The sequence below is a fragment of the Lynx canadensis genome, chromosome A2 (assembly GCF_007474595.2).
Source record: "Lynx canadensis isolate LIC74 chromosome A2, mLynCan4.pri.v2, whole genome shotgun sequence".
Taxonomy (NCBI): Eukaryota; Metazoa; Chordata; class Mammalia; order Carnivora; family Felidae; genus Lynx; species Lynx canadensis.
Genome location: NC_044304.2, coordinates 132,034,610 through 132,106,698, shown reverse-complemented (window position 1 = coordinate 132,106,698; position 72,089 = coordinate 132,034,610). Strand labels below are relative to the sequence as shown.

Below are 72,089 nucleotides of genomic sequence, written 5' to 3'. Positions count from 1 at the left end.
GAGAGGAGACACAGAATTTGAAGCAGACTCCAGGCTTGGAGCTGTGAGCACACAGCCTGACGTGGGGCTCGAACTCATGAACCTTGAGATCATGACCTGAGCTGAAGTTGGACACTTAACTGACTGAGCTACTCAGCTGCCCCCTAATCTATTTCCCATATTGCTGCTGCAATATTTCTGAGATGCAAAATAACTTTATTCCTTTGCTTAAAATTGTCAAAGGCTCCCAATATTCATTGAGATAAAACCTAAACTCCTTAGTATGACTTTGGAGTCATTTACTCAACAAATACTTATTGAGCACCTACTACGTCTAGTCACTGTTCCTAGTGCTTGAGATACACCAGTGAACAAAACAGGGAAAGATCTCTGCCCTCATGGAGATTACACTTTAGTAGTGGGAGAGAGATAATAAATGATAAATATGATACGTAAGTAACTTATCCGGCATATTAGAAGATGCTAGATGCCATAGGAAGGAAAGTAGATCAGAAATTCTGGGAGTGGCCGAGGCAGGGTGTGTTTCCACGGAATGGTCAGGGTCAGCCTTTCGAGATTTGAGTGCATGTCACCACCACATGCACCCTAACTTCCCACCATACTTTACTATCTTCCTTTCCATGAATAGCCCATGTTCTATCACCTATTAGCATTTTAGTTTGACACAAAATGTCCAATTTTCACAGAAGCCCTTTCTTTGCCCAACCCCTCTCTCCTTTCGATTCCCCATTCTGCTATGGCATCATCCCCTCTCCATCCCCTGAGTTCCACTTTCCTCCCAGATAGAATTGGTTGTCCCTCTTCTTTATTAAATCCATCTCACAGGGTTTTTTTTTTTTTTGCAATTATTTGTTTGTTTTGTATTTGTTAATTATCATTTTTTTTGCTAGGTTATGCTATACTACATTTGATCTTAGCCAAAAGGCCGAGAAGCGATTAGGTTATGCTATAGCAACAACAACAAAAAATCCCTAAATTTTAGTGGTTTCTCACCTACATTTTGGTTGTAGCAAATTCTGAAAAACTGTGGCTCTGATTCCTGAGTTCCCTTCATTCCAGGAGTAACCTACATTTGGGACATGTCTTTTTCATGGCAGAAGGGAAAACGACTGGTCAAAACATTCAGTGTCTCTTAAAACTTCTCATGTATAGCATACATCACTTATGCTCACATCTCCAAGTCAGTGGGGCAGAAAAGATTCCTAGAGAGAGTGTCTCTGCAAGTTTCGTGATGATGGTTGGGCAATGGAATCCTCTTACAAAAGGAGAGTAATTGTGAGCAATACAATCTGCCACACTTGTGTATCTCACGCAGTGAACTCTGCATACCATGAGTTCAAGTTTTGTGGCTTTCATCAGCAGACGTGTTTCCTACTACACCAATGTAGCTTCACAAAATGTCTGAGTGAAATAAGAAAAAGAGGATGGGAACTAACATCTGGTTAGTGTCATTGTACCAGGCACCACCACACTTTGTTACCTCTGTGTTACAAACGAGGCAAATGAGATTCCTACCTGAAATAACTTGTGCATGACAACAGTCTGAAGCAAGAGAGATAGCCTCTGTGACTCTAACGCTGCTTTCTACCTCACCATCCTGCCTTTAGAGACATCTGTAATATACAACTCTTACGCATTCATTTCTTACTATTAAAGCAAAGAGAGAGATACGATAGGGCTACGAATGGTGATTCTATTTCTGCAGAGTATCTTGCATTTGACCTATTCTTATCATATCTCCCATCATTTTTCTATCTCTGGCATTTGTTACACACCATTTAGAGTTCCATAATAACCCTTTAATTATCCTCCTCTCTCTCTAAGTTCCATTCTATACCTAAATAATGTTCCCAAAGCATGTCTTGTACCATGTCATTCTTCTGTTTGAAAGTGTTTCAAGGTTTCTATTTTTGTATATGTTTATTTATTGATTTTGAGAGAGGCATTGGTGGGCAGGGGAGGGGCAGAGAGAGAATTCCAAGCAGGCTCTGTGCTGTCAGTACAGAGCCCTATGGGAGGCTTGATCCCACAAATAGTGAGATAATGGCCTGAGCCAAATTCAAGAGTCAGACACTTAACCAACTGAGCCACCTAGGTGTCCCTGTTTCAAAGATTCTAATGATCTGTACCACAAACTTGAGTTTGTGCTGTTACCCTACATGGTCTCACTGTTCTTCCTGAAATCCCTCTGCTGAACTAGGGACATCTTTAGGACCTAATCTTCACTTTTCCAAATATAAACTGCTTTCTTTGCTCACTCATTCCACTGGGACTAACCCTCCTCGTGCCTTCATTTATCGAAAAATGTTTTTCAATTTGAAGTCAAATGCTGCTTATTCAATTCATATCACTCAGGTCCCCACCTGATAGAGGTCTCTCCCTCCTGTGTTTCCTTGGAGGTTTGTAGTGATAAGACAACTGAAGTTATTGAGGATGCTGAGAGTGGATGCCGATATGAACACTATCTTCAGATATTTGGAGGATGCTCACCTGGAAGAAGGATAGGCTTACTCTCTGAAGTTCTAGAGGGAAGAATAGAGACAAGCATAGATGCATTATGGGGGAATAGTTGCAGCCACTTCAGTATTAGCCCCAAGACAGAGTAAGTCTTTCTTCAAAGGAAGTGTTGAAGCAAAATCTGGGTGCCCCATGATTGTGGCTATTGTAGGATTTATGATTCAAACATCATCATTTATATTAGTTTGTGCACAAAGTGTTTTCTCTATTAGACTTTAGTTGTTTAAGAATAAGGACTTTTTTTTTGGGTGGGGGGAAGCACTAAAGGGGTAAGGGGCATTAAGGAGGACACAGCTAGGGATGAGCAGTGGTGTTATATGTAAGTGATGAATCACTAAATTCCATTCCTGAAGAAACAATATTTTGATTTAAAAAATTTAAAAAGTAATAAATTAGGGGCGCCTGGGTGGCTCAGTCGGCTAAGCGTCTGACTTCAGCTCAGGTCATGATCTCACAGTTTGTGGGTTCGAGCCCCACATCGGGCTTGTGCTGACAGCTCAGAGCCTGGAGCCTGCTTTGGATTCTGTGTCTCCCTCTCTCTCTGCCCTCCCCTGCTTGCACTCTGTCCTCTCTCTCAAAAATAAACAAACGTTAAACATTTTTTTTTAAAAAGTAATAAAAGAAAAAAAAAGAAAAAAGCAAGTTGCAGGAGAATGTGTTCGATATGATGCCATTCATTAAAATTTAAACTCTCGCCCCCCCCCAAAATGAATAAGGACTTTTATCTCATTTATATTTGTGTCTCTCATCCTATTTATTGGATTTGCTTTGTTATGCAAAAGGATTACGGGGACATACTGCTAGTATCACATGGTATAGCTATAAATTAATTTACTAAGACAAAAACTTTTAAGCAAAAAAGTAGCAGAGTGCATATATTTCTCTAAATTCTCACAACCCCGATAGAAGTGGATTTTAGACTACCCAGTTTGAGTGCAGGCACCCAACTGAAGGGACTTTAGGGATAGAATGCCTTCTATTCAAGTGTAAATTCCCTGCTAGAGGAATTGGCCTCAGAAAAGAGGAGTCTCTGGATCTCAACCTCTGTTATCAACAGATTCTCCCTGAGCTAATTTCTTGCTAAATTATCAAAAGGGAGGGAATGAGTCACCAGGAACCCACATCTGTTTCTTCTTATGCTTACAATGTCTTTGCCTGAAGACAAGTACTCCCTAACAGGGGTAATAAAAGAGAAGGAAAGTAAATAGATCTCTACCATTTTCATGTATTTATTTGGCACACGAAAAGACAGTGGAAAATGGAAAGAAACCTTTGAACTTTTGTAGCCAGTTAGAAACTAACAGTTAATGTGCCCAGTGGAAAGTATGTCAATTCATCATCAATTGAAAGAAACACAAACCAATGATTAGCTCACCACTGGGAAAAAAGGAAACGCGAAAGACTGTGGGAAGAAGGGCACCGGACAGAACAGCTGGGATGATTGGAGGACCGGGCTTGTCAGGTGCAGAAATCCAGGTAGGAGCAGAGGAATAGAAACAGAAAGCTAGGAGAGGGCTGGGGGTAAGGACAGGCTGGTCAGTATCAATCAAGGCTACAACAGGGATGGAACTTTAAAATATTATGCCAAATGAAAGAAGTCACATACAAAAGGCCACATATTATATGATTCCATTCATGTGAAATATCCATCATATGGAAATCCAATGAGGCAGAAAGCAGACGAGTGTTTGCTAGGGGCTGGGGAGAGGGGAGGGTGGGCAGTAACTACTTAAATGGGTATGGGTATGCCTACTGCTTTTAGTGTAATGAATATGTCCTGGAACAAGACAGAGGTGATAGTCATACAACAGTGTGAATGCACTAAATGCCAGTGAGCTGCACACTTTAAAATGGTTAATGGTTAATTTTATGTTAAGCTTGTAAAATTTTACCTCAATTACAAAAAAGAATAGACTGGTTGGGACCACTCTGGGAGGAATGGAATTCCAATTATTCTTCTTTCTTTCTTTCTTTCTTCTCTCTTTCTTTCTTTCTTTCTTCCTTTTTTCTTTCTTTTTTCTTCCTCTTTCTTTCTTTCTCTCTTTCTTTCACTTCACTTGTCCCAAGATTACAACTTTTTTAGTTTTTTACTTTAGCCAAATTTAAGTCATACACTTTCCTTCTTGTTGTATGGAGGCAATGTAAGAAAGTATCCTCCCCTGAGTCTCTTAGTAGGAGGCAGGCCCCAGGATTTCATGGCCCACCAACATAACAGAAAATGAGAAATGCGTAATTTTCCAAAATTGATAGCAATGCTGTTAGGAAGGGATAGTGGATATTGAGCATACGCAGTATCCCTAAAATATCCCCTATTAGAGGCAAGAAAAAATCTAATCAGGCATAAACAGTCTTTGTAAGCAAAACTAGTAAGATGTCTTGAAAGAGCAAACAAGAATCTCTCAGACATATTTACTACTATTTTAGAATTAACGTTTTCCTTTAAAGATATATGTGGTTGCTCTGTACATAAAACGAGTGTTTTGGAATATACAAATAGTTGAAATAAAATTCTGTTCCCTTTGAAAGCACATTGTGCAGAAGTCAGAGGATAAATAGAGCTGGCATACAGGCCTTTTGAAGTCAACTGGAATGCAACACGTATTTTGGAAATGGTACAGGAGAAGAGACGTCACAACTAGTTCTCCCCTTTTCTTTAATCAAAGTTCTTAGGATTCTTTGTGGGATTATGCTCTTGTTAAGACTTGGGAGTTTAGATGAATTTCTTTGAGGTGTTTGACAGGTCTGAAGAGGAATTATTGAGACACAGCAATAATAAGTTGACACTTGATCTTTAGAACACAAAGCTGTTCACGACTGGGTCTGTTCCTATATCCAACGTGTACAGTGTGCGATGACATTCGTTCTGTGTGGCAACTGAGAAAACCTGAGCCAGAGAAAGCATTTAAATGTGCAAAATTGAATAGAATCAGACCAACGGGGCTGTTCGATGTGTTAAGGAAACAGCTCGGTTAGTAAAGATTCTTCTTTTTGTAGTTTTTATCACAAAAGGAATTTACCTGACACACATATGACCTGTGTTGTTCACTTTATACTAAAATAAAATATCAGGCGAATATTCTTCCTCAAATGGAGAAAGAATTAACTTCAACACAATTATTTTTTTTTTACTGGCACACAGGTAAGAAAATGTACAGAGTTGGATATAATTATAACAAAGTAGAAAGATCACTGGGTACAGATTCTGAAGACCTGGGTTGGAGTTCTGACTGCCAGTCTTTGGGCACCCAGGCTGGTCATTTGAATTCTCTATAACTTAGTTTCCTGCCTTACAGCGATGTTGTGGAGAGTAGCAAACAAATGTCATTAATATTTCCTTTTTTTACTTTACAGAATCTGTTACGAGAGGCCACTGTATTTTCTCACGGTTTTAGTGCTGTTTGAAATAAAATGAGGGACTACAAAAGCCGGTTAATGTCCCAGACTACCCATTTTAAGAGCAATCTTGTCTGCAAAATGCTGTCTTTCCATTGGCAAATCACACATTGGCGGCCGTGGTGGGGCAGTGTCATCCCACCATGAGTAGATTCAACCGCAGCTGCCTCTGTCAGTCTTCATCTCTCACTATCTCTTCACATACACTTCAGTCCCAGTAAGTTGATTTAACACCGGATCTTAGTTCTAGCCTGCTCATCTTTGGTTACACAATCCCTGATATGAAAACCAAACAAAAGCCAAAAAACAAAAGCAGCATGAAATCTGTAGGTAGCGGGGTACAGCACTGGGACAGTGGGTATGGAACTGGTAATACTAGCTAATAACACAGGGACGGTGGTGAGTATTCACTTCTTCTATGAGATGGTGAGGAATGGGGTGGGACTTGGCAGGTGTGCGGTAGAGGGAAGGGACAAACAATAAAGGAGACCAGAGAGGCTGGCTTAAGGTGAGGAATGGGGGCACAAACAGTATCTGTATCTAAGCACAATTGGGTGTACTTAGATTCTATTTTAGATTATGTCAAATAACACCTTTAGCCGTGTAGTTACTGGGAACTGACATTTAATTAGTGAATGACGAGCGTGAAATAGCAGGGTGACATGGAGCCGCTTAAGAATAAAGCCACCATTATTTCTCTTGCAGTTTATACCTGCTAAAGTATTGTTTTGCCCTTTATTAATCCTTCACAATATTACTGCGAGAAAGATAAATAACAAGAACTAGCTATTCACTCTTTCTTGTGGACTAAACAAAAGGAAATTGGTTTAAATTGTAGTCAAGTAAAAATGTCTCGGCCAATCTGTGCTAAAAAGTATTTCCTAAATGGGTTACCCTTTTAGTAAATGTCTACGGGAATTTACGAAGTTGAATTTTTATGACACATTAGCTTAAGCCAGGGTGATTACACCTGGAAGACCCAGGGTTAACATAAACATAGAAGGCACATTCAGCTCTCTACATGGGATGCTTAATACTCCCAGGCCCTCAAATTTTCTCCCAAAGGACTGTCCCATTTCCTGAAATTTTCACATTACTGGTTCTTTGGGAGGAGTCACTGAGGGCCCCATAATGGAAAAGAGTATATGGATTGCACCTTACATTAATTTTAACCATCTACTCTCAGATATTTTTCTCAAAATAATTCCCAATTATCTAGAAAAATTCCAAGAAAATGGAAAAATGGGACAATAATTTTCAGCAGAGTGGGAAAGTGATTCAAGAATCATTTAAGACACGGTTGCTGGCAGGGTCTCCTGAGTGGCTCACTCAGTTACGCGTCAGACTTCGGCTCAAATCATGATCTCATGCTTCATGAGTTCGAGCCCCACGTCGAGCTCTGGGCTGACAGCTCAGAGCCTGGAGCCCATTTTGGATTCTTTGTCTCTCTCTGTCTGCCCCTCTGCTGCTTGGATTCTGTCTCTTGCATTCTCTCAAAAATAAATAAACATTAAAAAAATTAAAAAAAAAAAACATGGTTACTGGCAGAAATTCCCTGGTGATGGCTTGTGAACACGCAAATCCCTAAGTGAAGGAGGCCAGCCATTGTGACAACAAAAGACCCATCTAGAAATTGATTATTCATTCAACAAATATTTATTGAGCCTATATAATAATGCAACAGGCACTGTCCTGGTACTGGGGCTAGAGAGTTAATAAAACAGACCAAAAATCCCTGTCTTCAGGGACCTTAAATTCTAAAGGGAAACACAGACAATCAACAATGAGAAATGAAAAAAAATCCACAGTATGTTAAATATTGACATGTGCTAAGGAGAAAAGGAAGGCAGGGAGGGGCGATAAGACGTGTGTGTGCTTCCCAGAGAGGAGGTTGTAATTTTTGATAAGAGGGCTATTTTACAGTGAAGGTTAAAGGAAGCTGGGGAATGAGCCATCAGGTATCTGTGCAGAAGATCCTTCAAACAGAGGAAACAGTCAAAGGCACTGGACAATCTCATGGGTACCAAAAGAAAGAGGAAAAGGAAAGATGAAACACTGACATTGCTTCCTTAATAGTTTCGTTAATAGCAGTCTTGCCTCTTCAAGCGAGCATGCAGATGGCAGCCTCTGCATGGGCTTCCCACTCCCTTTGCCACTCAGGTCTTGATGCTTTACTCAAAGTATTGTTGTCTGCAGGCAATCTTCTAGAACTTCTCAGCCCACATCTTCATCTCCTTCTATTCATCATTTGACTCTTGATTTCTCCATCTCTGGAGACTGATTCCTCTGTCAACTTTTATGTCTCCACTACTCTCTTGCCAGCATCCTTGATTTCCAGGTCCCTTACTCTTCTGGAAGAATCAGTCTCTGTCTGCCAACTTTGATCAGCCCTATCACCCTCATCTTAGATGAGGTTTTCATCTATCATCTGACTTATGGTATTTTCCTAACCAACTCCTACTTCCATTTTCTCTACAGCTGGTCCTGTCCCTTCTCCCCATGTACCTGCAGTGGGCGCTAGATGCACACATTGTATGTGTGTGGGATGGATGGGCCAGCTGAGAACCCTAGAATTGCTTCTTGTTGACACATAGTGCTTCTCCCACGCCTGGTCCTCTTCTGGGCGAGAAGCATGCAGTTCCTGCATGGTGTCAATACCAGCTGCCTCAGATCTTGGACTCAGAGTCTTAAAGGGAAGATAGTCTCACTTTCTTCCAGGAGGTTTGGAACTCTATTCCCAGTTTTGTTGACATTTCCAGTCTTCTGGTTGATTTCAGGAATGCCAAGTTAGGGTTAGTTCCAGAATCTGATGCCTACCGGGGTACATACCCCTCAGAGGAAGGTAATATTTCCTTCTGAAACTCTCATATATTTTTATCCAGATAATGGGTTGCTTGCCTGCTTTATCAGGGAGACTGCCTTCATGGGCCCCATGGTGATTTGTCTTCTGAGGGAAAGTCTAGGTAGGAGGACTTGTTCAAGGATACAGAGGGCGTTCTGCAGCAAAACTCTCAGTTGAGAAAATGAGAGAACAATTTCCCCTGTCCCCCACCCAAACATATAAATTTCATCTCTCCTAGGGTGCCCAGCCTCATAATAGTAAAAAGAAGAATTGTTCAAGGTTTTTAAGGAGTTTACAATCTAGTTGAGAAGATCAGGGTTAATTTACTGTAAGGGGAAGAACATTGTCTTACATTTCTTTGGAGTCTCATTAGCCAAGACTCTCAGTCATTGCTAAGGTTATTGTTATGTACAGTAACTAAGAGAAGATGATATATTAAGTTTCAGATTTGTAAAATGAATAAAAGACTGTTCAAGTGGAAACATTCAAATTAATAAAGATAAGTAAGACATAGATGAGCCCTTTTGATTTGAAATGCAGATTAGGGTGTTACTGTATAGTGATGAGAGAAAAAATGGAGTACACTGCTATCCTAAAGGAAACTAGCTCTAGGTGAAGATGCTGCTGCATGATGTTTTGATACATAATAATGGTAATAATAAAATTTGTTATTTATTAACTCCCCTGAAATTATTTAAACCTCTCAACAATCTTATGGGGTAGATGGTATTATAATCTTTGTTTTACAAATGGGGCTCACAGTACATTGGTTGTTTTCCAACATCATATGGTAGATATTAAGGTATATGGTAGAGATCAAATTAAAACCTAGAAATTTGGACTTCCAGAGCTTATGCATTGAAGAAGACTAATAACTGGTTGCTTCTGCAATTTTGTGTATTCCTGTATTTTGTGAATTTGTTTTATGTATGTATGCATGAATGTATTTACATATATATATAAATATATGTATATATATTACATATATATATATATGTATGTAAATATCTGTTCAGTTCTGCCTCTGGTCCTTTAACTAACCTCATCCCTAGTCAGGGGAAATTTATAAGGTCCTAGTCTCACAGCACAGAGATTTAACATTATTGTTGTCTATTCTTGATCATTCAAGTCTTACACCTAATTTTAGGGACTGAGCTTTTGCCTTGTGTTCACTCCCAGAGCCTTTTTGTCCCTCTACATTTCCATTTTGGTTACATGGACAGCATTCCAGTTCTGTCTTTTGCATGCTGTTCTGTTACGAGATTAAAGTATTCAAGTTTGTGAACTTGAATGCTTGAAAGTTCCAAGTATTCAAGTTCACACATAGCTCAACTTGATTTACCTCTTCACTATCTGAAAGCTTAAATTCAAGACACTTTTCAGATGGTAATATCTACTGGCTCTGGTAATTGATTGCATCAGGGGTGAGGGAGTACTATCTACATTGCTACAATCATTATCTCCAAGCTAGATAGATGGGGTATTGGACATAAACATGCTGCACATTTCTGGCCTAAATCGTTGAATGGTTGCTGATGCCTCCATATGGTATACAGAAAGAATTATAATTGAAGATGAGGCCAAGAAAAGAATTAACAATGAAACCAGCCTGATGGCTGGCTGGCTCCTGGTGCCATCAACTAAAATAGAAAACCTGGGAGAGGAAAATGTTTGAGGGGAATGTAGTTGAGTTATAAATATAACATAACTTTGGATACAGTAAGCTTAATATACCTTTGAGATTGAAAGTAAATGTATAACTCTTGAATTTAGAAGAGAGCATTAGAGGGGTGCCTAGGTGGTTCAGGTCGGTTGGGGCATCTGACTCTTGCTTATGGCTCAGGTCGTGATCCCAGGGTTGTGAGATCAAGCCCCATATCAGACGTTGTGCGAGCATGGAGTCCTGCTTGAGATCTCTCTCTCTCTCTCCTCTCTCCTCTCTCCTCTCTCTCTCTCTCCTCTCTCTCCCTCTCTCTCCTCTCTCTCCCTCTCTCTCCCTCTCTCTCCCTCTCCCTCTCCCTGACAGCTTGTACTATCTTTAGCTACTAAGGAAAAGTGTAATAGGATCTCTATGTTGAATATTATTAACGTGGCTTACTCTTTTGCTTTTGTGAGCTGTAGTCCATTGAAGAGATCTTTCTGATTGATGTAGGTTAAATTTCTTCCAAAAAGATAGAATAACTAGTATTCAAGAGTAGAATGTACAGCAAGGCAATAGTCCGGATTTCAGTGATTGAGAATTGGACTTTCCATATTCCATTATGTCTATCGTTAGCATAGACTTAGGGATCTAGAGTATAGATTTTTGCATAAGCTTTCTAGACAGGAAGAGGATGGAGGACAAAAAAAACCGTGTCCCTTTCTAACCCTAGAGAAATGTGACAAGAAAAAAGAGAAGTGGGAGAATATGATGAATAGATCTATCCCTTCTGTGAGTCAAGATACCACCGTGCGGAGTGAAGTCTTGCCCGATTGAGACTCTGGGTGGAGGGCCTCTCATACTTATTCTTGTACCATCCTGGCTGGGGCCAGCCATAACAGAGTAATTTTGAAGGCACAGCCTGAAATTTATTTTTCCAATCACTCTTACTCTTTCCTGTGTATTATAGGCCCCCTGGGTAGCTAAGAGTCTGATTGGCGACTTGCCAAGACTTGGCAGTGTGATGTATTTCTGTGAGTGGACCACCTAGGCTGGTACTGAATGGGATACTCAGCTTAGTGTTTATAGCAGCAATATGAGCAAAAGTGAGGCTGAACCTGCCAGGGGAGCGATCTGAATATTGGAGAAACCCAAAAGAAATGGTACACACCATTTTCTTGCTCAGTTTTTAGCAGGGAGGACCACAGAGCATCCAGAAACTAGACCATTAAGGAGCATCACCAGGAGGCTGGAGGAGCCAGAAAAACCCCACCAAAGGAATGCCCCCACTCCTGCGACCCTTAACCCCACACCCAGGTGTCCATGTTGAAGAAGAACCTGGGAGGTGGTACAAAGAGTAAGAAATCTGAGAGACTAAAGTTCCCAGAGTTGCTGAACATTACCCAAATGTGTTATTTCAATCGTCATATTGACTAAGTTTGTTAAAATGGATTGGACAGTTAGTTAATGCTTCTCCTAATAAACCACAATGGTGTCTCCTGAAGACCAATTAGCTATAGATGAAAAATTTAAAAATTGTATATTCCCTAGGAATTAACATTTGTAACACCACTTTCATGTTTATTAAAGTAACAACCTTATCCTTCCCATATATCTGTGCATCTATTAGTTCTTTTCCTATTCTTTTATAGAAAATGATACATGTATCTGTCCTCTGTATTAGTCTGCTAGGGCTGCTCTAAGAGAATACTATGGACGGGGTGGCTTAAGCAATAGAAATTTATTTTTATACAGTTATGGAGGCTGGAATCCGGATCAAGGTGTCAGCAGGGTTGGTTTCTTACTGAGACCTCTCATTTCCAGCTGTATACTCTGCTTCCCATTGTGTTTTCATGTGACCTTTTCTCTGTGCATGCACACCCCATGCCCTTTCCTCCTCTTATAAGGACACCATCCTATTGGATTAGAGCCACTCTTTTGACCTCACTTAATCTTTCCTTTATTAAAATTTTTAGTATTTATTTTTGAGAGAGAGAGAGAGAGAGAGATAGAGAGAGGAACATAAGCAGGGGAGGGACAGAGAGAGAGGGGACACAGAACCCAAAGCAGGCTCCAGCTCTGAGCTATCAACACAGAGCCCAAATCAGGGCTCAAACTCACAGACTGCCAGATCATGACCTGAGCTGAAGTCAGACACTTAACCGACTGAGCCACCCAGATGCCCCTGACCTCATTTAATCTTAATTGCTTCCTTAAAGACTCTATTTCCAAATACAGTCACATTGAGGGTTAGGGCTTCAAAATACAAATTTGGAGGAGATGTATTCAGTCCCATAGCAGTCTCCATCACTGTATTTGTTATCTGACAGAGACCTTGTCATTATTTCCCTAATCTCTGCCTGGTGACTGATAGGTAGTAGTACTTAATAAATGATGGGTAGATACAAAGCAAAGTAATACATACATAATCTAGAGTATAGTATGGTGAGTAAAGGCACAGACTTTTGAGACTTGTGTTCAAGGTCCAGCTACACCTCTCATCCAGACCCAGTTTCTAAATCTGTAAGTAGGCATAATGATAACACCTCTTTTTGTTGTTGTTGTTAGAAGATTAAATGCTTGTCTAGTAGATTTTACATACTCACTAAATGTTAGTTATGATTCTTAACATTTAACTGCTTCATTGATCAACGTTTTATTTGCATATCAGCTTAAAATCAGCACCTTTCAGTCTGATCAGCAGGATCAGAGCATCTGGGTTATAATCAAGGGCTACAGACATAGGGGTAGAGTGAGCATGTCACAGAGCCATCATCCTGGGCAGTTGTTCTCTAGGGATTGTTTCTGTCTGCTTGGGGGTGATGTTTTGGCCCTCGTGATGGGTAATATTCTTAGTATTTTCAGGCAAAGTTAGGCTGTAATTAATTTTAGAACTGACCCACTTACATATTTTTAAACTTTAGACTACGGCAGCTGCACAGCTAAGTTGGACAATTTACAAACTGTATTATGGCTTATATGGGGCAGGCCATTCTCGAAATAGGACCAAGAGGCTCGAGAGCCCAAGTGATTGGTTCTTGACAGATTCAAAATATCAATTAAATCCTTAACCCTTGGTCATCTGATGGAGTCTAGCAGTTTGGGGGACGGGGGGGGGGGGTGGGGAAGGAAACATATCATATAGTCTGGTATGGAATCAAACCCAAAAAATGAAAATTCAAATCTAGAATGCCACAGAATGGTTAACAAATAAATACAAATTTGGGCAGTTTCCATTACACTGAACTATAATTACCTGCCAAATTTTATGTTTATTTTTTATTAATTTATTTAAAAATTTATTCATTTATTTTGAAAGAGAGAGCATGAGCATGGAGGGGGGGGGAGAAGAGAGAGAGGAGAGAGAGAGAGAGAGAAGAAAATCCCAAGCAGGCTCTTCACCGTCAGCACAGAGCCCAATGCGGGCTGGAACTCACAAACCATGAGATCATGACCTGAGCCAAAATCAAGAGTCGGACGCCTACCAACTGAGCCACCCAGGGGCCCCACCAAATTTCAATTTTAATACTTGGATTAACTTGGTAAACTTGCAGGCTTTTCATGTGTTCAGGAAATGGTATAAGAGTAATTATTAACCTCAAAACAGTATTTGTGAAGTCTTTTACCATTTCCTCCATGAATCTTAAAATAATTGTTTGAGCTAAAATTCCCTCCCCTAAACTGATTAGAACTTGATCTGTGTACTCTCATATGTTACTGTTATCATTCAGTGCATGATGGTTTGTTATACCTCTTCTTCCTCCCTCTCCCTGCCTGCCTTCCTTGAATTCAAGAGTCGTAACTGATTGATCTTTATATCTCCTTGCAATGATGTTCAGAGTCCTACACATAGTAGGTGCTGAATAAATATTAAGGAAATCCATTGTAACCAGTATCTATTCAGAGCTCACTCCCTGCTTCGTCCTCTCATTCACAATTCAACCATAACGTTTTCCTACTAAGTGAACTTGGACTTTTCTCAACACAGTGCTCCAGGGAGCTACTTATCTGTCAGTTATGCTTGGTATGAGAATGAAATGACTTTGCTATTCTGGCCCTTGAGTTTCCAGCCAGAGATTTTGCCATTGAATTGTGGTCATGTCATCTAGACTCTTGTTAAGGATAAATGAGTGAGGGGTTTTTTAATGAGGGCAAAGCTATCATTGGTACCTAAAAAATAACTCTTATATGCTATGTGTATTGATAATAGGTCAGGAACACTATTTAATGTGGGAAAGACAACCAGCTCCTATCAATAGTTGTGACTAATAAGAGTGTAAGAGTGAAATAATTACTACTAAGTATCCTGAGTCACATTAGGCCAAATCATTTGCTTTGATACTTAGATATAGAGATAGCCTTATTTCCATTAGTGTTTATTCAGTATTCATTATTCAGTGCAGTGTGAAAGAATTCCAAGACCTTGCCCTACCATTCTCACTGAAGAAGTCAGTTTATTGACCACTTTTCTTTTTTTTAAAGACAGAGGGCACACATGCGAGCCAGGGCAGATAGGGAGAGTATCCTAAGCAGGCTCCACACTGAGCACGTAGCCCAATGCAGAGCTCGATCTCAGACCGTGAGATAGTAACCTGAGCCGAAATCAAAAGTCAGACGCCTAACATTTCATTGACTACTGTTTTAAAGATTATGGAGTTCTCCTTTATTATTACTTATTTAGTTTAAATTATTTTAAAACTATTTGACACTATTATGAAGTTTCTAAGAGTAGTTATAGACCTTTGCTTCAAAATAAATGATTTCGCTCTTTTAGAATTTTGGACAATACTTATCTTGGTATTTACTTCTATGTGCATGGAAGTCTGTTTCTCTTATGTCCACCTCAGGGAAAAGTTTGTGATCACGTGTGCATGACAAGGGGAATTATGAACACTTGGCCACACTCAAGGAGATACTGGGGAGGCAGCCCTTTGTGCACTAGACCCTGTGCTCTCTTTTGATCAGAGTTAAGAAGACTACTCATACTAAAATTCTTCTGTCAGTGAGAGGCTGTTTGGAGTAAAGTGGAGAAGGCTGGAGAAATGGTCAGTTACATTCCCCGTTATGTAATTAATGCCTTTTACATGTAGACACTAATGATATTGTATTTACTAGTAGCTTTGATGCAAGAAAGAAATAAAGACAAAAATTACTTGGTCAAGAAAGAATAATGAAACCAGAATAAATAAATGCTCACAGTCAAATCTGAAAGTAGTATTTCTTCAAAGAGCTGAGATGTATGCAGAAGGTTTTATCCATTTTTCTTAGAAGATATATTACAAAACGTAACTATAATAACTACATGTCTAATATCACAACAAAGCACTATATTTAGAAGGAAATTTAAAGATACTAGAATTTCATCTCATCAACCAAACTAAAGAATAAATTAACATCATTCTAAGATTTATTTATTGGCAAATAGTTTCTTCCTGTCAAAATTCTATCAGGATCCGATTTTCTAAGCCTATTAAAAATAATAGGTAAATCAATAATAATTTAGTGAACTTCTTTCCACTTCAACCTCCTTCACGTAAAATGAATGAAAACATTCCACTTAACCACTTATTGAAAGAGAAATAAAGTCATAATTTGTTGACGTGGAATCAATGTCTCCTGTTTTGCCTTGGTCTTGCTTTTTTATCTAAGGTGAGATACTACCTAATGAAAATATTTTGGTTTAAGCACACATATTTTAAAATTAATTGTAAGCCCTTCTATTCAACTAAAGGTAAGTCATAAAAGGGACACTATGGCTGCCAACATTTTGCTAATAGTGGGTACTGTGGTTAAAAAACCTAAAGTCAAACAAATGTTCCTCAATATTTATCAATAGTATTCATTTAATATCTGATTATGGATCACATTTTGATAGCATGTTACGGGTAACGGCTCTACATAGTTCTAATATCAAGTAAATTGCTTCAAGGATATGTCCACTTATGGCAATTTACTGTTTATTATCTATATTGTGTGAGAAACATTTCTAAAATATTTACCAATATAGACTAATACCATTAATCACCAATGATTGATGGAGAAAATTGACTAAAAGTTTGCACTTGTCAATGACAAAACTAAAATGCTATAATTAAAAAATGGAAGTATAAATGCATTCAAAATTGAAATTTCTAAAAAATTAATACAAACCCTTCTCCAAGGGTAGCCTGTTTTTATTCTTACTGGAGAAATCATGAGATAATAATTCACTTCTTCATTAAAATATCAGCATCCCACATCTTTTATCTCTGTTAGAAAAATAACTGAAAACTAAAATCCCACCAGTTCTCAACTTTGTGTTTCTGTAACTGTTAAAAAAAAAAAAGAGTACTACATTACTTGTAAGCCTCATGAGACATTTTGAAAGTTTTAATTTATACTAGTTGTAAAGTTCTATTTGCTTATTATGCATGTTGTTTTTACAATTGTTTAGGTAGGTGAATGAAATGCATAAAAGGCAGAAGGAAACTAAAGGACTCTAGAACACCAACATTCAACTCCTCTATACCTTACACCTTGCCTTGCTCTTAGTCCCAATTCTATTTTCAGTTTTGTCTTTATTCTTAGGACATATTTCGAACTCCATGTGAAGACCTTACGGGGAGTCCATGCATGGAGCATGCCTGCCACATGCTGGGGAAATAGAACACACTGTAATTATCTCTATTTTATAAGGGATGAAACTGAGATGCAGAAAGGTTAAGCCATTTGTGAGAAACCACATATAAGTAAGCATTCTTTGAGATGGAGACAGAAACCTTTAATCAAGAAGAGGTTAAAATGTCATGATTCCAAATCTGAAATAGATGGTCTGAAATGGCAGATTCTTAAGAGAGAATAATTAAAGGAGTTGATGCCTCATTGTCTTTAACGATATTCCTTGCTGTTCCATCAAACCATTGAATAGATAAGAGGTGAGCAATAAGTTTCAAGCTGATCTTTTGTATAGCCAGATAATTTAGACAAAAGCTCATAGGGATGGTGTGGAAAGTAAATTCACCTACCTGGCCTCCAAACTCCAACTTTCAGTAAAGGGTGAATGGACTGGACACATGGGCAGAATAAAATTATTCTGTATGTTCTGCTTTTCTTTTTGAAATTTGCAGTGTCGGGCCACTGACCGTGTATGCTATGATAATTGTAGTAATTTGCGCCTTGGAATCAGAGATTGCTATGTCTCTCCTGAATTTTAGACTGGGCAAATGAACTTTATTCATATTCTATTTTCACTTCACCTATGCTTAGAAGACTCAACCTACAATTATGTACGATGGTTCATCCTACTTCTTTACCACAGTGGCCATGATTTCCAGTGTTCAAAAAGTGAAAGAGAATACCACCTTCCAGGTAGGCTAGCACCTATTTTTTTTTTTTTTACTTCTCTCTCCATTCTGGGAAAGTTCAGGATCAGAAACCTTATCAGGCACCTTCTCACCCTCGATTTAAATTCCAATTACTCTCCTGGGGTAAGGAAATAGGCCATTCCTAAATTTCAAAAATTTGCAACCAGGGGGAAATAGTGAAAGTATGTATTTATCACATCTCCTGTAGTGACTCTAATTCTCTGATATCAGTTTTTAATGGATCATTTCCCTTACATCTTTATATTTTATATGAAACTATACTTGAAAATGATCTAATGTTAGTCTACTTGTTCATGAATTCATAACTCTTTTCTTTTGCACTCTACTGTTCTTTAAAGTTTTTTTTCAAGTAAATCTGTATAATGCATGATGAAAATTTATCCTAAAGGGCTTCTTATATAAATGAGTGTGATAAACATCTCACTATGGTGACTGTTAATACATTAAAACCTTTTCAGTTGTTCTTTTCAAGAGGTTATTCTGAAAGATACAAAGCACTCTTCTTTAGACTCCATAGAGGCAGTGGAGAAATCACCTCCAGGTGAGGAGAAGCAGAGAAATGATGACGTATTAGTGATGAAGGATTCCTTTATCAATTAGGAAGCACCTTTGGACTTTCTCATTGTCAAGGAGTGTGATAGTGATCTCATTGCAATTGCTTGGATAAAGAGGATAGATACTGCTTCCTTTTAGGGGACTCGACTGATCCTCAGAGTTAGATTTTACATACTATCCCAGTCTTTAATATGGATACAATAAAAATATCCAGAAGAGTTTAGCTGCTTATGCCCAGGAGAACAACTTCAGAAGTGGCAGGGACCACACTTTAAGCACTTCTTTTAGTTATTAGACAAGATCTACTTAAAGAGTTTGAGGGGGAAGACCATCAAATTGTGAGCTGAGCAACTGCTGGCTTTGCCTATACTGCTAGTGCTCTGATAACAAGAGGGGGAAAAATTCCCTTCTTCCTTGTAAACCTGCTTCTTTTACAATAAAATGTAGTACAGTGTCTACTGGCTTTCTAGAATCCCTTCCAGTTTAAATGTGCTCTAGTATACAAACGTCTTCTGGTAAGCCCTTCAATACCAGCTCTTATTTACTTCATCCTCTGTGAAAATAGTACAGAAAAATTAAGCTGAAATTTTGAGCCAATCTTGCAATATTATGCAAGTAATGAAAGGACTCAATAATGTTGTCTGATCTGAATTTGGTGATAATTATGATGCTATCTTCATGGTCTAGTTCTAGGACATGCAGATTGCCTGTTAAGAGTGAAATGCCATTTGGCGTGCCTGGGTGGCTCATTGGGTTAAGCATCTGACTGTTGATTTCAGCTCAGATTATGATCTCATGGTTCATGAGATTGAGCCCTGGGTCAGCCTCTGTGCTGACTTCATAGAGCCTGCTTGGGATTCTTATTCTCTCTCTGCTCCTACCCTGCTTGGCTTGCGTAAGCATGCTCACCCTCCCTCTCTCTCTCTCTCTCTCTCCCTCAAAAGAAAAAGAAAGAAAGAAAGAAAGAAAGAAAGAAAGAAAGAAAGAAAGAAAAAATGTTATTCATCACAGCAGTCTAGTGTGGTTCAGCCAGTTGTTTATGTGATGTAGGCAACTTACCTAAATTATGTGTGGAAAGCTATCAACTGAAGTTTTTAAAATTAAAAGAAAGTCACAGTCTAATAAACTTTTAACGAAGTAAAAGGATGAACATTAATCATTGTATCTGAAAATATTTTTCTAATTCACAGTGGAGAAGTTGAGTTACACTTCCTGTGATAAATTGTGGTCCCCTTAAAGGCAAGAGCACTTTCTCATTCACCCTAAAAGTATTAATAAGTATTTACTGAAGTGAATCTTATGAAATAGAACTTTGGGGAGTTCATCGATTGTGTGTGTTGGGACAGGCACTTCTATACACACAATGAACAAACAGGCACGATTCAATACACAAGTTTAAGCACATTGCAGTAAACTTCATGAGGTATATAGAGTCAGAATTAGAAAATTAAAAAGGACCTTGGGGATTATCTAATTGTTTTATGATATTGAAATTTTATTTTAATGAGAGAACATGACTAGAAATCACATTCTCATTCTCTGGGAGCTGGGAATGTGAAAGAATTTATATTTAGCCTTTCTGAGGGAATTACCAAGTTAAAATAAGTTTAAATTCCAAAAGTGTAGAAAGGAGAATATCAGATCCTTCCTATCCCCACCTGTTTACCCTTTAGGCCTCTAGGAACTTCCTGTCTTCTGTTGTGTTATTTTGGTATGGATTGAGGGTAGCGGTGACTATTTTTCAGATGGGCTGATGAGACTGGGGGTGGGAGATAGAAAGATTGGGAGCTGAAATATTTAATGGAAAAGATACAACAATTACAACTCTTCTTTTTCTTCTGTGGTTATTCCAGTGTAAAGTGAACACTGTAAGTTACCTTAAAAGGAAGTTACACAAGCAGAAAGAGAAGAAAGTGTTTATAAAAGCAATAATATCTAACGAATTTGTGCTTCAAAATATAATATTTTATGCAAGTTTAAAGCAATATATTACCTTATGTTTCATTTCAGTGTATGTTACTATAAACCCAACACCTGCTGTTTGCTAGGCACTGTGCTTGACCTTTAAAAAAAAGATATCATCTTGGGGCAACTGAGTGGCTCAGTCAGTTAGCAACCAACTCTTGATTTTGGCTCAGGTGATAATCTTACAGTTGCGTGAGTTCAAGCCCCACATTGGGCTCTGTGCTGATCCTGCAGAGCCTGCTTGGGATTCTCTCTCTCTCTCTCTCTCTCTGCCCCTCCCCTGCTCAGGCTCTCTCTGTCTCTATCAAAATAATTAAACTTTAAAAAAAGGTATCATCTCATTTAATATTCATGGCATTACTGTTATTATTTTGCTTTACATGTATATAAAGAAAATGAGGATCCCTTAGAACAGTCAAATATTTGCTCAAGGTCACAAGACGGTCAATGTATGAGTTTTAAATAGAATTTTCTTGACTCAAATGCTGTTTTCATAATGGGCTGCTCTCTCCCCAGTGGACATCAGTTGAACTGAATCTAGTGTAAAATGGCAGGTAGATGAAGGGTACTAGCTTTGGGACTAATTCCATCCTTTACTAACTAGCTGTGCTGAAAAAATTTAGTTCCATCAAAGTAAAGCTCAAAAAATCAGAAAACTCATCAGTGGTGTGAGAAATCATGATAGTGGTTACCTTTGAGAAGTAGCCACTGGGAATGGATATGAGACAGATCTCTGGCTGAGCACTGGTAATCTATTTTTTTAGACCAAGTGGTGGTTAAATGGCTAAGTTCACTTTGAGAAAAATTCAGTGAGCTGTACACTAATGGTTTATGAACTTTTCTGCACGAATGCAATACTTTAAAAGTTTTCTTTCAGTTGACATAATTTTATGAAGAATTTGATTAGCACAGTAAGTTTTTATGAGAATATCAAATGCTGCTTCCACAATAAAAATAAAAATAGTGGTGCTGGGAAAACTGGGCAGTGATATGCAGAAAAATGAACCTGGACCACTTTCTTACACCATACACAAAAATAAACTCAAAATGGATGAAAGACCTAAATGTAAGACAGGAAACCATCAAAATCCTTGAGGAGAAAGCAAGCAAAAACCTCTCTGACCTTGGCTGCAGCAACTTTTTACTCAACACTCCGGAGGCAAGGGAAACAAAAGCAAAAATGAACTATTGGGACCTCATCAAATAAAAAGCTTCTGCACATTGAAGGAAACAATCAGCAAAACGAAAAGGCAACCGACGGAATGGGAGAAGGTATTTGCAAACGACATATCAGACAAAGGGTTAGTATCCAAAATCTATAAAGAACTTATCAAACTCAACACCCAAAAAACAATAATCCAGTGAAGAAATTGGCAAAAGACATGAATAGACACTTTTCCAAAGAAGACATCCAGATGGCCAACTGACACATGAAAAAATGCTCCACATCACTCATCATCAGGGAAATACAGATCAAAACCACAATGAGATACCACCTCACACCTGTCAGAATGGCTAACATTAGCAACTCAGGCAACAACAGATCTTGGTGAGGATGCGGAGAAAGAGGATCTCTCTTGCACTGCTGGTGGGAATGCGAGCTGGTGCAGCCACTCTGGAAAACAGTATGGAGATTCCTCAAAAAATTAAAAATAGAACTACCCTGCAACACAGCAATTGCACTACTAGGTATTTATCCGAGGGATATAGGTGTGCTGTTTCAAAAGGGCACATGCACCCCAATGTTTATAGCAGCACTATCAACAATAGGCAAAGTACGGAAAGAGCCCAAATGTCCATTGATGGATGAATGGATAAAGAAGTGGTGTATATATATACAATGGAGTATTACTCAGCGACCAAAAATAATGAAATCTTGCCATTCACAGCTACATGGATGGAACGAGAGGGTATTATGCTAAGTGAAATCAGTCAGAGAGGGACAAATACCATATGATTTCACCCATATGAGGACTTTAAGATACAAAACAGATGAACATAAGGGAAGGGAAGCAAAATGATATAAAAACAGGGAGGGGGACAAAACATAAGAGAACAATGGAGAACAATCTCTCTTAAGTATGGAGAAGAAACAAAGGGTTTCTGGAGGGGTTGTGGGAGAGGGGTGGGCTAAATGGGTAAGGGGTATTAAGGAATCCACTCCTGAAATCATTGTTGCACTATATGTTAACTAACTTGGATGTAAATTAAAAAAGTAAAAAAATAAATAAATAAATAAAAATTTTTTAAAAAGTAACCCTGGGGTGGGGTTACTAATATAAATTAGGTTGTGGCACAAAATGACAAAGATCTTTTTCTTAAAATTTTTAAAAGTGAGATGTGCTGCCTTATGATGCAGTGAGTTTGCAATCACTAAATTTATCTAAGGTAAAGATAGAAACATTCCTATTAATAAATCTTAAAAGGGAGTCTTTAAAGGGTGGAGGTGGACAGAAATACTTCCAAGGAACTTTCTTACTCTAGGAGACATAATTTTAACCTTATCATGAACAAACACAAGCTCCTGAATGTGTTCTACCAAATAATTTTCCAAACACTGGTCATCAGTGAGCAAATCATTTAAACTTTCAAGCTGATTCCACCTGAAAGAACACGTATTTCTCAGTTCCTTGTATTTGTGACAACTCTTTTGTTATGCGATTTAAAAATATATATGACTAAACTACTGGTTAAACAAGAGATTATGTCCAGATTTTTTTTTTCTTAAGAGAAATCTAAAATAATCCCAGTTGATTACTCTATTGGTAAAAGATGATGTGCCAAGGGAAAATTTTAAATGATGCTAAATGTATCTATTCACTGTACCAGGAGTGCCTTATGAAAAATTGAGCAAGTTCTATTTATTTCTCCCCTAAATAAATTAGATATGCATAATGTGTGTATGTGTTCACATAAACATCATGTATTTTTCATATTATATAGCAAAGAGATAATGGGTCCTGATTCGATTTGTGCTCAACTTTAGGTGCATGAAAGGGACAGACTGGTACATATTCTACTTTTAATTTACAGGACTGCCTCCTCCTGACTGTTAAGTCATTTGTAGATCCCAATAATTCTTAAATATTTGGTTCAGAGACCCAGGAAGTAAATTTGGTATAGTCAACACAGTAAAATGGAGACACGCACAAATTTAACATATACTTGCAGAGAATTTTCAGATCCTTTGTTTTCCGTCCGCTTACCCTGCAATGTCAATAGATCACAGGTTTCAAGCTCCTAGCCTGGTAAACTAATATGTGCAGTAGAGGCAACTAAGTAATGCTGACAATGTTGCTGACTTGGTTAGAATGTTAAACACTATTAGGCATGGTACCCTGTATGGCAAATTCAGTTTAAGATTCTTTAAGCTGTTACCAAAACATTAACTATTTATCCTCATCCAAAACTGTGCCAAGCATTGCATAAAGTGAATATATCTTTAGAACTTCAGGAGAAACTCCTGGTTGATGCTACATTTTTGGCTATATAAGTGACTCAAATGGGAGAAGAGCCATAAAGGTCAATTAATAATTTACTAAGAAATTATTAAGTTATACTGGTCTTTGAGAAGTTTATGATCTATTTCTCTTCTAGGGCTAATACTGGATTCACCCCCAACCCGAGTTAAGAATCCAGTTGACCACTTAGATTTTGATGTTTTTATATGTAAAATGAAGGGGTTGATGCTTGATTGCTTCGCAACCTCAGAACTGTAGATTTTTTTTAAAGTTGTATTTCTATGTCTTTATTTCAATCAAAGGAGTTTAAAGAACATTATTTAATCCATATAAAATAAGCACTTGGCGCTTGAATATTATACTAGTTTTTTTTTGTAAATTAAGCTAAGGAATGAGGATGCTGCCTTTGGTGGCAAACTCTTTTCCTGTAACATGATCAATTACCTACACTGAATCATTCATCTCTCCATGGGATAAATGACACATACCTTTAAAAATTTATCTTCACCTGGCAAAGTTTCCACTTTCTGCTGATTTATCTGCGTGTCCTCTGTTGGTAGATGTGCACATTTGCAGAGGATTTTTTTCCAGTAATTGGCATCTGATGAGCCAATCTGTGTCTCAAACTATGTTTGAAGTAGTGTCCTTTAACTAATAGTCCTTTAAAATACCAAGTATCAATATTAGTTCTAAAAAGATCATAATTCATTTTTATAACTTAGATCAGTAATTCCCAAATAGGAGTATAGCTGAGTCTCCGAGGGAGAGAGAGGACAGTGTAAGATATTATTACCCAAAGCAGCAAAGGTTAAAAAAGGTTGAGTGACTGTCATGAAGAAAAATTATCTGGACACCTGGAGATCTTTCATCAAATGGAAAAAAGAAAGTTCACAAAAGTTAATTGATTTTAAAAAATAAACTGGATCTAGAACAAATGAATTTTAATGACTATTTTTCAAAAAATGATTACTTGTTAATTCTGAATTGTAAGGCTAAAAGTTGGTGTATGTATGGGTTAATATGGAGAACACCAGACAGAAAGCAAGAAGAGCTGGGTTCAAGTTCCAGCTCGGTTACTAAATGATGGGGCTTTCACTATTCCAGGCTTCCATTTTCCTTTATGAAAGTGAAGGGACTAGCCTACATGATTTCTAAATGCCTTAAAATTCTGCTACTCTGTAACTCTACTAAATTTTTATGCCTTTTTTAAAATAAAACTATTGTATAGATTCTATGTCAAAAACAAAAACAAAAACACCTAATACTTGAGGGATGATAGCTATGATTCTTTCTAACCAGAATACAAGTGTCTCTCTGGCCCACAGACTCACAGATCATGTACCTTAACCGATCTATACTGGAATCACTTGTGCAGTATCATCAACCTGGAAGCTCTTATTCAGTAGATCTAATGGTGCACCTGAACCTGTGTCATCTGAACACCTCTCAGTGATGCTTGGTTGAAAATCACTCTTCCACGTCCTCTTTTGACAAAATGTCTCTTGAGTTTAAGTTGCAAAGATTTATGACAACAAAGGAACAGATACAAAGTTATAATCTCAGAAAAGAGGGTTTCTTTCTTTGCCATCTGTGGATAAACTCAATATTTCTTATTTATGACCCTCACCGGATCAGAGTTTACAGATGTTAGATATTTGAGTATTTTGCTGTGACAACAAATTATCAGGGAATAATAATTCAGTTGGCATTGAGATAGACTATGTATAAGGCAAGAGGAACACACATACATATTTTAAATATATGCTTAAATATAGTGCATAAGCACATAATGAACTTAATAATAAACTTTTAATCTCTGATACCTTTGTCCCTCCAGCTCCATTTGGCACTTTTTTCACCCTTCTCTACCCAGCTTCTTTGCACCAGGAGACTGACCTGAATGAACTGTAATTGTCCCCAAAGCCTCTGGCCAATGCATAATTCTGGTAGGACATCATATGAAAGGAGAAAAGTAAATTAAGTGTATTTTTGTTCCTAGATCTCTCCTGGAAAGGTCATATTTGGCTGGCTGTGTCCCTCAACCAAAGATCATGGTGCTCTTTGCTTTCAAGCTCTGATGATTACCCCTTTCCTCATCCATTGAGGGAAGGTAACCAACGCTGAGGCAACTGGCTCCCAGTTTGTTGCACTAGCCCTGTGGCTTTTCTGCATTTACACTTATAAATAGATCCTTGTAAATAAACCCTCCTGGAATTATCTTATTTTGAGCATGACACTGATTTCCCACTTACTGGGATCCTGACTGATACAGATGTTAAAGGTGACTTTGAGAATCTTTGATTAATACGAAGTGGAATATGTGAAAACTCGAGCTGTAGTTTGTTTAAAAAAAAAAAAAGGTATGCCTGTACAGTTGAACAGGATGGTAAAAGTCATGTTAAAATTGAGGTAGTAGTGAAAATGAGAAAATGGGACGTTGGTTTGACCTAGGATATTAAAAAGAAGCAAGGCGATGTGAATTTTAACTGAATACAAATACGAAATCACAAGGCTGAAACCGGTAGTGTTTCTGTACCTGCTCCAGAGACACCTGATCTGTGATTAACAGAATACTATGGGCAAGCTGGAAGGAGTTCCTAGAGGAGTAACAAAATGATAAAAAAGTGCTGGAGGACTGACATGTGAGAAGAGATTGAAAGGATGAAATCACTGGGCTTTAGCTAAGTGACTAAGGAGCAACATTCAACTGTCTCCAATCTTGTGAAGGTTATAGACTCCTAAAGAGAGGCAGTGATTACTACAGATCAAGGGAATAGTGCTCTGTGTAAGAGACAACTTAAGAAGGGAAAAGTTTACCTCAAATAACAAGACCATTTTCTAATGTAGAGCTATTTTGTGTCTTATAAAACTATGTTACAGAGTTAAGTGTTACATTATAGTCTTTGAAAAAGACAAAATCAAACAAATTACAAATTATTACTTAATATTCTATATGTAGGTTCTCTATAATCTATTATCTATTGATGTATCTTAGAAATCAGCCTTCCATAGCATATTTAGAAATAAAAATAATGCCTGCTATTATTACAGTAAGTTTTGTGTTAGACATTTAACACACAGCTCATTTAATCGTTAACATTGCATAACAGTTATAGAAAATGAGGGTTAGAAAATTTGAGCAAAATTCTGAGCGTTGCCCAGCTACTAAGTGGCAGAGCCCGAATACAACCCATGGGTCTTTATCTCTGTCTCTGCTTATCATCCTTCAATAGCTAAGTTACTTCTGTATATTATTGTACCTATAAATTTTCATTCTTCTATTGTTTACATGACTGTAAGGATTATTGACTAATTCTTTAAATTATTCTGTTACTATTTCCTTGAATACCTAATGATTATTTAGGTAACTTGGATTATGTCTGCTCAAAGTTTATGGTCATGAACTTTGCAAAGGATAGCCATTTCCATAGCCATTTTCCATTCTTGGACAATCCGTGAGGTACCACTCCTTCGGTTTATGGGTGAGGTAAGGCCCAAATAACTTAATTTCCTTATTCTAGATCCTACTCATTTTTAATTAAAAAAATAATTTCCTGAACCACTATTTTATGCAATTCAAATTGTCCAATAAGTTATAATATACTTACAAAGCTATGATATTAAAGAAATGCTATTGGACAGCCTGCCTTTTTAATTAATCACCTCTCACAATTTAATTAATGAGGGGCACCTGGGTGGCTCAGTCAGTTGAGCATCTGACTCTTGGTTTCAACTCAGGTCATGATATCATGGTTAGTGAGTTCGAGCCCCACATCTAGCTCCATGCAGACAACAGGGAGCCTGCCTGGGATTCTCTCCCTCTCTTTCTGCCCTCCCCTGCTCTCTCTGTCTCTCAAACAGATAAGCTGAAAATATATTTTTTAGTTTTTAATTTAATTCATTGATTCAAAGAGATAGTGAAAGATCTTGCTCATGGCTAATATTTCAAAGAGTACGAAGAAGACTATCAAGTCAAGAATCTCCTCTACCTACAACCTCAACCTCATCGATGATCAGAGATAACCACTGTAACAATGTCTTCTGTGTCTTTCCAGGAATTTCTGTGCAGTATCTGTACATACTTTCTTTTCTCACTTAGCTATTTATCTTGGTTATCTTTCTGTATCAATATAAAGAGCTACTGTAGCCTTTTAATGACTACAAAACATTTTATTGTATGGGTCCCAGTAATTAGTTTCTTGTTGATGGATATTTGGATAGTTTCTAGAGTTTTAAAATAATCAATTCTGTTATGAACACACACACAACACACACACACATTTATCTTTGTATACTTAGGTTGTACTGATAAGGCAATTTCTAGCTGGAACATTCCAGGGCCAAAGCTTATGTATATATAATTTTTTTAATAGGTATTTACCTGATTGTCATCCCCAAAGTGGGTTTTACATGAACACAAAAATTCAGTGGTCTAAAAAGGCTGCTCACATTTTAAAACTCACATCAAACTCCAAGATTTCATGGTATTAACTTCTGCTCTGTGGGCATGAAATGGCAATTTGCCAAAGATGAACATTTTATTCTACATAAATATTTCACTCCTGGGCCAGGCTTACCATTGCTCATATATATTTTCAAGTCAATAACATGTTACTTGTGTGTATTTTTCCATAGCTTAATTAAAAGAAACTCACTAATGTTTAAAATAACGGATTTGACTAATTATTTGTTCTAGGCCTTGGCTTAGGCCATTTCTCCCACCTGGAAAATCCGCTTCACTCCAACCCTGCATGTCTATATCCTACCTACCCTTCATGCTTTATTTCAAATGATGCCTTCTCCATCTCAATCATGTTTCCTGAGAACTCCCAGCACCTCTATTTAACCCTTTTATAGTTCACATTTTACACTCACTGTAAGGCCCTGTTAAATAGTAGCTACCATTATTATTAGGCACTGGATTTTTCCAGTTCTACAAATGTTCTTATTTTCTTCCGTCTGCCCTTGTCTGCTCCAATAGATTGATTTAGCTCAAACTACATATTAGTATTGTGGTTGTTTTTATTTTTAAGATCAACTGGTTATAACAATTTTTAATTGTAAAGCTTCAGATTTTTCAACACAGTAAAAAATGATTTAAAATGTCTTTTTGGAACTCAGCTCATAAACAAATGCAACTTTAAAAACTGCGAGTTAAATCTGAAACATACTGGTGAGAGTAACATGGATGCTATCATATTAAAGGCCTTTGGAGGCGAGCTAGCATAGTTTACACGCCATTGGACCTATTTATAGAGCTGACTCCTTTCTGCAATGTCAACTGTAACATTATACTTATTTTAAGCCTCAGTATCTCAAATATCAGCCTCTACTAGTTGTACAGTTCTCTCTTATTTGATACCAGAGAGCCCAATGGAGTCTTCTGAAGAACCTAGTCAGATTAGCAAAGATAACTTTTTAGAAGTTCCTAATTTGTCTGATTCTCTTTCTGAAGATGAAGAAGTTAAAGCTACCTTCAAACCTGGTTTCTCCCCTCAACCTAGTAGACGAGGTTCTGATTCTTCTGAAGATATGTACCTGGGCACTCCGTCTTCAGGTACAAGAAGAGTTTCATTCGCTGACACCTTTGGATTCAATCTTGTGTCTGTCAAAGAATTTGATTGCTGGGATTTACCGAGTGTTTCAACCAGTTTTGACTTAAGGAAGGACATTTTCCACACAGAAGAATATGTTTTATCTCCACTCTTTGAGTTGCCTTCTTCAAAAGAAGATCTTATGCAGCAACTTCAAGTACAGAAAGCAATACTGGAGTCAACTGAGTATCCTCCTGGGTCTACGAGTATGAAGGGCATTATTCGAGTTTTAAATATTTCTTTTGAGAAGTTAGTATATGTGAGAATGTCCTTGGATGACTGGCAGACACATTATGACATTTTAGCAGAATATGTCCCAAATTCATGTGATGGTGAAACTGATCAGTTCTCCTTTAAGATTTTATTGGTTCCCCCTTACCAAAAAGATGGCAGTAAAGTTGAGTTTTGTATACGTTACGAAACTTCTGTTGGTACATTTTGGTCAAATAATAATGGCACAAATTATATACTGATTTGTCAAAAGAAAGAACAAGAGCCGGAGCCTGTAAAACCACGGGAAGACGTTCCTAATAGACAAATAAAAGGCTGCTTAAAGGTAAAATCAAGGTAAGGATAAATCTTACATTCATTACTCTTCATAATCTTAGAGTATTTTATGTCATTCTTCATTTCATGTGTTATAAGAAATAGCCATTCTGTTTAAAAATATACTGCTCATTATATAGAAAACAACGGTGCTAGGCTTTAACAATGTCAGTGCTAGTCAAATAATAGCACTGTGTTATCTCTCCTCCAAATGCAAGGAAAAATATGGGTATAATATAATAAATGGAGGAGCAGGGGAGTACAATGTGCATATTGCCCGCCTAATGACTTACAAATTGTTAAATTCAACCATGGAATGTAGATTCTTAACATGTAAAGCTTCTTTTTGACATGCATAGTATATTTACTTTCAGTGGCTTTTAAATGTCTATGCCATACTTCAAAACATTTCTGATTCTCACAAAACAGTGTTTCAATATGCTCTTAGTTCTCAGAAATTTGTAGGCTTCCCTCCAAACTTTTTAATGACTGATTGAGTCATATAGGGGTGTTTGGAGTGATACGTGTTAAGTAAATCATAACAGTGATGACTTTAACGACAAACTAAGAGAAAGACAAAAGTATATGAGTTATGTATGAATAATTATAAACAAATATAACATTATAGAACACAAAGTAGCATAAGTTAGTAAAAGCAAATGGAGCAGAATTAAAAAAAAAAAATGACCCAAATAGAAATAAGGAGATTCAGCTTTATAGATCAGAGATTTGGGATGTGACTCCTCATTAGTAACCCTGCTCTCCTGTTAATATGAAAAAATAAAGAAAACTGCATTCAGCTGTCTCCACTGTAGAGTTGGCTAATTTCCATGACACTAGGTTAGTAGATAAAACATCCAGGAGGAGATAGATCCCTTCTGATCCTCCAAGTGTTTCAGTGGGAAAGTCGACATTGCTCCACAAGTCACAGGCAAATGTTTGATTGTCCTTTGGGTGGTCCATCCTAACTGTTACTAGACCTAAAGATTCTCACAATTGCACCAGAAATAGTGTACTTTGAAGAGGGAACTGTATTAGGAATCAAGACACTGAGATTCCAAGTGGAATTTAATAAAAAATATAAGGAATAACGTTGGAAAAATTTTAACCTCTTTATGCTTTAATGTCTTGATTTATTATATGATAGTAAATAATAACACTAAATGTGTTAGTCTAACACATTGATGAACTAAATATAACATAGGTGGAAGCAATTCAATCATATAAAATATTTCTATTTTCATTATCCTTTAAAGTCATTTGAAAGATTGGCTTACTCCACTTTGAGAATTTTGCCAACTTTCCCAGTCCAAATAAAACTTTCTCAGATTTTAACTGATGCTGTTAAGAGAATAATATAACCATAATCTCTACATGTGCTAAAATAATAACTTAGATGTTTATGAAATTACTTGGCAACATGTTACCTATATAGACAAAATAAGTTCAACACTATTTAACAAAGTAATTTATATACACAAACATGCACATTGAATACTTTACAATATCTATTAAACGTGCTGCAACTTGCTCTCTCTGTTAGTGAAAAGCAAAATTTAGAAAGGTCACAACCTTATTGTCAACATGCTAATAGAAGAAGCAGTGTTTAAGTCCAAGGTATTTTCTGAAGTTTAAGATGCAGCTTTAAAAATACAAGCAGTGAACTATGGTATAGATAGAGGATTCTTTTGATAGATAAACCTTGACTTGAGACCAAGAACAAAAAAGGGCAACTGATAGGTCTAATCTTCTACCCCAGTTATGATATTATTGGAACTTCTCCTAGTCTAAGATATGTATAACTATATACATCCATACACACATTTGTATTCAGAACAGTAATCATTGGATTCATAGCGGACACCATTCAAGTTTTAATATTGCTTTGGGGAAAAACCTGAGAAGAACTAAACCACAAAATGGTCTAAAGGCCTGTAAAGTTTCCTAATGAGTTATAAAAATGGAAAAAATCTCTCTCCTTCAAAACCACAAATACATTTTCTGCACTTCTATAACTTAAAAATGACCAACATAATTCAAACCACATTTTGAAAAAAGCATTTGCCTCTGGAGGAGGCCTTTTGTGCTGAGTTTCAGTCCAACAAGAATTTTTACATCTGATTTATATACCACTCAAAATGGAGTGTATAAAGGAAATCCTGACAGATCCTTAGAACAGCATGTGCCGTAATAGAATATTTATACAGCTTTTCCATGATATAATTTATATGCAATGGGGTTTCAAATATTCCTAAAACTCACACAAGAGAGCATTATCAAATTTCTAAATGAATATTGCAGTTGGATTTCATTGTGAAGAATTTAGTTAGGGAAAAAGAGCACACCTTATTAGTGTTATTTTGCAAAACGTGTAGTTGGCTAAAATAAAAGTGAACTAATACTTATTTGATGAAAAAATTATAGCTTCTAAAATATCCTCCTCCCTTCAAAGAGTTATGGAATCTAGATAGGTTTTTGTTGTTGTTGTTGTTGTTGTTGTTGTTGTTGTTGTTGTTTTAGTGTTTCCACACTTCCTCCATAGCTTAATTTGGAGGTCACTTCTTCCATAGGATAAATACAGAAGAGAAATTTATGTGGATTTTTGCTCCATACATGCAAGCAATTGATAATACTGTGTTATATAACTCAGAGTTAAAGGGAAAATAAACTGTCCTGATGCAGACAGTAACATCTAGCTCGAATTCTTTTTAAAACCAAAGTTAATTTCCTATCAGGGTCCTGGAGATCGTATCTTCTGAAAGTGTCAATAATTCCTTCTAATAAATACAGAATGAACTGTGGGAACACATTTAGTGAGGTAGGATTTCTGTTATGTCAATCACCCTAGGCACTATGCTTTTCCTGTGGAGATTTTTTTCAGGTCAGAGTCTGAAAATCTCTACATTGATATGGCTGTCTATTTGATGTTTGTTAATCTATCCACTTTGACAGAAAGAAATATCTAGAGGGAGAGGAAAGCAGAGTTTGTAACTCTCAGGCATGTGACTGAGAGTGACCCAAAGGTATTTAATTGCACGGAAAGTCATGCATCATGAGATACTTGATAAGTGTCACCACATATATGGCACAGGTGTATGTGTTAGCAAACAAACTAAGCAGATTTCTGATCTGCATTCCTTGGGATTTATTTCAAAATAAATGACCAAAAGAAATGAATGATATTGATATAAATTACATTAAATTTACAGAGATAAATAAACCAAAAATAGCATGCATAAGCAGTTAAAATTACGGGCTTCAGAGTTAAAAATATCTGGCTTTGAGTCCAAGCTCTACCATGCTGGCTGTGTGACTTTGGGCAAGTTTGGTTTCTTCATCTGTTAATTGGGAATAACAGTAGTACTACTATCTTCTAGGGGTTGAGATTTCTGTGGCATGATACATATTAACTTCTATGGCACAGTGTCTGGCCATGGTAAGTTTTCAGTAAATGTTAACCAGCATAAAAAAAGACAAGGCTAACTTTAGCTTTAGGTGGATCTCAAAAACCCTAGAAAGGCTCAACCTGCCCCAAAGTCTTGATACCAAGACTTTCCTTTCAGGGTTCCCAACTTTTCAGCTTTGGAGAGCCATTCCTTTGTCTGTTGCAGGATTTTAATCAATAAACAAAACTAATTCAATTGCAAATTTTCGTGAGAAATGTGTCACCTTATATCTGAAACACCCTGAAACTGGGTTTCTTAATGAGTATTAAAATTTCCACATTTACTAGATGACAAAATGGAGGAACAGAAAGGAAGGGGTAAAAAAAAAAGGCATGAATTTCAGCATTGAACAGACATGCATATTAATCCCAGTAAAATATATAGTTAGTAGCTAGGTGATTGTGGACATATTACTTTACTTCTCAGCGCCTCAGTTTATTCATCTGTAAAATAGGGGTAATGATGCCTGATATTGTGATGATTCAATTACCATAAAATTGGATACTTTTAAGGCTTCTAGTAGAGTGCTGGCCACATACGGAGTAGTCATCAAAAGCGAAGCATATTCGCCATGATTATCAAATCTTGTTCAGCTAATTTCCTGATTCTTGGACTTGCATGATTTCTCTAGACCTCATAGTCTACCTTGTTCAGGTTCCAAAACTCATTCAACAAGTGTTTATTAAGGACCTGTGTGTTCTCAGACACCAGTATCCATGAGAAAAACATGGCTGCAAACATGACTCTGAGATGAGGACAGGCCCCAAAGAAAAGGCCTCCCAGGGGCTGAGAGAAGAGAAAGGAAAGAGAGAGACCATCATCTCTGATTCTTTGGGTATAGATGGGATAAAAAATAAAGTAAGAACCATTTACATTATGTTTCATGTTTTCTAGAATATGTGATCTATAACTGATCTTGTGCAAGGGCTAGAGGAGTGACCTTTTGTTCCCCCACCAGCTGCCTAAATGTATGTTCCCAACTGTTGGGGTACACAGACTGACTTCATCTGGTTTTCTATTTTATTAAGTGAACCCAATTATATATTTTACAGTAAAGAAATGGCATGATATAGGTGTTGGATGGTATTTATAACTTGGCCAGGTGAATGCAAATAAATTCCTGAAAGATTTCAATGCCAAAGGAGAAAATTGATCAGTCTTCAATTTTTGTACCCGAGAATAGAATAAGGCACATTCAAGAAGGGAAAAGAGAGAAATATTTTCTAAAGCGTGATTTTAAGATTACAGAGAGTTTACCTTTCAGGGTGGTATAAAATCGTCAAAATGAAGCCAAGAAAAGCATTGGAAAATGGAGCATAAGATATGGTAATGTTGCATGTTCCAGTCAGGCCCATTGGATCGTGAGACTTCCTTAATTTACACTTACAGTATAATCTGGGATCCTGGAAATAGTCCAAAGAGGTGTAAATAGCCCCATGAGGCCTTTAGGACTTAATGTATTCCATAACTAACTTGTTGTGAGTCCGTACTAATTGTGGAAGCCAGGTCTGGTTAAGGCGGGGGGGACCCTGGCAAGGCCATATGGAAACATAAAACGCAGCTGCACAGGACCTGTCAAGAGGACCGTTTAGAAGCTGCCAGCTGGTTGACAGCAAGGAGCCAAGTAGCTTAGTTTCCTTGGAGATCTACCAGGGCTTTGTGGCTTCCTGGTTTTGTATAAACCCATAGCCTAGAAGCCTAGACTCCATGGAGTAGTTTTGGAGCCTTTTCTGAGAGAAGAAGAACATGAGAGTCTCATCATTCAAGGTGTTTTCTGAAGCTCTGGTTTGAAGGAAATCACTATGGATCCCGCTTCTTACACGGATCCTCTGGATCTCCATGAGACTTTACTTCCCACCCAAAGCCATCTGCAAGTCTACACAAATTCTTATAGGGCCCAAGCATTCTGAGCCAATAAGGCTCCAAGAAGAAAAAATGATTATAATTTGGAACATTTAGTTTTCCACCTTCTTCCAGTTTTGCTGCCTGTGGCTCTTGTCCCTCTTCTAAGTTTTTTACCCCAACACCCCAACAGAAATAACATAGGGGAAGTGACCTCAGGAGCAGACACCTGAGGTGGGCCCGACTCCTCAGTGCCCTGGCAGACGTAAAAGGTCTTCTATGCTCTGACACTTCACTTTGAAACCATGCCTGAAACTTTTACACACACACACACACACACACACACACACACACACACGCACACACTTCCCTTCCTTAAATGCAGACACATCTAGGATGGCAGGGACTATCTTTATCTTACACCTGATTAAAGTCAGCTGCACAAGGGGGCTTTAAGTGTGGATTGAAACAATGGAAATGGATAATTTTAGAGCAGAGAGCATTATGGGATACAAGGCAAGTTTGTGTACGGAGTTGTAGTAAAGGCTCCATAGAGGCAAGAGGACTCGGGGGGGGTCTGGACTGTATGTGTGTATTGAAGGGAAAAGGTGGGTTCCATAAACAATGAGGCCTAATGGAAACAGCATACCATTTAAAGTCGGGCAGATTTGAGCTGTCAGTATAACTAATTACTAACTGTGCAAACTTGGATAAATTATATTTTTCATCCTTTTCACTAAGGCCAAAATAGGGATAATAATTTCTACTTGGCAGAGGTGCTATGAGAAATACATGAGTTAACATACACAAGCATCTGTCTCAGTTGCTGATACTTTATATGCACTCAAAATGGCATTGGTGATAAATTCCACTTTTTTAAGTTTATTTTTTTTATTTTGAGAGAGATGCAGAGAAAGTGAGTGGGGGAGGGATAACAGAGAGAGGGTTAGAGGACCTGAAGCAGGATTCGTGCTGCAGACAGCCTGATGCAGGGCTTGAACTCATGAACCTCAAGATCACGACCTAAGCTGCAGTTGGACACTTAACTGACTGACCCACCCAGGCGCCCTGATAAATTCCACTTTTATAAATCTTGTATATGGCTAGTTCTATGCTCAGGATTAATGGAGGCATGCTTTTCTTTCTTATAATAATTTCTGCTGCCTGGACCCAGGCTAATACAAAGAGTTTCAAATTTAGTTGTATTATAGATTCAATAAGCTTTTGGTCACCAATCAGGGACACTAATATTGATGCCACTGCTGCTATGAGGAAAATTATTTCCAAATTCCAGAAATTTCTGGGTTACAAAAAAAAATCTGGATTGCCTGTTCATAAGTTGAACACTACTTACAAAAAACTACAACGTGTTTCTTTTTAAGGTAGTTCTTAAAATAGTTCTTTTGGACTAAATAAATAAGTTACCTGCACACGACTTCACCTTATCACTTTATACCTATGAATAGAAGATGAAATTGAATTTTATGTAGTTCTTTTCCTCTAAGAAAATATATTATATACCATTGCATTTCAGTCATTTCTTTGTTTTAAAGCATTCTCAGTACCTTACCACTATACAAAAAAGAAAAAATCTCCTCAGGACATATGTCTCAGATCTTTTCAGGCTTTTATTCTGCTTCTCTAATAGTTTTTACTTGGGTAAATGCCATGGTAGTGTTATTTATCTATTATATAAGTAATAACTGGTTTTGAAAGCTTAATCATATCACCCTGCTGTTTAAAGATTTATGACAAAATAGAATTGCTAGATTGGAATGCTATATGGCATTGTTTAGTGACAGAGACCAACTGTACATTAAACAAACCTGTCTCAGGAAATTTGGCTACTCCCTCCCCCTCAAGTGAAACGGTCTGAAAATGGGGTGTGTTGCAAATAAGTACCATTTACGGTCACAATAGAAATGGGATTCAAACCGTCATAAGACAACGAATGTCCTATGTGTGGTTGTGGATTTGAATTTTATTTACCCCTTTTGAAATCTGTAGTAGTAAAAAAGACAAAATATCCCCCCAATTCAGATTTGTAAAGCATGCCAAATAGTAGGCCCTTTTCTTAATTATGTGACAACAGATTTTATAGCCCATTTAACATTGATGGTATCTGATTTGTTTTACAGATTTAAGCTATGATACAAATCAAATAGACTATAACTTCCTAAGTAAAACCCCAAGCTTATTTTCATTCTTAAAAATTTACTGTGGATGTCCATACACAATTACAAATCACATAGAAGTGTGTCAGGTAAATTTCAGCTTCATAAGCCATGTGTGAAATGAAACTGGGAACAATACTCACGTTTTACTAATATCTCCCTTTGAGGATTAATACAGCTGATTTATAATGTACTGTCATATGTTAATCTTTTGGGTATTACCAATAGAAGCATTGCACAGATTTGAAAATCACATTCAGGGTGCAATAGAAAATATAATCTTCACATATATTCTAAGTAGGTCTCTATTGTGTTTGGTGTAAATAAAGTTATAATCGTTGTTTCCAATGTTAAAACACACTTGATTTCTGAGTAATTTTCAACAAGTCGTATTGTTTTAGAAAAGACCGCTTAATTCTTTTGCTTTCAGGCAGACTTATGCCAAAAACTACTCGGGCCGAATGGTTATATATTCTCTTATTAATCATCTACCAGGAAATTGTGCTCTTCAGTAATGTATTCTATCAGGAATTCCTTGTCTTTTATGTCCCATTCATATTGTTCTATGTCTTTAATCTTGCCATTTGTTTCCTCGGTTTCTGTGACTGATTTCTATTTTCTTTGTCAAGTAACCTAACAACTTTAGATTGTTACCCTGCAGGCCTAACTAGTAAACTAATAAACTAGTTTGTAGTATTCTAATGCGAAAATCAAAGAAGAAAAAAAAACTCCTCACCAACTAGATTTTCTGAAGGAGTGAATGGTATCACCATTACAAGGATGGCACTGTGGGCACTAACATTTCAGGTGCGGCAGGGAACAGAAGGCTGCTAAACAGCTCTCCCAATCCTTCCATTAGTAGCTTTGAGTTCTGAGTTCTGGAGTGATTATTATTATTACTGTACTTCCTATGGGAGTCACAGAAGAGAAAGATACTTAATTTACAAAATTACAAAGTTAGAGGTATTTCAGAAGATTACTCAGTGTATGTCTCAATTCTACCTAAAAAGATAGCTGTTAGAATCTTAGACAAATAATGAATAATTTAGAATAGCTATGTACACTATTTTATAGATATCTAATATTTTAATAAAATTTCACTCAAGAATATAACTGTATAAGTCAATGAAAAGAAATTTTGAATAGGTTTATAAAAATCAAATGTAGTCTAAGCCAGCTGAAATTTAAGTTGTTAAGTGTATCCTTTTGTAGAAAGGTTAATACAATGTCTACAAGCAGAATTCATCTGAATAGATGTTAAATTTCTTGACTGTGTGTGTGTGTGTGTGTGTGCTATTTGCTTTAATGAATATATGCAGAGGCCTGGGAAAGCTAATCCAGTTCATAATTTATTTAGTAAATTGAACATAGGGAGCAGTAGAAGTAATACTGTCCATCTATATTCAAATTATTCTTGACTCAATTCCTTTTTGTGGAAAAATATACACACACGTATCTGTTTTTATGGGCTTTTTACTTAAACCTTATCTTGTTTGTGTATATATGTGTGTGTAATACATAAAGACATTCTTCAGATAGATCATATGTTTGCTAATCGTGTGCATATTTTCTGTATTAGTAATATCTCATTTAAAGCTAACTTTGGCAAACAAAGTTAAATTTTTAGATAATGCTCATTATATGGACATTCAAGACATTTGTTTACCATTCTCATTAAACTCATGTAGTTCAAATAGGATCCCTTTTGCCCTTATATTGCTTTGGGGTTTTGTTTATGTGTTTGTTTTGTTTTAAGTTTAAGAGACAGAAAGAGAGCAAGGAAGGGGCAGGGAGGGAGGGAGAGAGGGAGAGAGCGGGAGAGAGCGGGGGGGGGAGAGAGGGAGAGTGAGGGGGGAGAGAGAGAGAGAGAGAGAGAGAGAGAGAGAATCCCAAGCAGGCTCCTTACCATGAGCGCAGAGCCTAACTTGGCACTCAGTCTCATGAACGGTAAGATCATGACCTAAGCCAACTGAACCACACAGCTGCCCCTTGCCCTTATATTTCTTTGTTATTCTTCCTTTAAATGACAGTATTTCTGGCCATATTCTTTCATGGAGTAGTTGCTTCTAGGGTACAAAAGGAAACAGCTTTCCTTAAATGAAAGGATTGCTGTTTACCATGTTTGTATCTGATGTAATTTATTTAGAGACAGAAAAATTAACATTTAACAGAAGACTTATTGCTTATCATATATTTGTATGTCTGGAAGGAAGAGGACTTCTGTCATAGGGCTCTCGGTATCTGTTTAGTCAGAATGTTTACAAAGGTGGCATTTACAGTGGTGGCCTTTTCCTGTACTTAAAGAAAAACTCATATGTGTGTCATCTTCCCAACTGGACTGCAAGTTCCTTGAGGCCAGGAATGATATGTTTGTCTAAGCGTTATTCCTCACTGTAACTAATAAAAGTATTTGCATATAAAAATCTCTTAAAGATAGCTATTAAAGGCAACTGGTTTTCTCATTGATAACCCTGAGGCCTAGTAAAATCCAAAAGCAGCTTCTGAATAATTGAAGAATGAATTATGCTTGTTATGGTTTAATGATGAGTACATTTATTGTTTTCACAATCTTTAAAACTCAGATGCCTTCTGGACATCTCCATCTGGATATCCAGGTGGCAAATTAATTCCCTTGATGTCTCACACCAAAGTTACATTACTCCTTAAATCATAACTCTTCTTCCTTTATTTTATATTTTGTTTAAAATAATAGACAACATCCCTGCCACACATATAAAAAACTTAATAAAAGACAACATCCCTTAATAAAAGACAACATCCCTGCCATGCAAATAAAAAACATAAGAACTGATTTCTCTTTTGCTGGTTCCTATTGATTCTATATCCATATTATATTTTATGGCCATGAGGTAATGATCGTGTATTTGATCAAAAAGAAAAATTACTTTAAAAATTAAGAATAGAATATATAAAGACTATAAATACATATTATAAAAAACAACAGATGAAAAGCAAATTTGTCTCTGCAGTAACTTTCTCAACAATTGAGAAATAAATTAATATGGTCTACTATGGGATTGTCTACTATGATGGTCTTTTTTTCTATCCTGAGTCTTCCCGAGTCTTCCCAAGACCTGATTCATGGAGTCACCATAATATTACTTTGAAGTAATGTCAAATAATCTTATCTCAAATAAAATAAATATTCATTGGTTGGCCTTTGACTTTCTTTATACCACAGTCCAGACCAGTGGGACCAGAGCCAGAAAAATTTAACAGGCTGAGTAATGAAAGACCAAAGGCAGATATTGTATGTCTACTGATCAGAATTGGGTCATTCATTCTTTTTTCTTGCCAGGGCTAGGACTGAAGCCAATACTCAGATTAGTGCTACTGTTGCTCGTGTGCTGCTCCCTCAGCCTGACACCTGTGGATTCTGGGCCTGCCTGCTGTCCTGTTAGCTTTTCTTTATTTTATTGTCTTCCCTTGCCTGGGCCTTTTGCCTCTCCTGGATGCCTCCTGTGTACCTAAAGCTCAACTGTATTAAGTTGTTTGGCACTTTCAGCTCTGTTTTGGGATTGCAATCTTGGTCTTCCCCTACATGAAATCAAAAACCAAAAATATTTAAGGGGACTAATGCAATGCATCTAAATGTTTAACCTTAAACCTACAAAGGTAGTGTGATGGATCTGCTACACTCTATATAATACTATTTACATTTTTTTGGATATAACTTTAGATTTAAAGAAAAGTTACAGGAAGAATAGGAAGACTTCCCATATTCCTGTATGCAGATGTTTTGAAACTATATAACACAGGGGCCCATTTGCATTGATTCTTATAGGCAAGAGCTTTAACTTTTGAAAACTTTAAGCAATGGAAAGTTTCTAGTTTATAGCTAATTGCTGATTTTGCAGAACATAAAATACCTTGAAAATACTTGCTGAAAATGTTAACAAGCTCGAAGTGAAATAGTACTGTCATCATCAGACAGTATAAAGTTTTAATTAAAATTTTTTTAAACATTAAAAATTAGAGTTTTAAGACAGTAAGATTTGTGAAACAAACATCTATCTTAGGAAACTAGCATAAATAATTATATATTTTTATGGCACAAATACTAATATGCTCCCCCTACACTGACACAGTAATTAGTTCTTATATCATCACCCTCCACTGACACCCCATAGTTTTCATTAAGAGTTTTACTATAATTTTCCTAATATTTTAAAGAACTTTATTGTATAAAACCTAAAGTCTTGACCCAAAGTGAACATGTATTATTGAGGGAGGGAACGCATGGCATTTGTAAATAGTTCTTATGTTATAAGAAGTTTTTAAGTGAAGTTAGGTAGAAATTAAAGTTTTATTATTTAAACTTGTTGTTTCCCAATTAAGTTTTTAAAAATGTTTATTTATTTATTTCGAGAGACAAAGAATCTCTACTAGGCTCCAGGCTCAGCACAGAGTCCAACAGGGAGCTCCATCTCACAACTGCAAGATCATGACTCAAGCCGATATCAACAGTCTCGTACTTAACAGAGGCCGCCACCCAGGTGCCCCCAGTTAACTTTCAAAGTACAGGTGGAGATGGGTTCCCACTGAAAATGTTATTTGTGAGACTGAATTAAACATTTTCTGGGTAAGGCATCATTGTTGAGAAAGTTGGGGGGGTATTTTTTTAGTACAGTCCAATATAATGGTCTGTGATGAATTGTAACCTCTAAGGAAATTAATTTTTTGAAACCCCTTTCAAAATTATGTTGGCACAATTATAAATGTCAATTGTGTGCGTGTGTGTGTGTGTGTGTGTGTGTGTATGTGGGTGTGTGTTTCTCTAATTCCTAGGGAATTCCTTGGCCAGTTATGGTAATTTTTGATGAAATTCCTTTCATTCTTTTAATTTTGTACCTAAGGATCTGTAACATTAGTTAGAACTTGGCTACAAAACGCGGCGGGACTTTCATATCATGTATGGACTATATCACACTGACAACTTTAATTCTATGATATTAATATTATGATATTTTTACTTTAATAAGTTACCTTGTCCTTTCATTTAGAAATTTCTAATTATATAAGCTTAAAGAATATATGTTTTAAATCTATCACATTTCTATAGTGATATAAAGTTATCTCCCATTAGATCACTTTTATACATTGTAGTCAGCAATATCACTTCATTTCATATAAGAAATTGGGCAAAAGGGATCTATTTGATCAAGTCCAGAAAATATTTAAGAGAAGTCAGGTTTGTGATTTAAGCTCTCTAATCTGCTGTGGCTCTGAACCAAAATGCCTCAAGCAGCCACTTATTCATAAAGAAATAAGAGGGTTCTTGTTTTATGTAGAACACTTCTAGGTAGCTTCTATCTTCAAGCATGGATTTGGTTAAGGGATAATATTTATATACTTGAAGAGTTAGCTATCAACATAGTATGTGCCAAATGGAATTGACGTACTCAGAGAAAATCAATGGAGACACGGAGCAATAGGCATTCGAGAAAGGACTGTACTTGTAGGCTGCCCTCATTAGGAAGGGCATCTCAGAGGAATTGAGCTTGACGTTGAAACGGTAAACCCCGGTAGGTGGAGGAGGAGCAGGAGAGCATTTACATAGAGTAAAAAATATTTGTGGAAAAGACAGTGCGAAGGACAACGGGAGGATTTTGTTGGTCAATCAGACTGCCTAGAATGGACAGAATTGTGAAAGTCAAACTTGAAAAACGAAGTTGAAAATGAACTGTGCCTCTTGCTAGGCTGAACATCTGAACTTTAGTCTCCCTATTCAAAGATAAAGTAGTATTTCAATTATATTAATTCACAAAGTATTCAGAATAAATAAATGAAAAGTATGAACTGGGTTGCTAACTGTATGAAATGATATTGATTTAATTGTAAATGTTGAGCATAATTGCCCTCATGTTTTTCTCCTAACACGTTTCTACTAATTGTGTTTTATGGAAGATCCCTTACTGCCTTGAAAAACTGCTTATGGCATTTATGAACACCATTACACTTCTGCTCATGTTTTGGGTGTCTCATGGTTTAAAATCTTTTTTATGTTATTAACCATTTTTTTTCCACTGTGTCTTTACCATTTTTACTAATGGAATGGTTAAATATAGGTTTTATTCCTTTCTCGTTATCAATGTTAGTTGTTTCATTTTGCTATAGGTCATCCTTAATATAAAAAGCAGATATGGGGGCGCCTGGGTGGCTCGGTCAGTTAAGTGTCCGACTTCGGCTCAGGTCATGATCTCACGGTCTGTGGGTTCGAGCCCCGCGTCGGGCTCTGTGCTGACAGCTAAGAGACTGGAGCCTGTTTCAGATTCTGTGTCTCCGTCTCTCTGTGACCCTCCCCCGTTCATGCTCTGTCTCTCTCTGTCTCAAAAATAAATAAATGTTAAAAAAAAATTTTAAAAAATAAAAAAAAAATAAAAAGCAGATATGTATGATGGCACACGTTTTTAGATATTTCTAAACCTATTTCATGGTCATGCCTGGGGAAATTTTCTTTTTATAATTAGTTGATCCAAATTCTTCCTTTAAAATCTAAGGGTTATGTTTTAACTGAGTGAGAAAGATTAGTCCAGGCGTCTCAATGTTTATCCTTGTGGTTGGGCATATGGAAATTACCCTAGTATGGTCCCTTCTATAACACCAGTGACCTCAAGATTGACAGATTATGAGTTTTGGTTAACTTGAAAGAAAAAAAAAATCAGAATATCAGTAGCAAAGGTCTTACTGTGCTCTTCAGCTTGTGCATGGATAGAGAATAAACAAACAAAAGACACTAGTGACTGGAGAAATCAATCAAGGGTCTTCATACATTCAACAAGTGTTATTGAGCACATACTACACGTGCCAGATACTATTCGAAACAGCAAGGATACATTAGTGAAAAAATGACAGTCTCTTTCCTTGGTTAGCTTACATTCTAATGGAGGGAAAACTAATAAGTAATTAACATAACGAATAAGTAAGTTATGTTAGAAGATGGCAAATGCAGCTGAGAATATAAAACGCAAAGCGGCATAAGAAGAATTAGTAAAGACGGCACATCACTGAGGAAATGACAACTGATCAGAGACTTGAAGAGAGTTAGTCATGAAGAAATCTGGGGGAACAGAGTCCCATGCTGAACAAAGCATCTGGGGCAATATTTGAAGCGATTTTAAGGGATGGACCTTTCCCTTTTGTCTACTTATGTCTCCTATAGACCCTTGGGCATATTTTCCACAGGACCAGTCACTACCTCATCACAGGGTCCGTGACAGAAAGGGAAGCGTGCAGTAAAGAGAAAACAGTTTCTCTTTGACACCATACCTTTCTAGGATCCCTTTCTCCTTTTCCTGGCTGCTTTCTGGCTGCCCAGATTCTCATATCTTATCTTTCAAAGGTCCATCTTTTCCACTGAAGGACCAAGTTGCAGCTTTGTTTTAGTGAAGATGGAGTTGTGTTATAGTGAATCTAAACAAAGAAGAAATTTAACACTGGAGTTACTTGAATTTAAAAGCACTAAATAATTGTGCCTATCATTTTTACTTTCACATATTTTGTTTATCCTGATTATAGACTACTAGTATCATATATATATAGTATTGTACAAACTTGCATAATAAGTTTATATAAAATGAGACATGTGAAAAGAATTTTTTTTTCATAAAATCAACACCATACATATACAAACAAAGCAAACCATTGCGAAATGCCGATTCTCAAAGACAGCAAGTATAATCTTCTAAGTGCCTTCACTTGTGTATCATATCAGGAAAAAAGAAGACCAGAATATACCTGGTTGTGGCATTTTTACATGAAACATTCTCTTACATATGATAAACTCCAAAAACATGAAGCTATTAGCATTATCCACAAACTTACATTTAAACTATGAAATTGAAAGTTCTGCCTTTTTCAACACTGTTTTGCTAGTCTGGGTCTAAAATTTTACAAACACTATCAGTTTTATAATAGCAATATGGTTCTTAGTGTAGAAATTATGAATGTTTCTTACCCTAAACAACATGTAGTTTTCCTTTCAGTTAAAAAATAAGTAAATTTAGATTCACTGAAGTATGGATCGGCAATCTCCATGATGAATGAAAATTAATTGTTTTATAGACATAACAGTAGCAGAAATACAACCTGTGTAAAATTTATATTAATGCTAGCATATTTGATTATATGTTCCGTCTCCTCTTTCCACCCCATGAAAACTCCAAGTATTTTTACTGAAGGAATCAATTGCACACTAACCATACCTTCCCAGAGCAGCCAGTGTAGCAGCGTAAACCAGGGTTTCTCAAGTGTGGCTGCACATAGGAAAGGGGGAAAAAAGGGCACCCATACGTAGGCCCCATGACAAAGACGAATTGCACTTGTCGGGGGCTGGGCTCAGGCACAGGTATTTTTAAAAAGCTCCCCAGGTGTTTCTGTTATGCCCCAGGATTAAGAATAACTGGTATAATCTGAAGACATAAACACAGGTGTTCTGAGTTAACTTTTTAAAAAAATTGCAATTCATTTGGTCTCAGTATCCACTAATAGAGTTTAAACGAAAAGAAAGTAAATCTAAACGAAGTAACACTTTTACAGGTATGGCACCTGAGAGGGTTAAGTAATAGTAGCAATGTTAAAGATAAAGTTAATTACCATTTAGAATGAAGTAAATTTTAGAAGTTTTCTTTTAAAAGTTTGTCTTTTTGAGAATTGTGTATTTTATAAATCAGAAAATCAAGCTTTTAAAAAGTGTCTGTAATCAGATTGCAGGACCTCCTCTTCCTCCAGTCTGATCTCTCTTTCCAAGCCCATGTATCTACACAGCCAGCTCCCTCCCTTCTTTGAGTTTGGGTTAGTGCTCCTAGTATTTTTTTCTGTAGGACCCCAGGCTTCCCCAGTCGTGAATGGTACAACTGTGATTTTTAAACTGCTGGTTTTATTTATCTTTCTTTACACTGTAAACTTTATGAAGGCAGAGTTTGTTTAATCTTGGCTTGTGTTCGTGGTTTAACTTCTAGTATAATGTCTAGCAAATATTAAATATCTGTCCATCGAAAACACACTGAGTTGTGTCTGACATTCTGAATTAGCATGATGTCCAATAGATGGACTGAGTCCTTCAAACCCACGTGGTAGTACGATTCTTCAGAGTATTGACTCCAGAATCTTCCTCTGCCTTGTTGAAAGTGTGGCCGAGATACCACCTTTGGCAATGTGGCTGCATCTCAGCAGAATTTGGCTCTTGCACCCGACTCCTTCAGCAATCCCAGTCTGTGGCCCAACTTCTTTAGTCACCTGCTCCTTGCCTTTTGACTCATATCAGGTTCTCAACTAGTCCTTCCAAGCACCATATTGCTCTTGTGCTAATCTTCAACCATAGTCTATCTTATTGAGCCCTTCTCACTTCATCTTCTTAGGATTTCCTAGTAATAAACTTTGCTCTATTTAATCAGGGATCCAAAGACCTTCAACCGGGAGAGTTCTTGGCACCGATGAACTCCTCCATGCTTACTCTATCTCTTCTAATGGTAGGCTCCAGACAAAATAACATGATGTTTGTACTGTGAGCTTCCTAAATCAGTTGGACTTCTTTCCTTAAATCTACATATTCATTTGGATCATTTCTGTATCTGTTTACAACTACTTCAGTCTAGAACCTAGGTAGGACCAATGACTGTTGGATGTTTTCTAGCATTTGGTATTGAAATTAGCATTAGTGAGAATGTGAAGTATAATTAGCTGCTTGTGATAATTATATTAATAAAGATTATTTATATTAAAAATAATATTTTTCCCTAAAGAGATTTAATCAAATAAAGTCTTTATAGGAACTCTCCAAGGTAGCAAAGACTTCAGGGCTAATAAAAATTACAGCCATCATCCAAATTAAAAACTTTTGCACTTCAAAAGACACAGTCAAGAAAGTGAAAAGGCAACACACATAATGGGAGAAAATACAAATCGTATATCTAGTAAGTGAGTTACATGCAGAAGAATTCTTACAACTCAATAATAAAAAGAGAACTCAATTTTAAAATAAACCAAGGGGTGCCAGGATGGCTCAGTCAATTGAGCGACCAACTCTTGGTCTCAGTTCAGGTCATGACCTCATGGTTTGTGGGATTGAGCCCCATTGTGCAGAGCCTGCTTGGAATTCTCTCTCTCTCTCTCTCTCTCTCTCTCGCTGTCCTCCCCTCTCTCTGCCCTTCCCTCATTTGCATGCTCTCTCTCTCCCAAAATAAATAAATAAATTTTAGAAATTAAATAAAATAAAATTAAATAAGCATTTGAATAGATATTTCTCCAAAGAAGGTATTTTAATGACCAATAAGCACATAAAACAGTAGACAACTAATTAATCATTAGGGACATGCAAATCAAAACCACAGTGAGGTATTGCTTCACACCCACTAGAATGATTATGATGGATAAGAGATAATAACAAGTGCTGGCGAGGACATAGAGAGATTAAAACCCTCATGCACTCACTAATGGTGGGATTATAAAATAGAACAGCCACTTTAAAGGAAAATAATATGACAGTTTCTCAATATGTGAAACATGGAATTATCACAAGCCCAGCAATTTCACACCTAGGTTTCTTCCAAGGGAAATGAAAACATATGCCCACGCAGATACGTAAATGTTCATAGAAGTACTGTCCACAGGAGCCAAAAGATGGAACAACCCAAATGCCCGACAACTGGTGAATGGATAAACCAAGTGTGGTGTATCTATATAGTGGAATACTATTAAACAACGAAAAGAAAGGAAGAACGGATACAGGCTACAACACTGATGAGCCTCAAAACATGATGCGCTGTGAAAGAAGCCAGACACGAAAGAACACATACTGCATAAATGTGTTTGTATGAAATGCCCAGATTAGGCAAATATATAGAGACAGGAAGATTAGTACTCCAGGGCTGGGGGTGGGGAATGAAGAGTGATTCTAAGGGACATGAACTTTCTTTTTGGGGTGCTGGAAATGTTTTAAGATTAGGTTTTGGTGATGGCACAACTCCATCATGTACTAAATATACTAAAATGTACTGAAAATATACTAAATATTACTGAATTGTACACTTAAAGTGGGTGAGTTTATATACACATTATACTTCTATAAGCTGTTAGCTTAAAAAAAAATTACTGATTTTGTATGGAATTACGAATTTCATGATAAACAGACTTCTGTAGACCCACTGCAGAGTTTAGGGTTTATGGAATTTAGAAATAGAGTCTGTTTCTCCTGAAATGTAGTAGAGAAGCTATTGTATTTTAGACAAGGCTAGAGTAATAAAGTGCAAGAAAATGAATATGGGTAGTATACAAAGTCCCACATGAAAAGGTATATTATAACATATTTTCTATACATGAAATATGGATAAGTTTCAAAAAATACTTGAGTATCTCTCCATGAATTCTGTAGTTAATTCTGCTGTAGGAATAAAGAATATGTTTGATCCCCTCCTTGTGGTATGTTAATTCAAAGACAAAGACGGAACAACTTTCACTCCATAATATTTTCTTATTGTTTCAATAGGAAATGTGGATATTACCTTCAACTTTTTGCAACATGCAAAATGCCAACATAATAATACCAGCTAATACTTACTGATTACTTGCTCTATGCTAGACATAGAGTAGTATAAATCCATTTCTTCATTTAATGTATTACATTGGTATGAATAGTTACTCTTCTTGGTTTAAGTAAATGTTTTTTTTCTTGTGTCTTCTTTCTTGGGCTTTTCTCGGCTCTCTGTTTCTCTTTCCCCTCCCACTTTCAGGACAAATGATACTATTCACGTTTCAGAGTCTCACTTTTTAAAAACAACGACTTTGTTCACGTTGCCCTGCCTTTAGCCAAAAACCAATTTGACCTTGGAGAAATATCTCAAATCAGGTTTTATGCTGAATTTTTACTGCTTTATTCAAAATGTTCAAGCGATTTGTATATGTAAACCTGCATTAAATCCAAGAAACATGGGCTGAAGGGGAGGAGGTCCTTGAATGTGAAGTGATAGATTCCACGTGAGTGCAGAATCTTTTGTGAAGAAATCCGCAACAGAAGATGGAAGAAAGAAAATAGTTCACAAAAGGGGTGGGTGAAGGGTGGCAAAAACATGTAATGCAAAATGTGGACATTTGTGAGGGATGCCTCAGTGCATTGCATTAATAATTTGCATATTAAGAAGTCACGAGTCTTCGCGTTAATGAATCCCTAACTAGTCTCTGACACAATAGACTGAACCGTCCCTAGAGGAGTCATTATGGCCTATCATGTCAATGAGCCGCATATTAATGACTCTCTTACATGCTCATCAACAGGTAGCCTAATAGGCTTCCATTGAGTTCTTTTTCATTTGCTTTTTAAATGTATCCTCTCCTTCCTTCCTTTTGTAATACTATTGTGAAGAATTGACAAAAAGGTGCATTAAGATGATTTTAATGTGTGACGTAAGTTCACAAAAGCATTAAATTTAGAAATAATGCTTTAAGCCTTACTCGGTCTGCCTAGAAAACTTTTCAAATGCAGCTAAATACAAATCCACTTGGATAATAGGGTTCTTATTTGGATTTTAACATAAACCATCCAACCCAATTTACCATATTTCTCTTTTCCCTGATATATCAATTTATGCTGTGATTAGCATAAGTAGAAGAGCTAGTTTGGAAATATGTTGGTGAAACTGAATTGCTTGAGAATGAAAGTGAATTACAACGGATTTCATATCATAAACACTCATTAAAACTAAAAAACAGTCGCTGATAATATATAAAAAATTAAAAACATAGAGGAAATAGACATGTATAATTCCATAGCAAGGAAGAAACAAGCTAAGAATGACTTTATAGCTTTTCAATTTAACAAAGGTAGTCACAGGAAGGCACTGTGTATTGGAACTTTTCTAACTTGCTTTGTCATGCCTCTACTTTTGTTGGTCCCAATTATTATATTTAAGATATCTGGTGAATTTTTACAAACATAAAACCTGTGATCACCTAGAAGAAATACTGCAGAATTGTTCTTTCAGTATTTCTACTGAACTGTATACCATCTCACCCAACTTACTATCCAGATGAAGGAAAGAGTATTGGCACATGCTTGAAATTCTTGGTCAGGAGACAGGAATGGACAGAAGCTGGGAAAAAAGTTGGAGAAGTTTCTTAGCACTTTGTTCCCCATAAAAAAAAAAATGAATTACTACTTGTCAACACTGCTATCTTGAGACACAGTTGAGGGCAAAGATGCTCAGGTGAATAGTTGCAGGCTGGTGCTCTGACTTCATACCCATCACCCTTACTTCGGCAACAATTCCTTCCTAGAGGTGTCACTTCTGGAATGATTGGATTTTCAAGTCTGGAAGTCTCATGCTCCTTTGTATTGACTCCGTCTCCCAACCCTTCCAAACATACACTGGATATATCAATTTACACTTTAAAGTACTTTCTCTTTTTTTCTGTAGAAATATTTATTTATTTATTTATTTATTCAGTGCTTCACACATTTATTTTATTTACTTTTAAGAGATATTTTGGTCACTGTGGGGATCGAAATTGCTTTTTCTTAAAACAGTTTCAAAACGACACATAACACAAATGCTATAGAGCTGGGATGTCAAAGCTCTGGATTTAACAAACCAAATAGCTTAGGCAATGCTTACATGTAGATTCCACAAAGAAAACATGTTGAATCAGAATTTCTTAAACTGCAATTAGCTGGCTCAGTAGTCAGGACTCTGTGAATAATGACTTTTTACACCACCAGAGACAAAATCAGTATCATTATGAAAAAAATAATGCCTGCAATTTAGTATCTTCTGGAAAAAAAATTCACATGACAACACTCTGATAATTTTTGAAAGATGGAGATGGTATAAAGCTCTTAGCAATCACTTTGCTGGGGAATTGTGGAGAAAAAGAATGTCAGACTTCTGAAGTAGCAAGAGTCTCAGCTGAATAATCACTAGTTTCTTGTCACCCACCTACTCCATGGGTGACAATTACTTCCTTTAAAACTCAAGTGAAATAAGGACTTTGGGCCAATAAGTTTAAGAATATTTTCTGAAATCTCTTTGATGTGTATTCTTTAGTTTTTCCAGTACCTATGGCTTACAAACATTCACATTTCTCCCTCAGTGGAGTATAACGAGTATAACTGGCAGGACGTGGCAGAGGCCCCCCTTGGGCCAGGTTTACCTATAAGCCTTCTTCACTTAAAATTCATGGATTCTACTTATAATCACATCTCCTCCCAAAGCAACCTACAATGTTTGGTTCACACTTGGATCTCCAAGATCCTCCTACAGCCTCACAAATTAGTACCTCTTTAGAAAATACACATTGCCACAAAATGGCACATGTTGCCCAGATGCCATCACAGAATTAAATCTAAGTAGTTGTTGTTTTGTTTTGTTTTGTTTTGTTTTTGTCCTGATTCCTGTGAGGTGAAGTGAGCAAGAAAAAAAAAAAGCACCTAGTGCTTTGACATAACAAAGCAGATTCAAAGGGGCAATCCTGAGTAGGAAAAGGAGTGACAAAATGAAGAAACTTTGGAAAAGAAACTTAACAAAGAATTTTTCAGCAAAAGTATGTTTTTCAGTTATTGAAATTTCCTGCATCAAGAAGGCACAGTACCATTGTTTCCAGTACATATTCACGATAAAGCACTGAGGCAATGGGCAATGCTCTAACTGAGAAATAGAAGTAGAGATTTTCAGAAATGTAGTAAATGGAAAACAGGTAAATGACTCTATAAAACCATCTGCTCCCTAATGTCATGGTATGTGTTTAGTTTCTTGAATGCTTGAGCAGTTCACTAGAGTTTACGCAAGGGGCGTGTGGTTCGCCATGGTTTACGATTATATTTTAAAAGTAATAAATTAGCTTATATGTTACGTATTATCCAATACACTTATTTATCCCAACCAGTTTTGATACTGGTAATGTTCCATTATTTGAAACGTCCTACCTGGGCAAAAGTAAAATAATGTGGAAATACATGATTCTGTCATCTTTATTACAAAGAATAGAAGATGAGCTCACACACTGTGCAGGTAGGATTTCTATCAACTTGAACTGATACTGCTGGTCATAAGATTTTATCAAGAGTTTATTTTTGACTGTATTACAATTTTAGGTTAACAGCTATTTCTACTGATTCTTCTAGCATTTTGATTTTTTTAATTAGTTTAAGAAATTTCCAAATTAAACATGTCAAAATTATATTCATAGATACTCCTATTATTTATATAAATATAGAACTCTAAAACTGGAAGGCATGCTATTTAATAGCAAAAGTGAGAAGAGCAAATTCATTCCAATTTGAACAATAAAGGGGTTGACAAGTGGTGGATGCCAGGCTGTGCGGAGAAGGTTCGTGGAGCTCAGTGGAGTCTCAGCAAGGAAATCCCTTGATGCGTTATCAATGCTTGCCATGGATGCTAGAGAGGGAGGCCAGCATGAGGGTATTGTATTTGATATCCCTAATCTAATCCAGAGCTTTCGCTTTAAAGATAAGGAATGTGATGTCCACAAAAACCATGTTCCTTACCGTATTAGTTATTCATCTCCAGATTCAGCATCGAAGGGAATATAAAGCCATTTAAAAATTTTGAAGTTTTTCTTTAAGATGATTTCCTGCTTCTTTCAATCCCTGTTAATAATGCAGAGCTGTCTTCCTTTTACTGTCCTTTCTTTATCATCAAGGAACTGAAGGTAACTCGTCTTTCAATCTAAATCCCTTCTGCATCATGCCTTTAAATGTTTTTCCTTAGATACGTCTGTGCACAATTAGAAATTTATCTCTTTAATTCTCTCTCTTTTGATCATATATTTCACTTCTGTTTTCAGTTTTATTCATGATTAAGAGAAGACTCCAGGTATTGTAACACCAAAGGAATAGATATTAAGCGCTAGTAGTTACTTAATGTATTACAAACTTTACCTCTCATTAAGTACAAGCTTTTGCTTCCTTTCTTCCTCTAGTTCAGAAATGGCTAAAATAAAAATGTCTGAAAGTCTTTTTGGTATTTCTAGAAGTAGCCATTTGTCTGTGCCAATGTCAAGGCTAATGTACTCTTCTTAAGTGTCTTTTTTAAAAAATCTCAATTGAGGTACATATTTTTTTTTCTAATTTAAAAGCTCTCCATTCATTTATTTTCCTTTCTTTCTTTAAAGGAGGATGATAGAGGAAATAAAATGAGGTCCCCAGCTTTGAACAAAAGGACAGGCTGAACTTCTCAGTTCAACGTTTATTTACTCTTTAGCTGTTTATCTCAGAGTGGAAGTTTGATTCTCTTTGAGCAATGCCAAGCATTTTCAAGCAGTGTTAAGGAGACACAGAGACAAGTCATGACTCACTTTGGAAGTGATCCTTTTTTATGCCAACTTTTTTATTCCTCTTGGAAAAGAGTTACACTTTTGCTGCCTACAACCTAATCCTGACATTTACCCTGATTGGTTAGGTAATTCCATCACATCAGACGTAGATTGTGTGGAATGGGTCTCCGAGACGTTTCACTCCTATTTTAAGAGACATATGAACTTTTAGCACAATGGCATTACAGGACCTTAGGAAAACCGTATGATTACTTACACAAAACCTACTACATTTTGACAGTGTTAAAGCAGAAGGTCCATATACCCAGAAACTGCAGTAGCATTAACTCAGTGCCCAGATCTTGACACTGAATAAAACAACTGGGTGATAGAACAAAGTGTGAATTAACATTCCCATGCACACTGTATTTGGAGAGGACACTTTTAAGTAAAAGGTTACTTTCACTGAAGATCTGGTGATTTTTCTTTGGAGTATGGTCCTCTAAGAAGGGCACACTAAAAACAACTAAGCAAGTATGCTATCGTGGGTTGCAAATTTTACTCTTGAAAGTAGCCTGTGAATTAAAGATATGAGAGAATATAGGGTAAACATTAAAAAAATACAGGTAAGTCCAAGTAAAAGGAAAAAGATGGGACTTTGGTGCTATGGTGTTATAAAACATATTTACCACACAGTAGTGATAATAATAATAAACTTATCAAACACTTACACATATTGAGACTATGTTAAATAATAGCCCTATATAAAGAGGAGGCAATATTTTGGAGAAAGTTGAGGCATAGAGAGGTTAAGTATCATGTCTGAAGTCACATGGCTAGTAAGTGGTGAATGAGATGTGCATCCAAGCCTTTCTTTTTCACTCTGGTTTGACCCTCTATGAGAGAACATTGGCATGGTGACCAAGAAATCTGAACATAGTTCTAGTTTACTTACTAGTTAGTGTGTGTGACTTCTGCCATATTGTTTCACTAGGCTTTAGTTTCTCTATGATATGATGGGATGGGACTATCCAAGTATGAGGCCTCTTACAGAACTGAGGTCCTTTGAATTGAAGGAGTTTGGCAAAAAAAAGTAGGATAACATTTCTGAAGTTACATGAGGCTAAGAAGTTGAGCGTCTGTAGAACTGACTCAAGTTGTGAGTTATAAACACAAATTATTGTTTTCTTGTTAATTTATTAGATAGGTTGCAAATACCTTTCAATTTCTACCTTATCGATGTTTCATCATTTTATTCTATAAGATACCTAGACTGGTCTGTTTTCCAATGTACTTATTTTCTGGGTATATGTGATACATAAACAGTTATTTTGTACATAGAGCTGCAGCCATCCTTACAGAATTGGACGTGACTTGCTGAAAAGTCAGAGACATAAGGAGCTACTTCCTGCATCACTTTCCTGGATTCTTAGAGTGTCTTCCTGCAGCCCTTATATGAGCAGTGAGACTAGATGTTTTCAAACACTAGAACATCTACTAAAAAATGAAGTTCTACTAAAAAATGCAGTTCCTACTCCCCACTCCAGACATGCTGATTCAGAACCGGTTTTGGACCTTCAAAGCAGCATTTGTAACGAGTACCAGGTCATTTTTTGAAGGAGCTCAGTGAACCACATTTTAAGAAGCATTGTTAGGATTTTAAGTTTGTGCCTGTTGAACTGGCTGACTACTATTTGATACCCAGGGTTTTGATCTTTCATTCTTCCTAAATTGTATCTTAAATTGCTTGACATATTTAAAATAGCTCTTTTTTACTGATAACATACTTGTACATGACACTTTAAACTTAGACTTGCCGCTCCCCTCCTCCCTAACTAGCGTTACTTCTTATTTTCAACTTAGAGGCCAGATCCTCCTGGAAACTATTTCTACCCCATCTTCCACCCCACTGAACACACACTTATTACACAGTGATTTGTGTAAAAAGTATCTGTCTTCCCACGGGTTTGGGAGCTCTTTGAGGGCAGGAACTTGGTCTTATTCGTTGTGATGATCTAGTACAATATTTGGAAATTTGTGGGCACTCAAACATTTGTTAAATGATGCTTGATTGAATGAATGAATACAGATTGCTATATATTTTGTTACTATTACATTTCATAGGGATCATTATTAACTGGAAATCATTAATTTCTTTACACATCCAAAACATATTTATTATCTACTTGAGGCCATCACATAAAATTTCCGTACTATATCCCATTTCTCTGAAGTGGGGGGAAATTTTTAAATGTAAAGATGTTGCAAGCCTTTGTGCAATGGTATTATGAGAGGTAAAAGAAAAACAACATAATCTGGGCATTTTTCACTCAATAAGAACTAATTTTCATTTCCCATTTTGTCAAAAGCCCAAAGGCTTTCTAAGCCTAACACATTTCCTTCAATGAAACTCATCTGCTTTCCTTCACCCTTGCTTCGCCTCCTGATTTCTCCATCTCAGGTGAGGGTAGTTCCATCCTTTGGAATTCTGAAACTAGAAACCTCTGCATTAGCCTTTATTTGTCTTTACCCATAAGTGTTTTCTAAATAGTAGGAAAGCGTGTTACAAAGTCTTATCAAACTAACACGGAGTAAGGGAACTGGGTTTGGGGCCAGGAGGGCCAACGAAAGCAGAAGAATGACTCTCTCCACTGCCTATCACTAGGGAAGGGGCCACCTGCGCAACAAGACCCGATGGACTCCGTGCACTGACACACACCACGTCTATATCGGGGTTTGCAAATCTGCCTCGCATGAAATCACTTTAGGAGATTACCAGTAATATCATTGTCCATTCCCCCCACCCCACCTCCATGTGCAGGTCTATTAATTTAAAACTTACAGAGATAGGACCTGGTGCTTCTGATGTGAAAGGAGATTTGGGGAACTGTTGTTGTATCAAGAGCTATAGTTTTTATGGGAAAAGAGAAGGACAAGGCAGCAGGGCTCCTGAACAACTGGCATGCTTAAAGTTCCATTATGAGCTTGATCTCTAGTTCCTTAGAAATTCATCAAGATAGAATGCCCAAATCTAGCAAAACAAGTTGGCTCCAACCTAGAGGCTGACTGGTAACTACTTAGAATATTATGGGCCCAGGTGAACAGAATGGATGAAGAGGCATTTTCTTTTTCCCCAGTGAAGGACTAGAATAATACCCAGAAAACTAATAAGCATAACTTGAGGGTCCCCTGTCTAAGCATGTGAGATTAGGGAGGAAGGTGCTTCTCATGGGTACCTGAGAAGCAGATCACCCAGCCCATGAGATCAGAAACCACCCTGGAGACTAATTCAACACCGTACTGACTGGTAGTGCAGGAGCCCCAGTTAACTACCAGACTTAACTCTCCCTTACTTAGGTCTTAGGAGGAAAAATAGTAGATTTCTAAATCTCATGAGTGCATTAGCTTTAGTCATTTTTTAAATCTATCTACAGGAATTGATCAACGATCATATTGTTGCCACATCGAAAGGATGTAGCATTTCATTCCTCTCCTCTTTCCTCTTGGCCATCGCCTTTAACCCTCATCATTTTGTGCCTGAAATACTGTAGTCATCTCATGGCTAGTCTTTTTGCCCCACCACGGCTCATTCTATCCAGGTTCTCCTTAGAAAGGTCCCTTAATGTACCTCTAGAGACTGGTTCTGAAATGGACATCTGACCATGTCTCTCTCCCATTGAACTCCCTTTACCCACCACGCCCGCAGTGGCTAAAAACATGCTTAAAGAACTCAGATCCACTTCCCTGCATGCTAAGCCCTTTAAAACATGCTCAAAAACAAACTGATGGTTACTAGAGAGGAGATAGGGGCATGAGGAGTGGGTTGAGTAGGTGATGGGGATTAAGGAATGCACCTGTTGTGATGAGCACCAGGTGTTGTATGGAAGCGTTGAATCACTAAATTGTACACCTGAAACTAATATTACACTGTGTGTTAACTAACTGATATTTAAATAAAAACTTTAAAAAAACGTACTCAAACTAGCTCCAGTTCTGTTCCTTGGCATTCTTCCCCCCCCCCCCAAAATGCAATCCGAACATTTCATTTCTGAATGTGTCTCATTCTTTTGTGCCTTCTTAAATCCCTTAAATACCCTTAAATCTTTTACCATTCGTTATTGCCTCTGTCTGGAATGACCTTGCCATTCTTCTCTCATTGCCAGGCTCCTACTTTTCTCAATAACTCAGTAACTCAAAATGTTATTTCCTTTGTAAAAAATCCCATGATTCTCCCACAGAATAACCTCATTGTTTCTGTCCTCTCTTTAGAGAATATGTATAATATTCTATAATTTATTATAATACTTATCACTTATTATGATTATAATTGCCTATTGATGCACCTATTTTAGTCATTACATTATAGCTTCCTAGAAATAAAAGGCTATAGTTTATTTATCTTGAATTTTCCAGTGTTTATTGGAAGTTATGCATGGATGATCAAAATATCTTCTAGAAGAATCAATGGCCCTTTTTTAAAAAAGTGTTTTATTTTTATTTATTTTGAGAGAGCGAGAGAGAGAGAGAGAGTGGGAGTGGGGCAGAGAGAGAATCCCAAGCAAGCTCTGCACTGTCAAGACAAAAAGGTAAAGACCGGGGAAGAGTAGAAAGGATGCTATGCGTTTATTGAACAACATTTATTATGCCAATATTATGGGCCAGGCAGTGTGTTAGCCACTGGCAATACAAATAAATAAGAAACTTGCCCACTTACAAAGGGCTCAGAGAACATAAAAGGGAGACTAGAAACATCCAATAATGCTTTTCATTTCTATGAAAATTGTGTATAGTTCTAGCCCTATCATCATCAACTTGTCTTTCTCCTCAATTCTTCTAAAGTTGTTTTAATTATACTCTTTAGATGTAATGGTCATATGACTGATACTTTGAGTTTCAGAGTGGGATTTGATCTATAGACATCCTCTAATCTAATCAAAAGAGCAACTCATTTGTCTTAAGTTATCTGAAACTAGAGTTTAAGTAGATATTTTAAATAATGTTAATAAGCACCTGCAAAACTACCACTCAAAACAATAACCAACTCCTAACTATCTCGTTTTCTCATTCCTTATCCCAAATTGTCCCACCTAATATAACCATAATCTTGAAAATCAAGCCTTCTTGATTATTTAGCTTTTTAGTATATTCTGTTTTCCTTCATATATGTATTCAAATTATTTTAGTAGTTTTTAGCATATAAAAAAGAACATCCTCTGATTTAATGTTTTTGGACTATTCATTTAATGTTACGTTACTAAGATTTATCCATATTGTTGTATGTCTATTTGGTTTATTAATTCTGAGTGCTATGTAATATTCTTTTTTGTGATATGCCATAGTTTTGTGTCCACTTTTCTGTTGATGGGCATTTGGGTTGTTTCAAGATTCTGTAGTTGATAGCAATTTTTATCAATTAAATAGATATAAAAGAGTATCTCCTTGTGGTCTTGATTTACATTTCTCTGTTCTCTAACCATACTGACTACCCCTTTATGTGCATATTATAGGCTTATATGAAGTTTCTCTTCTATGAAATGTCTGTCCCTCTCCCCTGATTCTATTGAAATGTTTGTACTTTCTTATTGATTTGTAGGAGTTATTTATGTAGTCTTGATACTTATTTGTGTTGATTTTGCATTCTTTCCTAGTTTGTAATTTATACATTTCTCTTATAAATATGTATTTTAATGAACCAGTTTTAAATTTCAATATAGTTAGGCTGACAATCCTTTTTATAGCCACTTTTTTTCTTCTTATTTAAGAAAATGTTTCCTACTTTGAAGTCTATAAGATATTCACATGCATTTTCTATTAAGAATTTCAAGGTTGTTGGGGCACCTGGGTGTTTCAGTCAGTTGAGTGTCTGACTTCAGCTCAGGTCACCATCTCACGGTTTGTGAGTTCGAGCCCTGCGTTGTGCTCTGTGCTGACGGCTCAGAGCCTGGAGCCTGCTTCAGATTCTGTGTGTGTGTCTCTCTCTGCCCCTCCTCCGCTCACACTCTGTCTCTCTCTCCTTCAAAAATAAATAAACATTAAAAAAAAATTTTTTAAGAATTTCAAGGTTGTTGACATTTCAGATCTTCATCCATCCAGAGTAGATTTCTGAATATAGGTTGTGCCAATTTCATTTTTTTCTCATAACAATAGTCATTTTCCCTGTCTCCATGTATTGGGAAATCTCTTATTACCTGCTATGTGACATACTATGATTGTCATATACCCAAGTTATAGATATGTGAGAATCTTTACTAAGCTCTCAATCTTTGTCTGTCTCTGTGCCAACATAACTGTCTTTTTAAAGTTTGTTTATTTTGAGAGAGAAAGAGAGACGGGTGGGAGAAGGGGTAGAGAGAAAGAGAATCCCAAGCAAGCTCTGTGCTATCAGCACAGATATGGGGCTAGAGCTCATGAACCATGAGATCATGACCTGAGCCAAAATCAAGAGTCAGACACTTAACCAACTGAACCAGCCATCCAGGCACCCACAACATAACTGTTTTAGTAACTAAAACTTCATAAGATCTCTTGAACTCAGGTAGAGCAAGTTTTCCTCACAGCTACTTCTCAGAAATATTTCTTCTTTCTTCAGTCCTTTGTTCTCTTTAAAATCATTTTTTCAAATTTTATAAAAGACTGTTGTGGAATTTTGATTAGAATTGGATTGAATCTGTGGATCAATTTGGGAAAGAATACTTTCATCTATCTTCTTATCTATGAACATGGTATGTTTCTCAGTTTTTCTAGGTTTTTAGTATTCTTGGTACAATTTTATTCTTTTCCTTGTAGGAGTCTTACACATCTTCTATTAGTTTACTGCATAGATATTTGATATAATATTTAAATTTCATGTAGTTCAGCTTCTCTTTCTTGTATTTATTCCTGAATCTAAGATCCACCCCCCCATATTTCTGTATTTACATGTTTTGTAAGACACCAGTGTAATAATACACAGTTTAGTAACTAATTATCCCCAAAATGAGTTAGAAGCAGGTTTATTTCCTTTTGATGCACTTATTTTTTTAAAAATTGAATTATCTTAGAGAATTAATTTAGAAAAATGATTGAGAGCATTGTGTTTAGTAAAAAACAGAAGGCTTTAAATATCTATGATTTTCCCTCTACAAATGAGATTTTTCAACACTGTTATGGGAATAAAGAGGAAGCAAGAACAATCAAATGATATTTAATGGTTTGGGTTTTTTAAAGCTCTTATATATTAGGTGTGTGGAGAAAGGAAAATGCATCAATTCTCAGTTAAATTCCATAAAAATAAATCTTTGCATATTTACTGGCCTCATTAAACAATACAGATTTATAGATTAAGTCAGTATCCACTATGTAAATGTTATATTTTTTCCAGTGATACTATATTTATATAGAAACTTTATTTTATTTAATGGGTCCACTGGAAAATACCAAATCTTTTTGGTGAAGTTACAATTAAGCATCATAAATATATACAAAACTGAATTTCTTTCTTGCATAGTCCAGATGGAAGAATTTGCAGTTTTCTCATGATTTGTTGAAAAAGATTGGCTTTCCTGGAAATTGGATCAACACTATCCACGTAATGAAGAGTAGACTGTATTATACAACTTTATCAGACATTGCCAACTCTCTACGTGCATTTTATTCAAGAAAAGTCATTGAGAAAAGTCACTAGAAGAAAATTCAGCTGAGACAATATAAGAAAATGTGGACACTGGGCCAATCGTTTCTGATAGATTGGCTTGTGACATAGCTATACACAAAATAGGCTTTTTCAGTAACATTTTTCTTGCTGAGTGTCATGGACAAATCTAAATCCTAATGATTCCACAAATAAAACTACAAATGGAGTACATTTGAAATAAAAATATTTTTACCTTTCTTAATCACAATGCAGAATATTACAATAAAGGAAGTATAACCCAAATAATTTTAAAGAAAGAAAATATATGCTTTCATATGAGCAATCTGAAGTCTTGGTTGTAAAATTAGCCTTTGGCAATACACACATAAAGTCTTTGAACTGAGTATAAATTTACCTGCCTTTCAGTTTTTTAGTAAGTTTGTTGTTTTCTCCTTTCCTGAAAGGAGAGTTAATGTTGTATCCATCCAAATGAAGGAATTTTGAGTAAAGTAGAACACAAAAAATTAATTAGAACATTAAAAAACAATTTCCATGACCACAAATGGACTGACGACAGTTCATAAAACTTTAGCATTTAAACCAAGAGAAAAATGTTCTCACTTGCAAATATTAAATTCATGAATGATGGAATAATCAACATTTACACTTATTTTTACTTTGGTTATGTAAGTTTTAATATAGGCAACATAATCTTATTTAGAAATACAGCATTATGGAAGTTGTTCTTAAATTTTTCTACTACTAATATTTGCTACTGAATTATTCTAAGAAATCAATTTTACTTATAAAGCATACAAAGTAACGCAAGAAAATATGAAAGGTTATATACTTATTTGGCTTGCTATTTGTTTGACTTTCCCCCTGTACAAAAAATACTTAGAAGATGTAGTCCCAGAAAACATGTATAACATTTTGTTTTAAATTTGACAGTAAAGAAGAATCATTATTGACATCAGATGAGAATGACTTTGAGAATTCAAAGATTACAGGTACTATTTTTTATTTGATTTATTCAAATTAATTTTTAAACAAAGTCTGTGTCTTTTGTTAAAGCCTATGATGATAATAATCTCACATAGATACAATTGTATTAACTTTGCAGATACCTACATCCCAACAATTGTTTGTTCCCATGAAGACCAGGAAGACTCAGAAACCAGTAATCAAAATGTAAAAGACGTAAACAGGGAACATGATGAACATAATGAAATAGAATTAGAGTTGATGGTAAGTGTTCTGGTTGCCACGGTATTAGAGACGATGAATCCATTTATGCTTCAAAGATGCTGCAACGCCTGCCTTTCGATAGTTTCAACTAATATAATTTGCAAATGTGAAAGCACAGCCTATTCTGTCCTCGCATCTCTAGCTTGATCAACAAGGCACTTTGATTTCAGTATGTTGCTTCTGGTCTCTGCAGTGGTAAATTAATGACATTCATTTCTTATCTCTTTACCAGCGGCTCTGAGTAATAGTTTGTAGGAATTATAGAAGAGGTAGCACTATCCTGATGTGCATTTCTAATCTTTGTGACAAGTGCACACTTAGCATAAACTCATCTCTAAAATGAGAGGGCTGGACTAGATGATTGTTAGAGTCTGTCCAGCTCTTCAAGTGTGATTCTTGCATTTAGCAGCATTTTTAAAAACTTACTTCCATCTTTATGAGACCCCCACAGTTCTATGTTGTTGGAAAGTATTAAATTACCAAATGAGGAGAAAATAGCCTGTGCTATATTTTTTAAACAGGAAACAAATCCAGCACTGTACAATTTAGTATTAAATTTGTTATCATAAATTTCACACTTGGTGAACATTCAATCTATTTGGAATTTTTGGGGGGATGGTTTAGATAGCATTTTTATCACAAAGGAAGAAATGGGAGTAAATGAGTCACATAATGCAATTTATCCTTTACTGTATTTGGTTGGAGCTCATATCATTAGGATACATGGATTCATAATCATCTAAGATTAAAATGACATTTGCCTCTTCAAGTGTCAGAGCTGGAAAAGAAAAGAAATAGAGCTCATCTCTTTCCCTACATTTCCTACCTTTTCTATAGTGATATGGAAGCTGCATCACTAAAGTATGCAATTTACTTTGCTCCAACTTTAAGAAACTACAAAGTTGTCACCCATTGTGAGAATTCTCACCAGCTGAAAGTTAACATCGCCATTTTTTTTTCAAACCACAGAATATAATGAAAGGGCCCTGAAAAATCACATACTTCACCAATACACCTCATTACAATGAGCAGACTCAAATATAAAAGTTTGTTTAGAAGTTACTGAGATTGTACATCCAATAAATGAACAGGGAGCTGTAATTTAGATGCTAATTTGCTCCATGCTGACGTTAATGCATAAAACAATGAAGCTCTATAATAGATGGAAATACAACCAAATCTGTGGAACCCACAGGCATTGGCTTACAAGACAGCTGTGCAGTTGACAAGTAACATGAGCCTTATGTGAGAAGAAGGGGAAAACGTAAGATTTGCATATAATTATTGAGATCATGCAAATGTCAGTTATGAGGAGAAAAAAAAAACACAGGCATCTCACTGTTAAATCCTGACAGTTGGCATCACTGAAGAGCTCAAATACATTTGAGTACCAGTTGGCAGAGGGTCATTAAAACAGAATTTGCAGAGACATTAACTCCCTCACTTTTCTTTGAGTGACGTTTTGCTATTAATAGTTTGCAGAGGCTTTGCAGAAAACATATTAATAAGAGAAACTGTAATAGGGGCACCTACAGCAAGTGTAAATGCAGCAAGGGGCACCCAGGAAGCTGCTCTCTAATTGATTAGCATGGAGCTATCAATGTGTATATCCTAAGTGAGGAGAAAGTGCAATGACAAGCAAGAATAGTTGAATAATACAATGTGATATTTGGAAGCTGGGAAGGAGAGTGATTAATTTTGGTCCCTTTTCTTATTAATCTCATTCCCAAGTCATAGCCTACAAGGATCCCCCCAAAACATCCGGCTTTGAGAATTTATACAAAATCCATAAATGAAACGAGCCAAGGAAACCTACCGGTTAATTGCTAGCCCTGTGAATGAAATATATGGAGTTCATTTTGTATATTTAAAATCATTTGGTCATTATCTGTTTTGTTTTTGTTCTTTATCCCCTAAGATAAATCAATGCTTAATAAGAAGTACAGCTTCCAGAGATGAAAAGAATACATTTGCGATAGATCCGGTCAATTTTCCAAATAGAGCTGAGGGGTTAGAGAAGAAGCAAATCCATGGTGAAGTGTACACTGACATGTTTAAAAGGCCTTTGTCTCCAAGTTCATCAGCAGAAAGCTCCTTCAAGGGAGATTTTTACTTCAATGAAAAATACTCCTCAGGAAGTAAGTGTAGTCATCAACCTTCAGAGAAAATTACTCCAGATATAGGAGAAATCAAGCCACCACTGGGAGATACTAGTAGTGATGAATTAGTGCAATTACACACGGGCAGCAGAGAAGTACTGGATGATAATGCTAATCAAGCCCATGCGAGAGGCAGAGTGCAAATAGCTTGTCCCTCCTCAGATCAACTAGTCACAGAGAATCTCAATAAAAAACATGAAGGAGGAGCTGAGAAAATTGAAGTGAAAGATTGGGAATGTTTAAGAAGAGGTTTCTGTTTGGATTTCTATTCAGAAGCATCAGTAGGAAAGGGATCTTCTAAGAAAGATCATGGCAATGGTAAGACCGAGGAGGGGGAGCAAAGAACACATTCAGGTGTTAACGAAAAACAAAGCAAAAATTTTCATTCAGTTGTACATGACCAAGAAAGGAAGCAGGGCCACTCTGAAATAAGTATGGAAGGGACCGGAGCTGGTAACAGAGACCTAGCCGTTTGGCTGAGTAAAGACACCACAATTCCCGACCAGACAATCAGAGCAGATACGTTTCATTCACCAAGGATAAGTCTAAGTCGGGAAGAAGCTGGGTTAACAACTCCAGAGCATGGTCTCTCGACTAGTGACGGCACCACTTTTGGAGGGATGCCTGATCAGGTTTGTTCACGAAGAAATGGAAAAGTTTTGAGGAATGATTGTCTTTTCCAAGTTGAAGAAGAAAAATCAGGTTGGATTAATCCTGAAGATCAGAATAAGAACGCACAACACAAACAAAGTTGGAATGTTCTGGAAAGTCAGAGAAAAGCGAGAGAGAGTAAGACAAATAGAACAGAACAGATCAAGGAACAAGCAGATTGTGAAGACGTGTGGGGAAAGAGAGATAATACAAGGAGTTTGAAAGCTACTCCTACGGAAGAATTGTTTACCTGCCAAGAAACAGTGAGCTGTGAACTGTCTTCTCTAGCTGATCATGGTGTTACCGAGAGAGCAGAAGCAGGTACAGCTTATATAATTAAGACAACATCAGAAAGTACTCTAGAAAGCATGTCTGCTAGAGAAAAAGCAATAATTGCTAAGCTACCTCAAGAGACAGCACGAAGTGACAGGCCCATCGAGGTAAAGGCAACAGCGTTTGATCCACATGAAGGGAGAAATGATGATTCACATTATACCCTTTGTCAACGAGATACAGGAGGTGTAATCTATGACAATGATTTTGAAAAGGAGTCACGTTTGGGTATTTGTAATGTACATGTAGATGAAACGGAGAAAGAAGAAACCGTATCTATGTACAATCCCAGGAAGACACATGACAGGAAGAAACGTGGCATTGGAAATATCACATCTGTAGAAGAATCCTTACAGGTCATTACAGGCAATCAAAAGGCAGCCTCAAAACTGGATTTACATTTGGGAATGTTACCAACAGACAAAAAAACATTTCCAGAAAACAGAGATCATAAACAGGTCCAAGAATCATCAAAGAGAAAGGATCTAGAAGCTGTTATTCATTCTGCTTTAAATTCAGACACTAATAGAGCTTCTCAGAATGGCTCTCACGTTTCCAATCACCATGCTAAAACCTCAGTGCCATCTCATGAACAGGCAATTGCTGTAGAGAATATAATTACTACCATGACTCTCCAATCTATTTCTACTAAATCAGAATATAATTGTAATCCAACAAGTGAAATCCCGGGTACCGAGAAGCACCCTCATCCTGGGTCTACACCTGAAGAAGTTTCTAAAAGTTCAGGAGTAGTGACATCAGGTAATAGCAGAGAAAGATTGACAAGCCAGATTTTTCAACAAGAAGAATGCAGTGAGGAAAAATCTCTATGGCCAAAGATTTCCGTCAGTGAAGCCGCAGAGAACATGGAAGAGGCAAGGCATGGAAAAGAAGGATTCAACTCTGGACAATCACCGGGCTCTTCAGGTGACAAGGAATCCGAGAGCTCTTCTTCTGCTAGTCTCCTTGCCCAGGAAGGTCAAAGTGAAAGCAGTGAATCTCTGATTTCGAAATACACCAACTCTAAAATACCTTATTTCCTTTTGTTTCTGATTTTTCTTGTAACTATCTACCAGTATGACCTGATGATTGGCTTGGCATTCTACCTTTTTTCATTGTACTGGCTATCCTGGGAAGGGGGGAGACAAAAAGAGTCTGTCAAAAAGAAGTAACCTCACCACTATTATTATTTTCTCTTAAATGATAAGCTTTTTAGCCCCAAACATTTGGATTGGTGAAGGAGACTATTCATTGTTCAAAGACCCAGTGCAGTTTTTCTCTTGAAGGATCATTTAAAAAGGAATGCGTATGAAGTTTGCTCCTTCATATAAGTAATTATTCTATATAGGACCATTATGTTTGGATCATTAAATGCCTATATGAATATGAGATCTGAAGCACGTCAAGTTGAAATTAGGTACAGCTGTTGCTCCTTAGCAGGCTATGAAGTTGCAATGCTTCACGTCTCTTCACTACTTAAAGTGCCATTTCTTGCATTCATTTCTTTTGCAGTAAAGCTTCATTTTTCCCCCCGAGAGTATTTTTCCCTCTACGGTTAAAAAAAAAAAAAATAGATAAAACATGAACAATGGCAGAGGACTTTTTTTTTTTTTTGGTCTTTTGGTATTGACCATGAAATTTGCATTTATCACTGTATCATTTATCAGCACGTTTTGATAGATCAAATCTTTCAACTTTGATTCCATATTTTTAAGAACAATACCCATGTATATTGAAATGCATAAACTTAAAGAAAGACCTTGTTTGTTTGAATACTTTATACACGGATCCTTTTTACCTCCTTCACACATTCAAAGAGCACTCAGAAGCCGAATCTGACAGAGACTGAAGCAACTGGGAGATAATCTTGTAATCTACAAAATTTTGTGGGTGGCCCGTCCTTAAGCAATGTTTTTCTCTTGTATAAAGAGAAAGCATAACACAGCTGAACAATTTTAATGTCAATTATTCAAGAGTCGAGGTTTTAAAGTTCTACAAGCATTGCTTCAGAATGAATTTGTACTTATAAAGCATAAAGCATTAAATGATAATAATAATTAAAAAAAGATTTCCAAATGAACTATTTTACTTGGTAGTATTTTTTTGTCTTCAAAAAATTTTTTAATCGCTTTTGTTATAAGACAATGAGTTATTTCCCAAGGTGTATATAGAGAATGAACAACTAACCATTGGTGATAGTTATAATACCATTAGGTTATATATCAGGTAATGACTCAGGCTTTTCTTTCTTTCTTTCTTTCTTTCTTTCTTTCTTTCTTTCTTTCTTAATTAATTTATTTATTTGAGAGAGAGTGTGAGTGAGGGAGGGGCAGATAGAGACAGAGAGAGAGACAGAGAGAGAGAATCTCAAGCAAGCTCTGCACTGCCAGAGCACAGCCCAAGGCAGGGCTCGAATTCACAAAACCATGAAATCATGACCTGAAACCAAGGGTGTGATGCTTCACCCACTGAGCCACCCAGGTACCCCGATTACTCAAGTTTGAAATAGGCAACTAAGTAGATCTAGAAATCTACTCAGGGAGAAATCAATATCCAATATAGCAGTGACATTGGCTGCTGTTATTATCTATGGCTAAGTATGTGAAATCATGGAACTAATCATTTTGGTCACATAAAGGTAATGCAAAGATTTTTATACAAGATTTCAACAACCATTTATTGAATGACTGCTAGATGCAAAAATCCTGTGCTCTGGTCTATGGCAAAGTACTTCCTTTGATACCCTGAATGGCTAATTTTCCAGAAGGAGGCATGGGTATATAGTTTGATACTTTTGACTTGGCCAGAAATATGGAAGAGAGTCACACTGAGGGAATCCTTTTGGGTGATTTCTTTTTCATAGGAACTTCTTTCCTAGAGCATGTAACATTGGTCTTCAAAGAGAAAATATAATCTGTTTATTTACCTGTAAAGGTAAATTCAATGAGTAAAACCTGACTATCTCATCCCACAGTTCTAAGAAACATGCATCTATGGGAAGAAAAAATGAGAATGAAGCATTTAAACTGACTTTAATGTGGTAGTAAATCATTTTCCTAATTTTCAGTAGATACACAACTATTTCCAAATTCCTAATTGTGTGCTTGTCTCAAGTCCCATTGAAACTGAATGCTTGACCTTAACTTTTTAGTTGAACAAATACAAACATCCTGAAGTAGAACTTATGGCAAATATTTGATTGCTTGAGAAAGCACATTTTCAATAAATACAAGTGGAACACTGTAGGCTGTACCTAGAATATTATCTCTAAAACTGCTATCCTGATAATTTTGTTGACAGGTCTAAATTACAGTGGAAATAAGGTTAGTATTTCTTCAGATCTTAATGGCATGGTTTTTGCATTCTACCTTTAAGAGTTTCAGTCAATATGCCATATCTTATTAATGCAAAGACTACTACATTTCTTTATGAACACAGGTGCCTGAACTGTAATTATTCCCTTATACATAAAAGAATGTAATTTCTTTTATCTCTTTTACTTGACTTTTGGTAACATTAACTTACTAAACCTTCTCATGCATATTTGTAATATGACAATAGAAGTTTGAAAGAATTTAAAATATTTAATTATGTATTTCTCTGCATGCAATGAAGAAATAATTGGTGATTTAACTGACTTTCCAAACATTTCTTATGAAGAATTTGAAATAAAACCATAAAAGCTTAGGAAAGTATTGCTAGGTGGAGAGGAAGATTTTTGCAACCCATTTTGATCACAGCATTATGATAAGCAACAGAAGTGGATCTCAGAAAAAACTGGTAGCCTCTGGTTAATACAGATTCAACTGTGAATCACCATGGTAAGGTCATATTTATAAGCATAGCTGCCCTCACCATGTCCCCTGCCCCATCCCACCCGCGAGTATTGATTAAGGGCCAAAAGAGGGTGTGGCACGAAAATAAGCAAAGAGAACTGCACTACACATCTACTTCCTAAAGTGGCTAAGAAATGTGATAAAATCCCCATCACCTTTTATTTTGCTGGGCTTCTATTAGAAAGAATATTCTAAAAATTAGTTAGCAAGTACAGGTAGTAGAATCAACGGTCTTAAAAAAATCGTATCTGTATAAGCCATCAATATCCCAATAGATTTTTCCATATAAAAGGAAATGAGTCAATGACATGACTCACTCCTCAACATTCAAGAACATTGGGTTAATGCAGTCATGCTTCCCTGGGGAGTTCTAATATTTTGATAATGAAACAGTGACTGTCACCATTTTGTGAGAGAAACAGGATCATTTTTGCTTGTTATCTTAAACCAGTCTGCTGGGTAAATGGAAAACTTAAAGATATCCAGACCAAATTTGGGGAAATAAAGAAACTATTTTTCCCAAATAGTATTCGTGGGACTTTCTTAACAATTTTTTTGTCTTGAATATTATTTCATACCACCAGGCTTGCTGCCTTTTGTATTAGGCTGATTTTTGCATATAAATAAACCAAAAAAGCAAACATAGCAAAACAACAAAAAACTAGCAGGAGAAATAAATAGCAGGCGGGAGGAATGTCACCCCCAGGCCCAATTCATCCACTGGTTTCTGTCATCAGGGTCTCTGATCTTTCAAATTTTTACAGAGTGAATACAGAAATTGAACAATGTAATGGGGGTTGTCTTTTGTTATCTGAATCCCGTTTCAGCCAGTTCTTGTGGAACTGAGAATGGGGTCAGCTTTGATTCCACGACAAGGTATGAAAGAAATATTGGGAGGCCATGCTCCTCCACGGTCTTCATAGTGGTACCTGTGTGTGAAGAGACCAGCTAACAAAGTTACTTTTATTTACTTAAATGAGTTTACTTATTTTTCTTCCATTTTGAGAAACAGTTCATAATAAAAATCATAGAAACATAATCTACTTTTTGTCTTTTAAAAATAGATTTGGTCATTAATCTGTTGCAATAACTTTACCCAAACCTCTTTAAATAGCAAATTAAATCTTCACTAGCCGAGCTTCGAAGGATCATATGTTTTTGAGAAATGTCATCATTGTATTATGCTAAAAACTTATTAAACAAATAACTCCTTAAAAAGTTCAGCATTTTTGTTTTGTGTTACTTCTGTATTTGCTAAATGCGTATATATTACCTTCATTTTTCAACATGAAGCAATATATTATGTGAAAATTTAAGGAAAATTCCCTAAGTGTTCCCCTAATATACCCAATTCTTTATATTCATGATACTAAAGGGTGGTATGGGTAAATCAACAGTGGGTTACAGGGAAATCATTTTTATTTGGCTGAGATGCCTCCAAACTCTGATTCTGTGGCACATTTCATCCAGTGCCTAATCAAGTTATGGGTCTGAGTTGGAATTCATCCACCATCCTTATCACCCTACCTGAACCATGAAGCCTTATTCCCCACTACTCTCTGCCTTAAGTCCTCCGTCAGGAAAGCAAGGCACATTGTTCCCAGGACATGCCACACACATCTGTTCCTTTGTGGCTGTTCATATACACCCCTCTGTCTAGGTCACTTGCAGATATCTTTATTCTTCCTATCTAACTCTGCACATTTTTCTATGTACACCTCAAGCCCCAATTGTTGTGAAGTCTCCTACCAGTTCAGTTTGTGCAGTCTCCTCGTTCTTAGATCGCTTATGATGCTAACTTTCTTGCATGCAGTGGGCATTTCACTAATTATCCTAACTGGACTGCCTGCTTGTTCAGGACAGGAACAATGGCTTCTTCTTCCCTCCCATCACCTCATAAGGTCTAGTTTGTGGGAATCCCTCAGTCAATACTTGTGGATAGAATTGAACTGCAGCAATGTCTCCTTTCTATCTTATTTCTAAAACGTAGACAAGCTACTCTGAGGTCTGACTTCACAATGAATAAATTTTATCAGAACAAAGCTGGGATGGCCTAGTAAACTACCAAAAACCAAATAGAAAGGGGCCAAGAGAATGAGAAGACAGAGCAATGCAGTGGATTTGGGATGTGGGGAAGAAAGAAACAATCCTTTCTTTCCACTTCTCTTGAGTTCAATTGATTTTCTGTATTTGTGAATTCTTCCTAGCACAAGAAACACCCCCTTCCTTCTGTTTCATGGGAAATAACATACTGATTATATATTAAAAGAATAATAATGCATACTTCAACTCACTGGCTAATGTGAAAATTGATAGAACAAGACCTGGTTTCAGATAAAGTAGTGCAGCAGTTTAAAAACCAACAAACATCACAAGGTATAAAGTGTAAGAAACTCAATCTTCTGAACTGTTGCCATGCCCTTTGAAAACGGCTGATCTCTCAATTTCACACCTGTTCTGCATGTCAACTTTTCGGGTGAAGCAAATAGCACAACCAGCAAAAATAGTCACTGGATTTTTTTAAAAGAAAACATTTGCCCTATTAACATATAAAAGAGTAATATGTATTATATAATCTATATTATATATATGACTATATTGCATATATTCAAAAATACACTCACATAA

The 72,089-nt window shown here is 36.6% G+C and overlaps 1 protein-coding gene across 1 annotated transcript; it reads left to right on the top strand.

The window, feature by feature from the left end:
• Positions 1-29,085: 29,085 nt before the first annotated feature.
• On the top strand, positions 29,086-67,196 carry PPP1R3A (protein phosphatase 1 regulatory subunit 3A). The gene is made up of 4 exons (XM_030308266.1): positions 29,086-29,897; positions 62,186-62,244; positions 62,358-62,482; positions 64,401-67,196. Exons 1-4 carry the CDS (start codon positions 29,110-29,112, stop codon positions 66,795-66,797), a joined length of 3,369 nt encoding a protein of 1,122 aa, XP_030164126.1. The 5' UTR covers positions 29,086-29,109; the 3' UTR covers positions 66,798-67,196.
• The last annotated feature ends 4,893 nt before the right edge of the window (positions 67,197-72,089 follow it).

Bases quoted from the DNA above. Each gene is read 5' to 3' on its own strand.
- PPP1R3A (XM_030308266.1), top strand. From the start codon at position 29,110: ATGGAGTCTTCTGAAGAACCTAGTCAGATTAGCAAAGATAACTTTTTA. The intron at 29,898-62,185 runs GTAAGGATAAAT...TAAATTTGACAG, and splicing joins TGCTTAAAGGTAAAATCAAG to TAAAGAAGAATCATTATTGA. The intron at 62,245-62,357 runs GTACTATTTTTT...TTAACTTTGCAG, and splicing joins TGAGAATTCAAAGATTACAG to ATACCTACATCCCAACAATT.